Source organism: Hermetia illucens, chromosome 2 (assembly GCF_905115235.1).
Source record: "Hermetia illucens chromosome 2, iHerIll2.2.curated.20191125, whole genome shotgun sequence".
In the NCBI taxonomy this organism is placed as follows: Eukaryota; Metazoa; Arthropoda; class Insecta; order Diptera; family Stratiomyidae; genus Hermetia; species Hermetia illucens.
In genome coordinates this window covers 89,404,790-89,476,878 of record NC_051850.1, presented here as the reverse complement: position 1 = coordinate 89,476,878, position 72,089 = coordinate 89,404,790, and positions in this window count along the sequence as shown.

Below are 72,089 nucleotides of genomic sequence, written 5' to 3'. Positions count from 1 at the left end.
ACGCAACCGGGTTCACGAAGGTGACCCGGAAGAAGCGGCGCAAGGCGACGGACAGTCCGACAGGCGAAAATCAGCCGCTAAACTCCGACGACGGAATGAAGACCGCGTCAGAGGTAACTCTCTCCAGCGACTGCGAGTCCGACTCGCAGACGAGCTCAGACGGGACGGTCAGAAGTTCCGTTTTCGTAGGCGCGATCCGCGAGTCAGTTGCTCTGCGCAAGCAGAACAAGTTGCTACTGAGGCAACTCAAGGAAGCCAGCGAGGAGAACCGACATCTGGCGACCGTCATCAAGTCTAGCCCGGCAGCGTTCCCGACCCTCGGCCAAGCGAAGAAGCGGCAGCCCGCCGTCGTACCGAAACCGCCAGCACCTAAGCCGCAACAGCAGCAACAACAACCAAGGCCAGCCACTGCAGCCCCCGGAAAAAAAGGAGGCAAGTCGGAAAATTCCTCCGTTAGTGGTAGTCGAAGACGCGGCTACGTTTAAAAACATAAAATCAAATATATCCCGTGCCCTCCCCAACAACTACCTGATAAAGAAATCAGGTAGTTTCCATCAAATCTTGACTAAAACACCAGAGGATTACGCTACCGTAAAGAAGGTCCTCGTGGAGAACAACAATAAGTTCTTCACGTACACCCTTCCATCGGATAAGACGACCAGCCTCATCCTACGAGGCCTCGATTTGACGTTCTCCCCTCAGGAGATCGTCGATGAATTGAAAGCTCAGCGAGTCTCAAGCACCCTGAGTGCGAAACTCTTTGCCACGACCTGGGCAAGGACTATCAACGTGAACTTCGACTTGTGGTTGGTCACCTTTGATGCAACCTTCAACGAGGAGCAGCTGCGCGAGGTGAAAGCCGCACAGCACATGGTTGTTCGTTTCGAACAAATCCATAACAAGCAAGTGCTGCAGTGCACGATCTGCCAGCGCATCGGGAACGCGGCAACCAACTGCCACCTCACCTATAGGTGCGTCAAGTGTGACCAACTACACGGCCCGGGCGAATGCGCCAAAACAGTAGAGCAGGCACCGAAATGTGTCAACTGCGGGGCAATGATCACCCCGCCCACTATCGGAAGTGCCCACGGTTCATCCAGGTGGTGGCAAGGAGGAACGCACAAAAACGTAACCCTCCCGCCCGCCCTCTCCCCTCAACTACCTCCCGCCCCGCTGGTCGTCCTATCACGAACCCAGCCTTCACCCGGCCGTCCGTGTCCTTCGCCGACGTCGCACGCCGCGCAGTTGAGCATCAACTCAATCATCGGCCGTGCCCGCAGACATGGGTTTGAGCTGTTCCTTGGTGAGCACAAACCCGATATAGTTCTCCTAGATACAACCCTTCCTTTCCCAACTTCAACCTCTTCCGGACTGACCGACCTCAGTTCAATCCTCAAGGCTGGGACATCTCTGGTGGAACGGCCGTCCTTATTTCCGACAAATTCCTGGTCACCCAAATCCACCCACCTCCCAACACCTTCAAATCCATCGAAATCTCACTAATCTCCTTCGAATCCCAATCAACCTCGGTCTTCGTTGCCTCTGTATACTGCCCCAACCAAACCCTCGACACCCAAGACTTTCCTCGCATAAAATCCTTCTGCGTGTCCCTACACCGCTCTCCCGGTAAACAATTTTCCCTGGTCATAGGTGGAGACCTCAACGCCAGACACCCGTCCTGGTTCGATGCACGGTCGAACCACAACGGGGATCAGCTCCACCTGTTCCTCAGAACCTCAAATCCCAACATCAACCTAGCCCATTTCAGTCCGGCACTCCCGACCTTCAACAAACCACACTACCATTCCTACCTAGACCACTTCCTGATCAACAGTAACCTGACTGACATCCCCAACCCGAATACCTTCTCCTTCCTCGAAACGGTTCCCGGCATCAGCGATCACGATGCCGTTATCCTCAACATAAGACTCCCGGACAGAGTCGTTCGGTCCACCCCACCCTCAGTCCCTGACTTCCAGCGTGCAAACTGGAGACATATCAACCTTGCCCTTAAAACCAAACTTCAGCCTCTCCTACTCCCATCCAACCGTACAGTTCCTAACGAATGCATCGACCTCACAGTTCGTCAATACACCGAAGCAGTTCGGCAAGTATGCGACGAATTGATCCCTTCCCGTCCCTTAAATTACCGCAACCTAATCACCCTTCCCGACGAGATCCTATCCGACATCCCATATAAAAAGGCCCTCAGGCGGAGATTATTTAAGAATTGATACTCTCCGCAATCCTCTCACCTCCTCACCGAAATCCGCGAACTGGACAAGTCCATTCGCGAACGAATCCTTACCCTATATACCCAATATCTCCACAACCGCCTCTCTAACACTGAGCTAAACCCTGGCACATACAGGGAGCTCAGAAAGACCTGCCCGCGTTTGGGCAAATCAGTCCAACAAAACGCGATCCTTCCCCAAAACATCCCACCCACAGAAAAAGTGAAAATCCTTGCTGACCACTTGCTGCAAGCCCACCACTGCACCCTCCACTTCCGTGAACCAAGTTTCGATAACGAGGTAAACGGAAAGATCTCCCAACTCCTAACCCACCCTTCCTACCTCATTCCCCACCCCCCACAAAATCCCTACACCCATGCCCTCGCCGACCAAAGTCAGCGAGAGAATATCCTCCCCATGCACTTTGTCAGTCCAGACTCCGTCAGGGCGGCCATCGCCGCCTCCAAAAATAAGAAATCGGTTGGGCTTGACAAAATTCCCTCCATCGTCCTTAAGAAATGCGCCCCAAGCATTGCCCCCATTATGTCCTCCATCATCAACCACTGCCTTATCAACGCCCACTTCTCAACAGATTGGAAGAGTGCTCGAATTGTTCCTATCCCCAAGAAAAACCAAAACCCACTAAATCCCGATAGCTACAGGCCTATCTCAATCCTCTCATCCTCCGCCAAGATTTTCGAGCGGATTATCAAAATCACTATCGACGAGCACTGCGACTCCAATCATTCAATCCCACAATTCCAATTCGCCAACCGCCCCAAACACTCAGTTGAGCATGCGCTACTCGTGCTCAAATCGGACGTCCTCCTCGGTCTCAACCGGAACGCTCCGACCATATCCTGTCTCCTCGACATAAAGAAGGCTTTCGACTCCGTATGGCAATACGGACTCGCATACAAGCTTTCTGAAATCCTCCAGTTCCATCCGCACCTCTGCAAGCTAATTCTTAGCTTCCTTGATGGGCAGAAATCCCAAGTCCAACTCCGTGAACACCTCTCCTCCCCATATTCTAGCCCGGCTGGCATCCGTCAGGGGTCAGTCCTCTCCGCTACCCTCTTTTCCCTGTTTACCGCAGACCTTCCTAAACCAACTCCACACCCAAATCCAATCCGAATCCTTCAATACGCGGATGATCTCATCCTCTACACCTCCACCAGAAACATCCCTGCCGGTGAAGCCCGCCTGAATTCCTATTTGGACGGGCTCTACCGGTATTTCACCCACTGGAAACTGTCCCTAAATCCACAAAAATGCGAAACCATCTTATTCCGTGGTACCGCTAAGATGACGCCGAAAATGAGGAACGATATTTCAACCCCATCCCTGAAGATACACAACGACACCATCCCAACCGTCAAAGAATCAATCAATTCCCGCCTATCCCACGTCCCACATATCACGAAGGCACTGAACCGGGCAACAGGTGCCTTCAAATCCCTCTACCCTATCCTAAAATACACTAGTCCAACTCCTCAGAAAGTCAAGCTGTTTTGCTACAAACAGCTTATCCGTCCCCTCCTCGTTTTCGGCTTCATCTTCTGGTCCGACGCTTCCCCTCACCAAATCGAACGAATCCGCCTCAGAGAACGCAGAATCCTCCGCCACTGCACCAACATATACAAGAACGAAGACCGCTCCAAATACATCTCCAACCAGTTCCTCTACGACCCCTCTCAAACGCCCCGCATCGACGCCGTCCTAGCCCGCCATGCCCTCAAATTCCTTGAAAAAGCCAAATCCCACTCAAATCCACTTATCTCCCAGGCCATGCAGATCGAGATCGTCGAAGAGAATCTTCTACGAACTCATCTGTTCCCACAAATCCTCTTATCTCTCCAGGCCCGTAACCTTCTTTTCGACCCCGGCGGTAGAGTAATCTTTTACAACGGTAACTACTCCTCATCCCAGTTTACAAAACCTACCCATCCTTAGCGCTACTCCTAGCTTCCTTTCCCAAACCCCTACCGCATGCCCCCCATCCCAACCCACATCCTAGTTCCTTCCCCGCCCGCCCGCTTTTAAAAAAAATTCTGTATTTTTCCATTTATTCTTTAGTGATAAGTTAGTTTAAGCCATAGATTATACCTTAGATTAAGCTAGGCTGTTAAGGTAGTACATAAGTTAGGTTAATTTAGAATTGTATGTTTATAGGTTTAATAAAAATTGTTGTTTTTCGAAAATTGTTGTTTTTCGAACAGACATGTGTGTATGTAGGTATATAATATATTCGTGCTAATGAAGTTTGCCGGTAGTGTCAAATTCAGATAGATATATTTGTACACTAAACCAGCCGTATTTAATATACGTACTATATATGCACATACGTATGCTTTTGTGCACGAAGTAAATCGGAAATGTGAGTACCATCATACGTACATAAAATAGGTGCATATATGTGTACAGTATTCGGAAATAGGCAGTTTGTTTGCTTAGAGTGAGTATAATATCTATGGCTGTAATACAGGGTGCGGCAGCATAACTTCCTTTCTTCAAAACTCAATAAAAACTATTGTATGTATCGGAAAATATTTATTTGTTTTTTATAATGTAGGTACATGTCTAAAGTTTTTATTTACATTGTTTTGAAGATCAAATCTGTTAGGTCTGGTCTTCTAATCTTGTAGGGTTCTTGGACGGTTCACATAAACACGGGATTTCAAAAAACCCCATAGAAAAACATCACAAGGGGACAGATCGGGAGAGCGTGCCGGCCATTCCAAATCGCCTCTAATTGAGATAAGGCGCTCTGGAAAGTGTTCCCTCAAAACATCCATCGACGCTCTTGCTGCTGTGCACCGTCTTTTTGGAACCAAGTGTCCCCCAAATCCAAATTTTCTAGCCAATTCTGTAGAATGTTTACATACCGGTCCGAATTCATTGTCACTGTAACCTCATTTTCCTCAAAAAACCAGGGACCAATAATCCCAGCTGAGGAAATTGCACACCACACTGTGACTTTGGGTGAATGCAAAGGCTTTTGTCTGAATGTAGTGACCCATGTAACAATTTATTTGCGGTCTGGGACGGGAGCCAACGGGGCTAAATTAAAGCGATTCCGAAATGCACGCTGTGTTGCAATAACCGAACATCCGCTTGAAAAGTAAACCTCAATGGCAAAGGCATGCTCCTCACTATTTCAACGCATGATGGCGACTTGAACGAGACCACTAGCGCTCCGCTATGACATCAACTAACTGAGTGGCGCGCATTTTAAAAAAGGAAGTTATGCTGCCGCACCCTGTATGTACATATGTCTTCTAGTTTGTAAAAATATTAAGGAATATGTATAAAGGTTTTGCGTTCATCTTATGTCGTATATTTCAGCGAGCCCAAAAGTTATAAATAAAACAGGAAACATAACGGTACCTTCTTTTAAGCAGCAACCACATTATGTATTGCGATATCAAATAATAACTTGAAGTGTCTAAGTTTAATATTTATGTGTAACATTGAATTAATAAAATAATAACAACGGAAGAAAACAACCAAAGATTATTATTTTTTCTAAATAGATACAACCTGCTGATGTCTCTACTAGTGTCTAACCAAGAAGTTTGCATATAGTTGATCTGCCTCCCGGCACATCCCGTGAATTTCTAAGATGATAGAAAAGCATCGCACATATGGTTCCGCATCCATGCGAAATGGACAAGTAAATTTTTTTTCCTCCTCTGGGGTGACAAATGAACGATTAGTACTGTCCGAAAATGGTCTTATTTTTTATCGCAGGTAAAATATTTGGGAATGAGGGCTCAAAATGTGTGCCCCACATAGTGTAACAGGGGAGATATCTGTGACCAGTCCAGGATTTTTTTCATCTAAATATGTTGGTAATCTTTTGTGTGATGAATCCATAATTTTCATATTTCTAATAAGGGCACCAGGTTGTTCTACAAATGCAAAAAATTTTCTTATATTTCCGGTAAACTTTCGATAATTAATCGAATCAAAACCAGACCTTATCAAATCATTACCATTTTATGAAGGTATAGATGCATAAAACTGCTTAAAATTAGTGAACAGCATATGCTTAAAGAATCTAAAGCTGTTTGCCCGAAAGACATTTTGGCATCAATTTGTAATCGCCACCAAGTTGGAAACGTTGTGCATACAGTTCAATTTTTCGACATGTTGTCCTTGTTTTATAAACAAGCAGAGGAACGAGGGAAGCATGTGAAGACGGATTATCCTTGTACTCGATTCGGTAGTCTAACACGACAGTGTCATATCAGGACGCGAGCTGGCTTATGCGACAAGTACTGCAAACAGATATGTGGATAGTAACTGTTGATGAAGCAAAGAGCCTTACTTGACGTAAATATGGAATCATATGCATTTGTCCATGCAATTTGATACTACTTCGACAGTCCAATAGTGGTGTCCTGTGAGAACTAGCATTTCTATAGGTATATGTAGCAGTTATTTTTCAGGAACTGGGAAAATCACAGAAATCGTGTATACATGCTATGCCGTATATTCGCAGAGGGAAACTTGGGAATCTGCGGAAATCGGAGCACTTCAGTTTTTACAAAGGCGGTTTGTGTATTGAACTGAAAATCTGGCAAAATTATGATACGATCCTAGAAAGCCATTCAAGGTGCGCAGTTTTTAATCATTTCGTGCTGACTTATGGTTTTCAGTGAGAGTAGACTAAATTCGAATATTTGCAGTATGTAAATTTAAGAAAGGACGAAATTACCCGTCGTTAACTGAGTCTGCTACATAAAGTAATCTACTTTTTCACATATGCACGCTTCAGCTCATATAATGCCACTACCAAATATAACGCAAAATGTGGGTTTGGTCCCACTTGCTGGGGGAGGTGCGAGTGCAATGATATAGTTGAAGGTGCATTTAGAACTGCAGGTATTCTCCGCTGTTAGAGGATTTCGAGAACAGCAAATACTATGCATGAAAGGACCTGCCGTTTTCCTTTTGTGCACGAAATCACTACCTCATACGTTTAGCCAAAAAATATTTGCAAAGCGCGAGGTAACTCAAATTGCTCTGAAATCTGGGACAGAGAAGAATAAAAATTAATTAGAGTGTAACGCTTTGACCCTTTATGATGCGAAACAGAGAGTCATCGCCAAGTTTGGTTACCATTTTCACAAATTTCAAAGAGAAGTCCGCGGTAAAAGTTGTGTCAGCTATAAGCCAGGTGGAACATTAAGACTCTGAGGAGTACTCTGCTCCTTCAGACGACATTGTGGTTTTGTGCTGTAGGAAGCCTAGTTGTAGTAGATGCGAGGCTGGTGTAGTATGAACCAACGAAAATTTTCGGTATTGTGGAGAAAGATCCTTTTTTTGACCAATTATATGCAGTTCAGGAGGATTTTCTCAAAGGTGCCATTTTGATCTGAATGCCTATGTGCGTACTGACCTTATAATAATAATAATCGTTGGCGCAACGAATCCATATTGGATCTGGGCCTTGAAATGTGTTAGAACACTTCATTCAAGACCGTAACGGTACAATACAGTACACTGTAGGAGGCAATGTGGTCAGCATTGTGCTCGCCCGCTCTTATTCACAGCTGAGCCATCCGATGTTAAATCACGATATAAATCTCACTGCTACCAGTGAGATTCGAACCGCGACCTTTCGTATGACAGCCTTGTGCTCTAACCACGCAACTATCCGGATGCTGACCTTGCTCTGGTAAAAATAGAAGGATAATCTTGGTGAAAAATGAAAGTTTTCTCATTTTCTGAAAATTTCAGCGCTTGGCCATCGGCGGTATACCTTTTGAGCATTGGGCCTGCCACAAGGAAAGTTGAAAGTGGATGAAGCTTTCCACGACGCCAAAAGGAACGTCATCAGATCTGGCTAACTTCGGAAGCTGGGAGACAGGTTGGTGAACATATGTTCTGTTGAAGGTTGTGCAACAACGGACTTCTCATCCACGATGATGAGTAGCAGAAGAGGTGAAAAGTCTACTTCACTTCGTGCAACATCCAACAAAATATGCCTCTTCTCTGCATTATGTAGTAGTATAGTAGTCTACCGTACCATCAAAGAAAAGAATAATTGCCATTAGTGCGTAGTGGAGTAAAGCTAGCGGCCTTCAAGTCCATACGAAACCTTTGTAGTCTCAGAAGAGTTCCCACTTGCATTCATTCGTAAATCATGAGGTCTAAGATCTTCTCCAGTAAGGGGAAGAAAAATCCATAGAAAACAAAAACTATTCGCTAAAATTATCCTGTAGCGCAATGAAAAATACTTTGAAAGATGATCTACACAGGCGTGGCTGGTAGTTTCCTTTCCATTAGCTCTTCACCTTTCGACATCGTAAACAAAGAATATATCTTGAATGCTTTACGCAGGAGAGGCATTCCAGAAGAACAAGTATTTATATATTGTCAGAGCGACATATAAGGTCAGGAATGATTATATAGGGGAGTATTGAGTTGGAAGATAGATAGAGAAATACAATAGTAAGGCTAATGAAGGTCTAGCTAACAACAGCAAAATGCTTTAGCGGATAAGATAAGATCAGATGCTTTGATATCATCGAAAATCATGGAAGAAAAAATGCATGTTCGTAAACCAAAGCAATCATCCACAACGCTTGTAGCGTCAAATCATCTGAAACATCAAGGTTATGTTTTGCTAGGCACAGGCAGGACAGACTATGAAATGGAGAGCAATTTTGCGGGCTCTTAGATCAATTTGGTGAGCGAAAGGCGTACGGAGTAGCTCGAAATTTCGCCATCAAAGGCAGCTTTCTGCATTGAAGGCATAGACAAAGGCAAAATGGATACTCACTGCTGCATCGACATAAAACTTCAGGTACTAATAACCAACAACAATTCTACCATCAACTGTTAACAAAGGATTAGAATAAGCTAGTCGACTCTTCAAAAGACTGTGTTTGGTTTGCTGATTGCTAGTAAAGTTAATAACGGGGAAGCAAACCACGCAACGCATGTAGTTTTCAGGGGCACACTCAACAACTCGTTAAGCGCTTTTGGAAACTTGATGCAGTTGCCTGTTAATGTAAGTTGAGTACATTAACAGGTTTGGAAAAAGGATGCAACGATCTTTCGCTTAACTCACCACAAAATGTAGTGAAGATCAGTTCATAGTGAAATTGCTGTTTGTTGATGACCTGTCCCCTCTTTCTGTTTCAAAACAGATCGCGCCCAATAGGTTTTTAGCACTCGCAAGACAATTGACCAAAACCACTACGGTAAAGGTGCAATATGTCGAGTTCATAAAAGAGTATGAATCGTTGGGCCATATTTCAAGAATAGATCCCAACAACTTATTAGCAGCGGACAATTTCATTCCTCACCATTGCATGCTGAAACACGATTGCAGTACTTCTAGGTTTCTTGTAGTATTTAATGCCTCAACGAAAATGTCAACCGGAATTTCGCTAAATTATATTATGTCTAATGAACCGACCATTCAAAGCGAATTGTGCCCTATTCTTCTTCGTTTCCGTCTCTCGAAATGTATGCTCAAGAGAATGGCACATATTCATACATCCACCGGATAATATTATCAATATTATCAACGGAACACCGTCATATACGGCACTCGAGCCGCATCCTATTTGGAACAGTTGGCTAAAGTAAATGCTGCAAAATTACCACTCGGTGCTCAAGCGCTTCGAGGGATCTTCTATGTGAACGACTGCTAGCCTCGGTCAGACTCCATATTAACGGCTGTGGAAATACAACGTCAATTTTCAACAATACTAATATAAGATGGGTTTAAATTGCAGAAGTGGCGCGAATTAGTCGCGATTACTTTAGGGTGTGCGACGCGAGGATCAAGGAGTAAACCTGGACCTTGACAATGAAACTTCCAAATGAGTAAGGGCTTTAAGATTGGAACAGGTACCAAAGATTGATCCATTTGACCAATTTGAATGCCGTTGGAGCAATAACGAAAAGGAGAGTTAATTCAGACTTAGTGTAAGTGTCTGAAGTGAAGCTCATCGTTAGATTGCTCTGTGCAAAATCTGCAGTAGCTCCACATAAAAAACCAAACAGCGCTACGATTGGAATTATATACGTACAATGGTATCAAGTGTACAACTGACAGCCAGAATTAAAACCGACTTATATTATAATAACAAACCAACAGTGTCATTTAACGAACAGTAGAGGTGAGATCAATCAATAATCCAGGTAATACATATTATATAAAGACGACTAGCTCCAAAGAATCTGGCATCCTGCAGATCATGGTTTTTTGGATCGTTTTACTTGGACAAAAATGAACGCCTATGGCTATCTTTCTTTTTAAAAAACCTTTGTGCGTTAGTCAAGGTAGACTTAAGAGAGCTTCAGTATTCAATAATTGAAGTAGAGTACTTTGCATATAACGTTATTCATAGGAACTCCTTTAGGACGCTGTAACTTATAACTGCATACTTACTTCGATTTATCAACAACGCCAAACATCCGAATCGTCCACGTCCAAGCTTCTTGGAGGAATTAAGATAACTGAACAAACAAGGGGAAGCTGCCAAACCCTTGAGTTACCTGGCTCCATTAGTGGATTATAAAGAAGTAATTCGAGTAGGAGGTCGGCTAAGTATTTCAAATTTGCTTTATGAAGCTAAATATCAAATGGTGTTTCCCTACAATGACCAATGACAAAACCTTATGAAGATGATCCATGATGATAACTTCTACTGTGGACCCCAAACATTGCTATCAGCCAAGGGCAAATGATCAAAGGTAAATTCATGGCTAGATCAGTTGATGTATAAGCCAAAAATGCAGACTCAACTGATTAGAAACGTGTCTCAATCCTGAGTACAACCAACCCGCCCATTCAGAGGTTTATTATTGTGGTCCTTTATGTATACACCAGAAAATACGTGAAAAGAAACCACAAAAGCCCAACGTTGTAAGATTCTGGTGATTCGCAATAAAGGCTGCTCATTTAGAAATAACGAGTGATCTAACAAGAGAGACATTTATTGCAGTTCTAAAACGATAGACGAAGGAACCACTGCAAAAACTTATATTGCGACAATGCACCAACTTTGCCTCTGATTTGAAATCCACAATTTACTCTTCTTCTGAGGTAGAAGCAACATATACTGAAGACCTTCAATATTAAAGGAGTAGTATTCAACGTTATCCTCCTTGAACTACTCATTTTGGAGGACTACAGGAAGCGTTAGTTAGTTAGTAGTCAACGAAATATCCATTATTGAAGGCAATAGAACCGGCATTGCTTACTTATAAAGAGCTGGGAACAATTATGGTATTTACTTCAGGAAATTCCCAATTTTGTTGGCTACGTCTGCTATCCTATTTAATTGATGGTTAATGATTTTTTTATAATCATCTGCTGACTATTATTTCTGAAGCGGTTATTAACATTATCCTGAACAATTACAAAGTCTTTGAAATTGGGATTCGCCGCAATCTATTTTCACACGGATCCTATGAAGTTTAAGTAACGTATGACTGCTCTAGGTCTACGGTTCTGTAACAATTCTCCTGTCTGAGATAGCTCATACGAAAAGAAGATTGCAAGGGATTCACTACAGTGACGTCCTATTTCAAGGTGTATGTCAAGTCCAATAATTTTGAAATTTCCGACGGACGAGCCGAAATACAGGTAATTATTGTCATATCCCACATGGAAAATAATACATTTTTAAGGTTTTGTGCAAAACAAAACCTTATTAAAACCGATTCAATGTATGTCTGTTTGTCAGCCTGTCTGGCACACGCACTTTTCTCCAGAACGGCTAAACTGATCCGAATGAAATTTGGTGGACAGATGGGAACTATGAAATCTCAAGCATACAGCGAGCGTCATAAATTTAGGTGGAGTTTAAAGGGGGGCTCCCCATACATGCAAAGGGTGAATTTAAAAATTTTTCCACCGGATATAGTCGTCTAGGGTATCAAATGAAAGGTCTCGATTTGTCCGAAATTGACATTAGTTTTGGCGTAAATTGCAAAGTGAGACAGGATTCATTTTCGGGAACTACCCAACCTAAAAATTTAGAAAAAAATCATGGTGTCGGCACTTAGATGAAATCGAGGCCTCAAAATATGTCCCACTCCGATATCTGCTCAAATAAACTTACTAATAATATATTACCAACTTTTAGAAATTGACTAAAAAACCCCCCTTAAGTTCATCCTAGGAATACTACATTTTGCACCGGCATAGAGGGCAGTATCATGCCAAGTCTTATGAAAATCTAACTATTAGTGCCAAAGTTATAGCAGTTCGAACTTGTTAATTTCGTGCGAATTAACAGCATCCTGAGCCATACAAATAATATGATGACGTCATAATTAACGAGACTAATTTACATTTCAGTGAAATATTAAAATTCCATTCATGAAGAATCTATTTCTCTTCAGCCGTTTTTAAGGCTTTGTGTGAAACAAAACTTTATTAGAATCGAGTCGGTGTCTGTCAGTCTATCTGTCTGTCTTTTTTTTGTTTTTTTTTTTTTTTGAGGAGGTGGAAATCTTCAAAAGACACTGGCCTGGACACGCCAGCGTGTGGGATTCTTACCCACTAAAACCACCCCCAACGCCCCCTAAGCCCCGTGGAACTACCGTTCGGTATTACATCACGGGGTGGAGTCAGCTCTATTTAGCTTAGTCCCATTGCGTGTCTACGCATACGTAACCGCGCTTTTCTATTCTCCTCTGCTTTTTGCAGTTTGCTCTGGATAAATACGACCATGGAGTTGATCGCATCCCAGTCTTCCTGACATGCTAATATTCATCGCACCAGATTCTCTGGTACGAGCACCTATCCTAGAGTCTCCTCTAGGTTCTTCCTTTCCTCTACAAACCTTGGACAGTAGAAGAATACATGCTCTGGGTCCTCTGGGACTTCATCGCCGTTTGGACAATCGGGTGAGGTATCTACTTTAAACCTGAACAGGTACTGGCGATATCCTCCATACCCCGTGAGAAACTGAGTAAGATTATCATTAATCTCACCGTGCCGTCTCTCCAACCATTCCTTGATGGCAGGGATGAGCCTGTCTAATTCAGATAGATATATTCGTACATTAAACCATCCGTATTTAATATACGTACTATATATATACATATGTATGCTTTTGTGCACGAAATAAATTGAAAATATGAGTACGATCAATTTCTATACGTGCATATATGTGTACAGTGTTCGGAAATAGGCAGTTTGTTTGTTTAGGGTGAGCGTAATATCTATGGCTGTAATATGTACGTATGTCTCGTAGTTTGTAAAAATATGAAGGAATATGTTGGATTTGTAGCTATATACGGATAGAAAAATGTGCGTTGAATTTTCTTACGCAAGATGAACACAAAACTTTTATACCCGAAGTTCGAGCTTCCGGTATTCCGACTTGTTTATATTTGATGTAGCTTAAATTCTTCGCATTTGCTAATAATATTAAACTCAGAGTAGGAAGCGTATGAGGTTGACTATTATCAATACAAGGCTTTCCATCAAAAGATTTATTTAAATAGCTTTCTAAAAAATAGAGATCAATGGAATTTCTAGCTATGTGACATGGAGCTGTCATGCATTCGTCACTCCTCACATCTTCTTCGTTTCTTCAGCCGTTGTGCTTTTCACAACCGGGGTAGGCTCGTCGAGATCGGTTTTGGCACTTTATTTTATCAAATGCCTGACCTGGATGTAATCGAGAGGCTTTTAAATCCCCATCCAGTGTATCAAGCCACCGTTGTTGAGGCCGGCCTTTTGGTCGCTTACCATTGACTTCCATGTTCAGACCAGTATTGGTAGGTGATTTCTCGTTAGCGGAAATTACGAAACCACACCACCGAAAACACCTCTCGCAGTTTTTCCACGATCTATGAAACCCCATATCGATCGCGGATATCCTCATTCCAGATGTGACCAAAAGTGTCACGCCACTCGTCCAATAGAACATCTGAGTCCCCATTACCGCAAAACGCCGTTCATTGTCTTTTGTAGTAGGCCAACACTCAGAAGTATAGAGATACGTCGATCACAAAGAACACCGGTTGTGGAATGTCCCTTCACTCAGATTGCGTTAATTCGTGAAGCAGTTTCATTACGCAGTTCTCCATTGGGTGATACCATTGACCTGAGATATTTAAATCGCTTAGTTCTGGGCAAGTCACCGCCGCTAACAGAACTGAGCGATATCTCGAGTCAACGCTATCGGCCAATGGAGAACTGCGTTATGCTCCTCACATGAGGAAACACAAAACTTTTATACCTGAAGCGTCAAGCTTCCGGTTTCCCGACTTGTTAATTTGGCTTGTGAACTATCCCTCCCGCTTCAGTCATGGTTGCAATATTTGTGTCTTCCCTAACAACTTCTCTCTTATATCAAACGATTACTTTTTAACCTATTCTTTTATTAAGCTTTATATATACGTTACGATATCTTATATAATTTCGGATATTGGATAGGTTTCTGGAACAGTGACCGACTTAAGTTTGTTAAAATTAGCTACGAATCGCTGTTTCTTCACACCTGACGCATGAAACTTTTGGGACTATTCAGATTCGTGACTTATATGAAGATTTGAATTGGCAAATAACTACCCCTCTAAGCAGTTTAGCAACTTGTTCATCCAGGATTTTGATAATATCTCAAGTATACCGGTTTTTTAGTGGAGGTACATACCTCACTTTGACGTTGATCGTGCATAATAGATTCCATGAAGCATGAATTAATTTAGATTTTTATATTTTCCGACATGTGTTATCTAAAAGGTCTAAGATCTTACGAAAGTTTATCACCATAAAATTGGCCTTGGTATGAATCATCGAACCTAATTTCTTCAGGGTATTGTTCCCGATTATTCAGTCGAAAGAGATAAGAGTCGGGAGAATAAAAGCAAGTCGGGAAACCGCAAGCTAGACGCTTCAGGGATGAAAGGTTTTGTGTATTTCTTTTATGAAGAGATTTGAGTGTGTATTTGTGCCATTAGTATGTAGCACGTAATATAAGCACGTATTATGTGAGAATATACTTTCAAGTGATATTGACATTCAAAGTCTTGAATTTGCACAGAAGTGACAGCTTTGACCTATTATAACTTTATTGATAATAGTGCGATTTTCACAAAATTTGGTAGGATCATGCATACATTACTGCAGGAACTTATGGGGGTTTTCCTGCCAATTACTAAAAATTATAGTAATGTACTATCATTAAGTTTATTCGGTATCGGTATGGTATTTTGGGGCCTAGGCACCATAAGTGCCAGCCTCTTGATTTTTTTCAGATTTTTTCGTTAATTAGTTTCTGAGAATGGGTCCGTTAAGGAAATTATCACTTTCAACCCCCCGCACTCCCTTTCCAGCAAATGTGAAAACTAACACCGGCTTCGAAAAGTACTAACCGAGACCTTTATAGCCCCCCCCCCCCTCCTTTTGCATGTATGGGGACTCTCCTTAAATTCGACGTAAAGGGATATAACTCACTACATGCGTGGGCGTTCACAGTTCCCACCTTTTTACTTAATTTGGTGTCAATCGCTACAACCGTCTCCGAGAAAAATGCGTGTGATGGACAGACAGACACACAGTAAACCGATTTTAATAAGGGTTTATGTTTACACAAAACCTTAAAAATTATTTTACCTTTTTCTAGCCTATAAGTGAAATCAAATAATGATGACTAATTTTGATGTTTCCTTCTGCCGAATTTGCGTGGAAGCTCCTTCCATTAAGAACGAGGTGCCTGACATGCCTTGGTCGTCTTCTGATGGTTTTTCTGCATTCTGCAATCTGCTAACAACCTCTTGGCAATTTTTAACCGTGCGATTTCCGTTGGTGAGTCTCAGTTTTCTACATTCATCGCATTGCGTGAAACATGGGGGAATTACAGTCTGCCATAATTTCTCGCATCCCGTTGCCTTCCTTGTGGACCTTTGGCTGGCATCCAATTTTTGGTAGTGTTAGGTTAGGTATTCGCAGTTGAGATAGTTGGTCATAACCAGTAAGCCGTCTTTGCGGTTGTTAATAGACTGAGATCATCCAGTATTGGTACTGAAGAGGGGAACAATTTGTTCCCGAAATATCGGTAATTGCAAAATATGAACTACTACTAGCGATGGAGACCGTGTTGCTTTTCCATTCTTTAATTAAGTTGGTTAACTTACAGTAAACTTAATATTTGAAATAATAAAAACTTGTTTTTCCTATTCGCTACTGTTGATTTTCATTTGCAAATACCGATAATTCCAGAACCACTTGCTCCCTTCATCAGTGCTCACAAGTCTTAATATTGATTTGATTCTCGTTCTACACCACAACTTCAATCAACATGGCTTATTCCATGCTACACTGCAACCTTTCGTGATTGGTTAATCACATACTGTGGATGTCTCGAAGTTGAAATTTGTTTATCACTTACGCGAAATTATGTTGCAGTAGTCCCTGCTTGACCGCCAGTTAAGAAATCATTACGATTTAATAAAAACAAGTCGGAGCACAGGAACGTGGAAACTTTTGTATTCATATTTTGTGAAAAATTTCCTAAACCTACAATTTTCGTATTTTTCCATTCGCAAGTAGCGAAAAATGCAAAGTATTCTATAGTGTATCCAGCGCCGCCGTTCATTTTGTTTCATTTGTTGACATTATATACGTCCTAGATTGCGATAATTTCACGTGAAATACAACATTCTGACACTCTATAACTTTGTTAATAATAGTTGGATTTCCTTCAAGCTTCCAAGATTTTGCATTATGCCATTGCTTATGTTTCCAAATTGTCTGCTTTCAGGATAGGCTTAAAGGGGATTTTCGGGCAAAACTTTTTAAATATGCTGGAATGTAGATGGATTTTGTGAAGATGGACCATTATGAATTTATAATTTTTCGTGGCATGCAAATTGAGCCCTCACTCCCCTTTGCTTAGCCCAATATCAGAAGAGCAGTTTCAAAAGGCACTCGAGCCTAATTACAAATTGAACTTAAAATCCATTCAATTTGTTCACGTATTAATCGCCACGACAATTGTAATTGCTGCTACAGGTTTGAATGCTCGTATAGTTTTCCGCATCTATCGATTTCGCCCCAACACCGTTAACGCATATCAACCTCGGTTTCTCACCTAATCTGTTCTCACCAAGCAATTTAAGTTCTTGGTTAGTACCATTGCGCCAATTCACACTCGGGTGTGTCATCTTACTTTTAAACGAAGAAATTCCATTTGAGACTTTTATTTCACTTCGAAAGGACGAAGATTCATTTGTAAATAATTAAAAGTGGTACTGTTTGGTTAAGTGTTAGTTGTCACCACGCCAAGGAAGCTGTTGTCTTTTTACATACCTCTTTTGTTCCTGCTTTACAGAAATACCATGTCAGGGTCACGGTGTCATTTTCCATGTCAATGTCTTCGTAATTGGTAAGGTTTTCTCATATGGAGGCAAACTGCAACCCATTCATTATTTCAGTCACATCCCTTTCTCAATACACAATTCTCTTGAATTGTGAAAGATACTTCTCTTGGCCACTTTTCAATTGTCTGCCACTAGACTAAAACTACGGGCGCAAATCTCAGTTGGCGAAACACATTCAACACTGCAGAAGCCACAAAAGACAGGATTTGGGTCGAAAACTGTTGCTACTTTGAACTAGCTGCCCTGGCCGTGCCCCCAGGATTTATTGTGTTGCGGAAGTCTTCCTTTCATAATTTCTCTAAGGAAATTCTAGGACTCGGAACTTCCATACCGAGAAGAGACGTTGCGTCTTTGTTTCTTGGTGCTCCTTTGCTGATAAAATGGAGCACGTTCTTAGGCGCCTGTTCGTGTCTGTATTTATTGCCTTCCAGTTCAGTGTCGAACAGCTAATGAGCTCTGTAGTCGTTAAAGAATTTCTCAATGACAATAAAGGCTGGTAATGCGGGAAATATTCCTTTCACGGGTAATAAGGTGCAAATGATGAGGCTTTGGAGAAAATTGTGATTCGTATCTTTTTTACAAGCTGCTCAAATGATAGCGAGAATTGGGGAATATCGCACGAATATTATGTTGTTGGGTTAACAAGCCAATTACATCGAAATACCTGTTGGCAGTTAGAACGTGATAAAATGCTCATTCTCGTTAGTAAAGAGTTGAGTATTTTCTTCTAATGGATGCATTGCGTCACCACAATACGGACGAAGCAGGCATTTGTTGTCATTAACCCGGAATGGCGTTTTGTGTACAAAATTGGTGGATCAAATAGTACGTGCTTGGACACATTTTAGAAAGTAAGATTTCTGAAAGCGGTGAAAAGGTGTATATCGAGAGCAGGATCCAATATTTCGAGAACTGGAAAGTTGGAAATTCAAAAAACTTGATATTTTCTTAAATTAGCCGAAATGGGCAATTTTCCAAAGGAAGAATTCCGCTTCAAATATTACCTGGCAATTTCTTAATAATGATAATCGTTGGCGGAAGAACCCAATTGGATCAGGGCTTTGAAGTGTGTCACAGCACTTCATTCAAGACCGTAACGATACACTATAGAATTAGAGTACACTGTAAAAGGCAATGTGGTCAGAATTGCGCTCGCTCGAGGTTATTACCCTTCTTTGACTCTGGTACTCATTCACAGCTGAGTCCCACTGCCACCAGTGGGATCAATGAGTTGTCAAATGAATTTTCGATGGCGAAACTTTTTAGTCATTTAAACTAATAAAACCAACAACATCCAACCACACTGGTCAAAGAGGAAGAATAAAGATAGGAGAATACAACTTGGGGACCGTTGATAATTTCTCCTATCTAAGGTCGAAAATCACAACCGATAACAGCTACGATGATCAAATCCGCGCACGGACGTTGTCAGCCCACAGAACCTATTTCAGCTTACAAAAACTGTTCCGCTCGAAACGTCTCACCATAGGGTCAAAGCTCTTACCGCACAAGATAATGATCTTGCCAGTCCTCATGTATTCCTCGGAGACTTGGGTTCTTAGCAAGAAGAAATTGCGAACTCTTGGCCGCGTTCGAGAGAAGAATCCTCCGAAGAATTTTTGGCCCCCTACATGAGGATGGACGATTCCGTAGCCTACATAACGACGAAATCTATGAGCGATACCATGACCGTCCGCTTGTAGATAAAATGCGGCTCAATAGGTTACGGTGGGCGGGTCACTTAATCCGTATGGATGAAGCTGATCCAGCCCGGAAAGTCTATAAGGGCAACATCTATGGTAGAAAAAGAAAATGAGGCAGACCCTGCCTAAGATGGAGCGATGGCGTAGGTCAGGACGCCAGTCAGCTTTTAGGGATATCAAATTGATGGACCTCGGCGAAAAACCGCGAGGTTTGGAGTTCCTTATTAAGGCATTCCTAGACCGAATACCGGTTGTTGTGCCGTTGGTGATGATGATAGAACTATCATCACTAAAGCAGATCTTCTCCCCTGGCTGCCGCTGCACTGCACTAACATATGAGCACACCTCAAAGGTGTAAGATTCCAGGTTCAAACTTCTGGGTCGGTAGAGATGTTTAGAGCCTTAAAATACTGGTTCATGTCGGCATATTTCATGATCAGCCCAACCGTGTGTGCAAGGTTCTAATAATAATAATCGTTGGCGCAACAATCCATGTTGGATTAGGGCCTTGAAGTGTGTTAGAGCACTTCTTTCAAGACCGTAACGGTACACTAGGAAGCAATGTGGTCAGCATTGCGCTCGACCGAGATTATTACCCTGATTTGACTCAGGTACTCATTCACAGCTGAGTCGACTGGTGTCCGACGTCAAATCATGATACAAATACCACTGCCACCAGTGAGATTTGAACCGCGACCTTCCGTACGACAGTCTTGCGCTCTAACCACTCAGCTATCCGGACACATTTTAAACATTTAAAAGGTTCCAATAGATCACGTTATATATATGTTTATGGCGTGTTTTGCATTGACGCCATCATGTACAGTCAGACGTAGGATGATCCGGGATTTGTAACACCGAGCTATATTTGTCGTTCTGTAGCAAAACAAGACTTATACTCATCGATCCATTACTGGTCAAACTTCATTTCTGCGTAAAATCTATCCGATCTCAATACTATCTGCGGACGTCGCAAGAATTCGGACAGCAAAGCATTCTTAAGGTTTTGTGAGAAACAAAACCTTATTAGAATCGAGTCGATGTCCGTCTGTTCTTCTGTCTATCTGTGTGTCTGTCACAGCTGATTTATTCGAAAACGGCGTGATCGATTGCCATGAAAATTGGTGAGAGCCTGTGGCCTGTAGTCCCCTTTACACATAGTAAGTGGTGTCATTTTATGTTAAGTTTTATATTAAATAAGCCAATGTACAAAATTTTAACTCAATCAGTTAGTACAAACACTGCTGGCCGCTGAGCATGAGATATTTTTAAAACTTAGCAATAGCTAATTAATCTGAAATGAAATGAAGGCTTACCTTATTCCTCAATTTCGTAAATTTTAATTTAATCAGATACTCACATCCAGATAATTATTTAATTAAAATAAACCTCCTTTAGTAGTGACTGGAAATTCTTTTCGGTAATCATGAACAACCTGAATAAAATAAAGAAGATAAAACCTTGGCTTATACAATGTAGTATGTATTTATGAAAGATAGAAAGAAAGGAAATAGAAACAAGAAACTCATTGGTTTTGGCGGAGGATATCTGTATTAAGAATTGTTTTTGATTTTCATTTTTCGTTAGTTTATCGCTATCGTCCTGAAATAATTTCCCTTCCCTTTCCGCAATATCATTTGTATATTTTAAGGCTGAAATTATATTCTTTCCTGTGAGATAGTCCTCGGTAGAAATCCAATGTAGCGGATTGTCATCAAGAAGTTTAAAACAAATATCAAACAGTTTGAATAATCGAAGGGAGTTGTTAGATAATAAATCAGTATATCTTGTTTGGCAAAATTGGAGACATTGCGGATAAGTAATGGCAGTTTTTTTCCAATAATTTCTGTATCTAGATTTTCTTCCTAATTTTCACTAGCATCTTGCAACATTTTTTGAGCCATTCTCATTTTTTCATCACCTTCAATTCTAGCGTCAAATATTGGCATTCCAGCACACTTTTGATTTAAATACCACAAGTGGTTCAAAAATTTTGTTATTACAATGTTAGCAATTCTCGCATTTATTTTTTGATATTCAACTAAATTTCTCATAAAATTAATATTGTTCAGTGCAGATTCAGTGGTATTTGTTGCTGAAAACTATGCTTCTTTCTTTTATCTCCCAAAAAGATAAGTGTGAATTATAACAACTCTCTGTAGTCATCACGCTCTTGCCCCAGTTTCGCTTTTGAGAAAAAACAATCCTTTCAGAAGTTATATCTCTTAACGCATTGCAAACGTCTGCATCGCTTGAGAAATCTAAATATTTGATTTTATCAATCTCATTTATTTTCTTTCAATGTCTTAAATAGAGCAATAGCAGATTTCGCAATTGCTTTTGTTTCCAAAAAAATACCGGCCAAAACTGTCTCCAATATATGATGTCGACACGGGAGCCATAAGACGTCACGCCCTACTCTTTGCTGAAGGAGAACTGCTGCCCAGCATTTGAAGCTGTAGTGTCAACACAGACAGAACACTTTTTCTATTAAATTTAATTCGTCGATAATATCGAACACTCCAGAGCAAACGTCTGACCCTCCTGACCCTCAAAGTGTAGGCTAACCGCGATCACCCGAATTCGATCGAGCTTTATGTCAAACAAATCCTTATTAGGATGGAGTTTATGTCTGTCTGTTTGCCTGCCAGTCTGTTTGTTTGTCACACCGGAAACGGCTGGACCGATTGTGACGAAAATTGGTGAGCGCATGTGGTCTGTTGTTTTCCTTACATACACAAGTGGCGCCATTTTGCGTTAAGTTTAAGGTGGGAGGGCTGCCCATATATGTGAATGGAGGGTGCAACATTTTTTTACAGTATGTGGGCGTGTGGGGTATCAAATGAAGGGGCTCAATTTTTTATTTTAGGAGCTGGTCTCATATTTGATATCGAGTGAAACGTAGCCGAGGGAGAGCTCCAAATATGACCATCAAAAAGTATAACAGGTCTCGTTCCTCGAAATCATCCAACTGAAAAATCTCCAAAAAACCACAGTAGGGTATTAAAAAAAAAAAATGCTCAAAATACATCCCATTCCTATATCTGCACAAATAACGTTAATAAGAGTATAGCATATTTTAAAAATATATAAGCTCATGCTAGAAGTACGAAATTTAGCACTTGAATAAGAAATAACATAAGGCATTACTTTTCAAAGTTTGAAGGGAATTCAGCTATCATTAACCAAGTTATAGAAGGCGAAACTTTTGCATTTTGTGTGAATTTCATGCATTCTAAAACGTGTATGACGTCAACATAACATATCAATTGATCAATATCACACTTTGTGCTCACGTGAAAGGGAGGTCGCAGGTAAACATTTCGTTCGTGGATTTGGACTATTATTAACAAAGTTATTGAAAATCAAAGTCTTGCATCTCGCGTAACTTTATTGCATTATAGGACGCGTATGACGTCTTCATCACATGTATAGAGCGAACTTACATGAACGGCGGAGGTACTTTCCCTTCTTTTTCTAGCTGTTTTTATTAATTATTTATGTAAATGAAGCTTTGGGGTAGCGCCTAAATATGTATATTTGTACATTGAAAAAGCGGTACTCAATATACGTGCTCTATATATACGATCTATTTATATGCGTGCATGCATAAGTATAGTATTCGGTAATAGGTAATGATGGTTTATTTAGGGTGAGCATAATATGTACGTTTGTAATATGTACGTATTTCTTAGTAGTAGTAGTAGTCTGAAAAAAATATGAAGGAAGGAAGAGTTTCCCATGTACGATGAATACAAAACCCTTATACCCAAAGCCCCAGCCTCCGGTATTCCGACTTGTTTAAGTCAACAACTTCCGCATGTGTTCAGTACAGAAATCATAAAGGCGTGCGACTTATAATGAAATTCACGGCTGGCTTGAATTTGTAGAGCATCAGCATCTAAAACAGTTACCAATATCACCATTCAACTTGATGTGATGTAGGACATATGATGACGTGAAATGTCACGTGCTGCAGTATGGTAAAATCTCAGAGGAATTCTGTCATCGATATTATTTCTTCCTATTATCGGTGGCGTTCTTCACCCTGGCCCAGAGGATGCCCTCCTCAACCTTCCAACCTGGACAATAACATCTTTCCACAAACAGTTCTCTCACAGCTCTAAATTTCGAAAGAGAGACAAGTAGACTGGAACTGAAGATAAACACCAACAAAACAAAGCTTATCAGTCTGGGTGGTCATTGCTCTCTTTGTATTTCTGACAATGGGCAGCATCGAAGGCGTTATCAGTTTATATATCGTGGGAATGTCGTTTCTGGCGAAAATGACACCAAACTAAATGACGCTGGTGCTGATGATTAGTTGATGAAAAGGCGGAAGTGGTAGTGAAGAAACCAAACATTTAGGAAGGGTGACAACTCAATCAATGGTCGGAGAACATGGCGCAGGGCAGTCAAGGAGTGCACTCGCTAGCGTCTCAAGAAATCGTGACAGGAATCGAAGTACTTTCCAGTAAACAGTGAACGATGACGTATAAGTGCTGTTAGGGCATTACACCTCATTAAGGAGCGAACAAACGCAGACCGTTACCAAAACTGGATAAAAGAATAGTCTCCTCATATCTATTAAGCTAAGCAAAGCGACAGATGCGACCATGACTGTAAACTGTCAACAGAATGAGGCCGTATTCACCTCGATGCTCATCCAATCGAGACAAAAAATTCTGATTTTCGTATGTATGGTCATATCGAAACTGTGGGTTTTTGTATTTTTGCATTTTGGTGAATTGCTTATCAACCAGAATATTAACACATTGCACTTTTTATATTTTGATTATCCCATTCTCAAAGTCCTTATTCTCTTCCCTATACGATTGGTGGTCCCGGTTACCTGAATTGCGTTTCAGTTACTCCCACGGCTTCCAGAGACGCCCGCACTCCTTCTCCACCGTTTCGCATCAAGTGCCCTTCACCGATCCGTCCGGCCGCCATCTTGGGAGGCTAATCATGTCTTAGCCTGCAATTCAAATGTCACCCCTCCTTAACCTGCTACCTATTCACTGCCACTTCCGCCTCCCGATCACATGCATATGGGTACCAGACCTGTGCGCATTTGTAATAGTATCAAGCCACCGTATTCCGGTGATACATCGGTGACATGTGTTTATGAAAGCTTGTAGGTTCACATTCCCTGTGCTACGGCCACATAGCAATACAGAAAGGAAACTAGCACAGGGTCTCAACTTGATCTTGTAGTTGGGGAAACTGCATTTGCAGATTTTTGACAAAGCAGCAAAAGCGGATGTAGTGCTGTTAATACGTCGGACAATATCCAGTTCGGTGCCACCGTCGGCAGAAACCACGCTCCCTAGATATATAAATTGATCGTCGGCTTCGACACTCTGCCCATTAAGGCAGATAGGGAGGTCGCGATGAATCATCTGCCTAAGAACCTTGGCTTTGTTAGTGTTTATATTCTATCCAAATCTACCTGCCTCTCCAAATCCAGAGCCATTTAACCAAGAGAGAGCCATGATCCTGTGAGAGACGAAATAGATCTCGTGAGCGTAGTCGAAGTGTTTGAGTCTAAGTCTACGTCCTTCGGATATATTGAAATAAATAATCTTATAATCATCCATACTAATCTTAGCTAAATTTGAAAACTTTTCGTCAAAACCATCTCATCGTCATCACCACCAGCTCTACGCCTACCTTAATAAGAAATTACAAGAATCCAGTTTTGCGCCAAGGTCCAGTTATTCGCTATACCCTACAACTGTCTCTCGTGAATCATAGCATCGTGCCATCTGAGGCAGGGAAACATTTGTTTTTCTACCACAGATATATTAATGGTTAAGAACAAGGTCGATGACGAAATTTTGGCCGAAATGGCGGACAAAATCCAAGTGTGTCATCCGTAGCTGAAGCTATTTATATGCTCGCTCAGCTTATTGACAGATTGGAGAGTAACTTTCTCGGAAGCACCCGCAAAATGTCTTCCTCCCGCAGCTGATCATTGCAAAGCAGGTCGCAACAGAACGTCAAAAACGAATTTCACTACCACCACAGCAAATTCGGTAGTACGGCCAGGAAACGCCGAGCACCGTGAAGTTAAGTCAAGACGAATTTGGAAAGATCAAGTCTACAACCGTACCTGACCCCCTTTCTGGAAAGTGTTTACAGGACCTCGTTAGCCAAAACTATATCCATCTGCGCAAAAGCTTCTAATAAACTGCGCCCCTGGCATTTGATTCTCTGGTACCGCACTCAAGGGCCCAAGCGTTGAAATCACCGGCAACCTCCTTTGGACTTCGTCCCCTTACGTCGAGAACAAGATTATCAAGCATTTCTTCGAATTCAGACAGTGTCAGACTTGGTGTAGCGTAGCAGCTATATACGTATATATATACCACTTATTTTTGGCCACACAAAACCACTGGCTGCCTGACTTGCAGCACATTGTATGGCCTGTCGACTGCAAAACTATATCGCCGCTCCACCAGTCGTATCTGTGACCCATATGACACCGTAACGGTTTCTATACGGTTCAGTTATGATGGCAATTTTCATCTCAGATTCTAATGTGGTCAGCTCAAGTAAACCCCGAACGAACATTCAACGATTCAGGTTTATTTGAATAAACCTTATTTTCTCATTTCAGTGAGCGCCTTCCTAAATTCGGGACATTTACTACTTCCGGCAATATGCCGGTTATCTTGTCCCTCTTTCACCTCGCACAATAGGCATTCGGGGTCCCTATTGCACTCTCTGGCAATATGGCCTATCTCCCCACACCTTCTGCATCGATCGGATCGATTATTGCTATTGGTGCATACCTTCGCGAAATGCCCAAACATGAGGCATTTAACGCACCTCTTTAATGAACTTTGTTCTGTTAAACGGCAGACAACTTATCCAATCCTAACTTTTCCGGCTGTCAACAACTTCTGCGCTGCCTCCGCTGGTACTCTATTGTGGCCGTGGCCGTGCCATAAGCTTTTCGTAAGCCCATAGCAGACTCCTCGATAAGTTCTTCAAACTTGATTTGCTCCTTCAGAGCAGTACAAATTTCTCCTTTCGATGTCACTCCATCTTGAACCGTACATTGTATGTCAATGTTTTTCGGTACGTAGTGCAGCATTCTCCCCAACTGAGCTTTTCAGCTGAGGGCAAAAGTCAAAAGGGTTTCGCCCACGCTTGATCTCTGTCGCTCGAACTTGAGATCCCCTTTCTGGGTTCTTCGGATTCTGTTTACATTTCCGCTCAGATCTATTAGGTCGAGATCTGGTTTGACGATTCTGAGTATCTCCGCGTAGGATAGATTGCCCTTCCTGGAGATAACAATCTCATCTAGATGAGTTCGCACTTTTGCCTTTCCTTTTATTTTTTTGATGGTAACTTTGGTCCATTCATCGTTTTCGTTCGTCTGGGTCTTCGCAATGCTGGTCAACTTTTCGATATTCGCTGTATGCTTTTCTCCTTCTGAACTATTGATGCTGATTTTCAGAACATCCTGTCCGCCTTTTTTCTCTTAGGCGCCTGCTGATTATTTAGAGGATGCCCCTCCTTTCAAATACTCGTTTATTTCTCCGTGATTCGATGGTGGTACGGTTGAGCGTTACTTGGGTCGCGTAGTATTCTTTTCCTCCTAGAGGACTTTAATAGTCCTCACCATATTCTTTATGGCTTGGTGCACGTTGTGCTTGCCCTTAATGACCTTGGACAGCTGAACTATTTCTGTTCCAAACTGGATAAAGGGAAATTCTTCCTGATCGGCACTCTACTCTCTATCAGCACCGGTGGAGATCTCATAGTTAACGAGTTTTTTTTTGAATGGATCCTTTTCTTGGTCCTGGAGCACCTCTGCTGCCGCGCATCTTGAACATATGCGATGGATGTTATCACGATTTGTGTTATTCAACGATCGGACTTCAGTTCATCTTTGTTTGGTTCTGTTACTGGTGTTCTTAGTCGTACTTGGCTTGAACACCTCCTTCTCCAGATCCAAATCACTTGTAGCCTTATATGCCGAGGCGGCCAAGTTGTCCATCACCGAGGAACTGCGGTCGAGAGATATCGACGACCGGGAGCTTGCTTGCTCATTCCCGAAAGCTGCCGATACTCGGGTTCCAGAGATGAGTAAACACTAGCCTATGCACAGTCAGAAAAGAAAGTGCATGAACACATATTTACACATCAGTAGGTATGTCCCTGCTTAAAGCAGACTTGATGTTCCAACTAGAGGGCTGAGGTGCTTCCGCTGCTTTTCTGGGTCTGCGCAGAATAATCAAGGAGGATCTCGACTGCTCTGCAGCTGAATTAGTGTCTACGGTATGACCTTGCGCATACTGGGCGAGTTTTTCGTGAACGGCAGTATGCAGAACGAACCGAACATCCTCATGGAGCGACCAGGCGAGCGTATGCAATGTCTTTGATCCATTCTAGCTGCACATCACCACAACGGTTCGTCATTCATATTCAAAAATTTACCTACATGTTCAAACATTTTTAAGAGGCAGTATGGGTCGAAGAAGTTCTTACCATGTCCTTACACAGATCATGATCGAGTTGTACAGGGGAACAGGAAAGCAGCGATTTCAATCTAACGACTGAAACTTGCACACTTACTTAATCCCAAACTACCAGATACGACCGACTCATTGACATTCGAACGACGAAAACTGTCGACTTCATTTGGTGGAATCCTTAGAACAACTCCGAACGGAGGATTCAACCGTTAGATTCAGCAGTCAAACCTGACGATATCTCTTAGAAGGACTATTATGCGGCATGAATGGAAACTTTCAATGTTCATTTCTCGTAAACCTTCTTCAATAAGTATATTTTCAAACTTCCCAACATTCCTCTTATCTGATTCACAGTAAACTATCGTGCGAACAAGCTAAAGTATTCTTATCTTATTAACACTATCTCTATCTAGATAGAATCTCTCTATTTTCTTCTGTTGCTTTAACCAGACTGCTCAGTATGATTTGTTCCACTGACCTCGGTTTTAATTTGAATTGCTCGCGCTCTAATATAATTTGGCTATTCTATTGAACCTCTTCATCTTTGAACCGAAATTTATCACGTCGATTCTTCCTTCTATCGATCTTTTTAAATTGGACGAGCATTTCACTTACGTCCTTATAAACTAAATTAAACGACATCAGTTTCTTTCTTTCAATAATTGTAAGATTTCCTCTCCAGCGAAATTTCTTCTCGTTTTCAAGATTGCAACATGAAATAATTCATCATATTTTGCGGCATTGTCGTAATCCACTGAGGGACTTACTCTAATCCAATTAAAACGAATCTAAGCTGCCTCTCTTTGCAATCCTATAGATACCTATTTTCCACCATGGTCTATCGTTATGGCTGTAGACTTCGGGGTTGCGCTGTGATTCATTTTTCACGGTATCAGTATCACGGTAGAAGCTAGACGGCAGGACTCAAGGGTTACATTGTGTACCGTGGATAAAGTTGGAAACCGCAATCTAACCATTGCAAAGGAGGTGATGAAGCTTCGCCAGAAAGATAATTATTTTGAGATTTGCTTTACATTTAGAACGAGAGCTCTTTCTGAAAATCTTCTTGCCCCTTCAGGAATATTGTGATTGTGCTGATGATTATTTTGTATGGCCATTCTCGCGATTTAGTGAGGATTCCAATTTGTTAAGGAGTAATAATTGGTCGTTGAGGGAGAAAATTTCAGACAAAGTGTATCAAATTAAATGTGGTTTTAATCAGTAGAAATTATAAGTTCGAAGTTAATGATCACATGTGTAAGACTTATGACTTGGCTTTGTCTGCTTATTCAAGTCAACTCTTTGCGAGTAAACTAGGTTACATTAATCATTTGACTTCTACAATAAAAGGGGCTCCTAGTTAAAATTCTGCAATATGGCCAAAGATTTGATCCATTGGAAAACCTCTAATGAAGTTATTCACTTCCATACTTGTAACCAATAGCAATAGTTAGTTGAATCAAGTAAGCGTAGCCATTTGATCTTTGATTATCGAATCTTGGGTGGTTCAATTGAAAACTGTATGCGTCATATATGAGAAGATATTTTTTTTTTGCTGCAGTGCACAAATCAATTTGTTGAGTGAAGGCTATGTGACATATTTACATAATATATTTTACATTAAAGTGCACTATCATCAGGTTTAGCCAATTGTCGATCCCACTCGTTAACCAGGAGCAGGTGGGTTTCAGAGCGTCGAAGTGGAATGTTGTTTGTGCTGCAACGCGTCAACAACTACCTAAACTGCATGTAATACTTCTTTTTAGGTGTGGTAGGGAGAATAATGTAGTACCTTAGAAAGCAATAAATGCACCTGGACCCCTAAATTGGAATAAAATCCAGAAAAATGTTCTTAATGTTCATGAAAGTGACCTTGTTTAACAAATAACTTTATGGTAATAATGTTTGAGAATGATTTCGAGCATATGACCGCCGCAAAATACAGAATGTTGGCTTCCAAGTACTTAATTATTCTTGATTCATCGACATAGGCATGGAACTTTACATACCCCTGACAAAATAATCTAAACGAATTAAACCGCGTGAACGAGGTGACCAGTTAGCCCAACCATTTTGGGAAGTTAATTAAGTTAAAAACCTGTTTCTATCAATAGATGCACTGTATCCCGCGCACGAGTTAAACCTTGTGTTCTCACCCCAAAAAACCTATGTTGTTTACCGCCCGGGTACCCAAGCACAGATTTATACTATACTGTAGCTCAAAATAGCGAACATTTGTCTGTCCATCTGTCCATCTATTTGTCTGTCACATGCATGTTTCTCGGAAGCGATAGTAGCGACTGACACCAAATTTGGTGGGAGGTGGGAACTGTGAAGGCTCACGCATTCAGTCAGTTACAACATTCTACGTTTAATATAAGGAGAGGAGGGGGTCCTCATACATGCTAAAGGGGAGTGAAATTTTTTTTTCATCGAATATAGTCATGTTGGGTATCAAATGAAAGGTCTCGATTAGTACTTTTCAAAGCCAGTCTTAGTTTTGACATTCAGTAGAAAGGTGGGGAGTATGGTTGTCGAAAGTGATGATTTCTTTCACGGGCCCATTCTCAGAAACTAACCAACCGAAAAATCTGAAAAGTAATAAAGCTACCTCTATACAATGTTCAGGCCTCAAAATACTCTCCATATCGATAATCGATCAAATTAAGTTAATAATAATATATTACTATATTCGTGAAGGAAATAGAAACCCGCCTTTTCTTTACTCTAGGATTATAAAAATTTGCAGCAACATAGATTATAGAACTAAGCATCATCATCATCAACGGCGCAGCAACCGGTATCCGGTCTAGGCTTGCCTTAATAAGGAACTCCAGACATCCCAGTCTTGCGCCAAGGTCCACCAATTCGATATCCCCAAAAGCTGTCTGGCCTCCTGACCTACGCCATTGCTTCATCTTAGGTAGGGTCTGCCTCGTCTTCTTTTTCTACCATAGATATTGTCCTTATAGACTTTCCCGGTGGGATCATCCTCATCCATACGGATTAAGTGTCCATACGGATTAAGTGACCCGTCTACCGTAACATATTAAGCCGGATTTTATCCACAACCTGACCGTCATGGTATCGTTGATAGATTTCGTCGTTATGTAGGCTACGGAATCGTTCATCCTCTTGTAGGGGGGCCAAAAAAAGTATTAAGCATATTATCCCCAATTTTGATCAAAATCGTATTATTACTAACAAAGTTGCAGTAGCTCAAAGTTGTCTTTACGTTTGAATTTACTGCAACCCAAAGAACTAAATATCAATATGACACTAAAGTGAGTAGTCTGACATGTCAAATGCATATATATTGCGGGCTGGCTACGTGCAAATAGGATAGTTTTTCACTAAATTATACTCACACTAGAAACAAACGAAATATTTTATACCAGAAGCGCCGACCTTTCGGTTTCCCAACTTGTAGTATTATATTATTGAATTACAAATAGTCGTTTGTAATCCTAAATCAGGTATAATACCTAATGTACCTTTTTAATCAGGTAAGGCCACTTTAATACTTTAATTGAAAAGATATGCAAACATTGTATATTTTTTGATATGTGAGAATCATTTCGGAACAGTTTTAGAGCAAATTTATATATTCGGGAGGCAGTTGATTTTAATACATCTAGGTTACCCGAAGAAGATAGACATAAACGTCGCGCAGCTAATACTAGCACAGCTCGGATATTTCCCTATGTTGATTGGTACTTTCATGTGTTCATGTATTGTAAATATTATTAAAATTATTCTGTAAAAATAAGTAAGTCTTTCCGCGCATTTTATATGCAAAACAATACTGTCACTTGTTCTAAATTTTTGAAGTAGCATAGGAGGAAATATTTGATGTACTAATATGGATATAAAGCTTTTAAAAGACACATATTTACAAATTTTTTAGATGATGATTTAGCAACAATTTATTTTGTTTTATAGTAAAACTAAAACCGGCGTCGATACCATGGGTCATATGTATATGAGGTATGCTTAACGGCGAAAGTACAGATGGTCGCTAGGGCCTTTCATCCTTGATATTGGCTTTCTCAGCACTTCAAATAAAACAAAACAAGTAATTCCCAAAAAGAATAACCAACAAAGACTCAATTAGCAATACTGTCGATTGAAGATTAAGCTTCAAATCAACAGATTATGCGAAATCGAAAGTTAAAAGGATAAATTCATTATAGGAGAGGTTACTGCTGCCAATCAACTGCAAGACAATACTGGGGGCAAACTTCCAAAATATGGTAATATACTATTACTAACTTTATTTGTAGAGATATCGGAACGGGAAGTATTTTGAGCCCTAGATTTTCTATAGATGCATCCCTGTCATGTTTTTCAGATTTTTCGGTTGGTTGGACCTGTTTCACTTTTTGGGGCACACATTTTGAGCCCTCACTCCTCTATGTTTCACCCAATATGAGAAAAAAGATCAGTTTCGGAAAGTACTAAGCGAGCCCTTGTAAATAATCCCACGTGATCATATTCCGTAAAAAAAGGATGCATGCTCCGTTCGCATGTACTGGGAGCCCCCTTCAAACTCAATACAAAATGGCGCCTCTTGCTATATGTCAAGGGACATGCAGACCACATCTTCTAACCAATTTTCGAGACAATCCCTTCAGCCGCTTCTGAGTAAATCGAGTGTGACAGACGGACAGACAGGCAGACAGATAAATGGACAGACCCACAGGCATATATTGAACAGATTTTAATAAAGTTTTGTTTCACACAAAACCTTAAAAATGAATATAATCTAGCGTAATTTATTTATCTAAAATCTATTTAGATTTTTTTGGTTCATGATATACATGAATAACCTGAAATTTGTGTAAAATAAAACTTAATTAAATTTATTCTGTCTGTTAATATTTTTCTGCAAATCGTTCCAGCTACTAATTTTAAATGTGATGAGAATATTAGTGAGTTTGAAGGCAGCAAAGAGGGGGGGATCCATTTCTCCCAATACAGTCATGGGGAATATCAAATAAAAGGTCCCGCGTAGTACTTTTCGAAACAAATATTAGTTTTGATGTCAATTGTAAAACAAAAGAAGCGAAAACAATAACAATACTTTCACAATATGATATCTAGGTGCCAGATAGTCCCCTCCCTTAACGATTTCTGAGCAATAATTGTATATTACTATATTTGGAATTTTACTAGAAATTCCCCTTAAGAATTCTATTTTACATTACTTTACTGCATCTTAACACATTAAACAAAGTAATCTTAATAAAAATTACGTGTGATGAACAAATGAAGCCGTTTTGTTTAACAATAATTTCTCTGCATGTAAAGTACCAGAAATTCGTTTGCTGCATAGCAGCATATGAGGTCATCGTGGCAAATTCCATCGTTCGCATGAACTATAACTGTAAAATTTGTCGAGCACTGCTTGCTTCCATCGTCTAAGGAATGAGGTTGTTCAACAAACTCTTAGCTTTTTCTGAATTTAAATTAGTGACCTAGAATTTTATCTGGGACTAATTATTGCTAGAAAAGAAACGGTAACTGTAAAAATAACTGGACCCTAGGTTGCGGTCAAGATGAAAGATTCAGGGGGGGGGGAGGAGTCTCTTCACCCTACTTTGATATCTGGCCATCATAATTCAGGATAGACCTATAATGATTTCAGGAGGAAGTGGGCGATAGCAACCTTGGACTAAACTTGCTTTCAAGTCATCAGTTCATGTTTTATTTCAAAATCCATCGAAGCAGAAGCATATCCGTACCCTAATACATTGTGGTATACTAATATCACAGGCTAATTCATCGAGACCATTATCAATGACTCGACAGCAGATGTTCGGTTTAGGCTTGCCTTAAAATAATTCCACACACCTCGGTTTGCACTGAGATCTACGATTTCAATATCCCTAATAGCTACTTGGACTCATGGCCTACACCAACACCCTGAAGCAAGTTCTTTTTCAACCATAAGAGTCGTCATAGAGGCTCTCCGGGTTGGATCATCATCACCGATTGAGTGACCCACCCACCGCACTCTACCAACCCGGATTTTGTTTACCACCAAATGGGTTGACCGGTTGGCTCGCATCCGCCCCACTATACGTGGTATAGCTTATCAATTTCATCCTTATGAAACGTACAGAATTGTCCATCCGCCTCTAGGAAGAATCTTCTCTCGAACGTAGTTTCGAGCGCTTGTCAAAAGTTTACGGATTGGCAAGATAATTGTTTTTTATTTTAGCCTGATAGGGAGAAGAATCGGACGGAGCAGTTTTTTTAAACTAACTTATTCTCTATTGGCTGCCGCGGGTTTTGTCATCATAACTGTTATTGGTTATGATTTTCGATTAGTAGAGTAGCTTGACAGTTGTATTCTCCTAAATTTATTGTTTTTAATTGATCAGTGCTATTTTATGTTGTTATTGCTTTCATTTCCTTCCATAGTACAATGGCGTCAGTATAGGCCAGTAGTTGGATAGACTTGGCCATTGTCTTATAACGTTACCTGGCGTCGCCCATTGGTGAGGGTCAACCTAGCCAGTGTAATTAAATGAATCCGGATTCCGAAATTCTCTCATGACCTTTACCCTCTTTGGTATAGACCAATGACTATGGATGCAGGCGGCTGAGCACGATAGTGGAGAACATCTCATAGATTCTGCTCAGCAGCGGTATACCTCTGTGATTGTTACGCTCTCTGATATCTCCTTTTCTTTATATCTCAAAGGTTGAGCATAAGTCGATAAACCAGTTGATTCAGTTGCACGAATCCATATTCAACCATGAATTGCACGGCTCATCGAAATATCCAACCCACAACTACAATACGGCCCGAATCTGAGTTGTCTCTTCGTGTCGACAAGATGAGCATCGAGTTGTATATGGTTCATTCCTGCTGACTGATTGGTAAACGTCCGCAGCGGGTATGCTTGCCCCTTCCTCGTTTGTCTGTGAAGACGTTTCTTCAAACTCCGCACCACAGTTAGATACTAGACAGATACCTCACTCCCCCTTGCCCCTCAAGGGGGGAAATCAGTGCGAGTACACACGATTTCAAATTGTTTTGCCCTTGAGCATGAGCAAGATGTACCGAAAACCCGATCAGCTCCGTTTGACATACCGCCCGGACTTGCCAATGTATTGGTGAGATTGACAAGTTTTTGCTTATGTATAAGTGAATACGTGAAACAACTTTTTGCTATATGGGTGAGCACGCCGTAGTACCAGAATAGCAAAAGCTTACCGATCTCTCTCTTACCAATACGATTTGACGAAGATTATCCCTTTTCCTTGTTTAGCGTCTCTGATGTGTACAGATAAGCTTCTGCAAGCACATTTGCAAGTGGGGTCATTTTTGTAAGGGTACTACCTATAGTAGATCTACTCCGCACCACAGTTAGATACTAGAGTTCGTGGAGTTCGTGATAAGTCTCTGTTTTCTACCGCCATCTTTAGAAATGCTGTATTGTCATTGAAACAGACACAACACCTAACCACTCTTCAGGTACTTGTGGAGGTTAGGGAAAAATCCTGTATTCAGTGAATGTGAAAAAATATGTATGACGCGCTAAATCATCAATATAGGAACACAAGCTAATCATCAATATAGGAAAACAAGCTAGTATACCTGCACTTGAGGTATAAAGGCGTTGCGTTTATCTTACGCAAGGAACTTTCTATGTACGTTTCTCAATTCGCACATAGCGACGTATTCAAAATATTTCTTCTGATATTTCCAAACTTCAAGATATACATATTTACATATTTGAAACACATGTGCTCATCTTAAATAAACAAACATTGCCTATACCGCACATTGACGTATACATACAATCAATCAATTAAAAAGTTGGACAGTTACGGCAACACATTCTGAGGTCAAATATCTCGAAAACCAGCTGATATTTTTAAATGAGTTATGAAACAAAAAATAACACTTAATGTGTGTTTATGTTGCACAGAAAAATCGCCAAAAAACAAAAAGGGTGCATTTGTCGTGGCCAAACAAACACTTGGACACGTCGAGTTATTACTGTATATCGGCAACACGTAAGGTGATTACGGTTCAAAAAGAATACCGTATGTTTCGCATTGTGTCTAAAATGCTTCCTAGCATTCCTATAACGATTAGTTCCTTGCAAGTATCGCGCGGCAAAGGCCTGAAAATGGACAATAAACATTTGTCCCGTTACCTAAAAGACCTGATCATTAAATATTTCAATAACAATAAAAGTCTACCAGAAATAGCTGAAATCGACTGTGTATTAAGTCATAAAAAGCCGGACGCTTCAGTTACGAAAGGTTTTGTGTATTTCTTAGTACGTAGCACGTAATACAGGGTGCGGCAGCATAACTTCCTTTCTTAAAATGCGCGCCACTCAGTTAGTTAATGTCATAGCGGAGCGCTAGTGGTCTCGTTCAAGAGGGGATACTATAAAGTTTTGTCCCGACACGGTTCAGTCGCCATCATGCGTTGGAATAGTGAGGAGCGTGCCTTTGCCCTTGAGGTTTACTTTTCAAGCGGATGTTCGGTTATTGCAACACAGCGTGCATTTTGGAATCGCTTTAATTTAGCCCCGTTGGCTCCCGTCCCAGACCGCAAATCAATTGTTACATGGGTCACTACATTCAGACAAACTGCAAGTGCGACAAAAGAAAGAACTGGAGTCCCTCGGCCCGTTAGATCACCTGAGAACATTGAAGCAGTGAGAGCGTCAATGTTGCGATCGCCACGGCGTTCTGTGCGCAAACACGCATCTGCCCTTGGACTATCTGATCGTTCAGTGAGAAGAATTCTTCGTGATGATCTTCATTTTCATCCCTATAAGATGGCGATAGTGCAGGAACTTTCAGAACGTGACTTCAATTCTCGGATGAACGCGTGTGAGCTTCTTCTAGATGTCGTTCCCGAGGGTGCTATTGTTTTTTTTAGCGATGAAGCCCATTTTCATTTGTGTGGGTCGGTTAACAAACAAAACATGCGCTACTGGGCTGACACCAACCCTCGAGAATTGCATCAAAAGCCTTTGCATTCACTCAAAGTCACAGTGTGGTGTGCAATTTCCTCGGCTGGAATTATTGGTCCCTGGTTTTTTGAGGAAAATGAGGTGACAGTGAATTTGGACCGGTATGTAAACATGCTACAGAATTTTTTTTCCCACGGCTAGAAAATTTGGATTTGGGGGACACTTGGTTCCAACAAGACGGTGGAACAGCACACACTTCAAGAGCGTCGATGGCTGTTTTGAGGGAACACTTTCCAGAGCGCCTTATCTCAATTAGAGGCGATTTGGAATGGCCGGCACGCTCTCCCGATTTGTCCCCTTGTGATTTTTTTCTATGGGGTTTTTTGAAATCCCGTGTTTATGTGAACCGTCCAAGAACCCTACAAGATTTGAAGACCAACATCCAAGAAGAAATTGCCAACATAACACCTGCTATGCTAACAAAAGTCATGACAAACGCTAGAAATCGGTTTACGCAATGTATGGAGAATGGGTGACGTCACCTAACAGATTTGATCTTCAAAACAATGTAAATAAAAACTTTAGACATGTACCTACATTATAAAAAATAAATAAATATTTTCCGATGCATACAATAGTTTTTATTGAGTTTTGAAAAAAGGAAGTTATGCTGCCGCACCCTGTATATGCATATATTAAGTGAAAATATCCACTTTCAGATGATATTGACATTCATAGTCTTGAATTTGCAAAGAAGCGACAACTTTGACGTATTATAAGTTTGTTAGTAATAGTGCGATTTCCGCCAAACTTGAGAGATCATGCTCTATGTCATACCCTATATATAATTTCGTGGTGCTAGCATGCACTTAAGAGGAGTTTTGCAGCCAATTACTAAAAATTATAGCAATATAATATTATTAACGTTATTGGTATAGATATCAGTATGGAAGGTATTTCGAAGCCCAGGCACCGCCCCCCAAGTACTGCTTGCGGCTCATATCGGTATCTTGGTAAATCACCTCACATACAACATTATGCCTGGTGATGTATTGCACCGGTGCCATAACACTGCAGCCAGAAATGGGAGGGTTCAACGTCTCTACTGCCGAACCACATATTCTACACTCGTCATTTTCTACCGCAACCTATTAAGCCGGATTTTATCTACAACCAGATGGTTATGGTATCGCTCATAGATTTCATCGTTGTGTAGGCTTTGGAATCGTCCATCCTCATGTAGGGGGCCAAAAATTCTTCGGAGGATTCTTCTCTCGAATGCGGCCAAGAGTTCGCAATTTTTCCTGCTAAGAACCCAAGTTTCCGAGGAAAAAATGAGGACTGGCAAGATCATAGTCTCGTACAGTAAGAGCATTGACCACCAACCATAGACATTTCGATCGGAACAGCTTTTGTAAGCTGAAATAGGCTCTGTTGGCTGACAACAACCGTGCGCGGATTTCATCATCGTAGCTGTTATCGGTTGCGCTTTTCGACCCCAGATAGGAGAAATTGTCAACGGTCTCAAAGTTGTATTCTCCTATCTTTATTCTTGCCGTTTGACCAGTGCGGTTTGATGTTGTTGGTTGGTTGTTTTTTGGTGCTGACGTTGCCACCATATATTTTGTCTTGCCTTCATTGAAGTGCAGCCCAAGCTCCCGCGATAATTGCCGCCTGCTCGATCTGGATGAAGGCAGTTTGTACGTCTCGGGTGGTTCTTCACATGATGTCGATATCGTCAGTATAGGCCAGTAGTTGGGTGGACTTAAAGAGGATCGTACTCCTCGCATTTACCTCAACATCACAGATCACTTTCTCGGGGGCCAGGTTAAAGAGGACGCATGATAGGGCATCCCCTTGTTGTAGACCGTTCTTAATGTCGAAAGGTCTTGAGAGTGATCCTGCTGCTTTTATCTGGCCTCGCACATTGGTCAGGGTCAGCCTAGTCATTCTTATCAATTTCGTCGAGATACCGAATTCTCTCATGGTCGTGTACAGTTTCACCCTGACTATGCTATCATAGGCGGCTTTAAAGTCGATGAAGAGATGGTGCAACTGATGTCCTTATTCAAACAGTTTTTCCATCGCTTGCCGCAGAGAAAAAATCTGATCTGTTGCTGATTTGCCTGGAGTGAAGCCTTTTTGGTATGGGCCAATGATGTTCCGAGCATATAGGGGTATCCGGTCTAGCAAAATAGCGAAGAATATCTTAAAGATGGTACTCAGTAACGTGTTACTTCTATAATTGCTGCATTGTGTGGTATCTCCCTTTTGATGTATGAGATAATGCCCCTTTTACAATCGGCAGGCGTTAATTCGCTGTCCCACACCTTGAGCACAAATTGATAAATCATTTGGTGTAATTGGTCGCTTCCATATTTAACTAATTCGACTGTAATTCCATCGGTTCCTGGTGACTTATGTTTTTTAAACCGATGAATTGCACGGACTGTTTCTTCTACACTTGGTGGTGGTAGTGTTTGTTAGTAGTCTTTAGTTGGCGGGACCTCTAACTCGCCGATATTCTGGTTGTTGAGTAGATCATCAGAGTACTCAACCCATCGCTCTTATATGCCCATTCTGTCGGAAATCAAATTTCCCTCTCTGTCTCGGCCGGATGAGCATTGAGGTATGTAAGGTTTCATCCTACTGACTAGTTGGTAAAACTTCCACGGTTTGTGCGATTGCTCCCTGTACTTCTCAAGTTCACAGACCTGGTGATAAATAGGTAATAACCTTTGATAATGCTAGCTAATACGCATAGTTGATTTTCGATAATTTGGATTCATTGGAATGCACCATTAGCACTTCATTGTAATTGGTTTTTAATTTCTAGGGGTTCGTAGCAGCAGTTGAAAAATTAAATTAATAGAAAAAAAAGTACCAATCAAATCTTAGTCGGCTTAGTCAGGAATTGTTTGACCTTCAGGGTGTTATATTCTCACAAACCGACAGGTAAAGGGTATAAATCTGTTTTTCGGGATGTCCCGCTAGATGGATTACAAAATGTGCCACTTAGCAGAAGGAGCAAGATGTTTCACGAGGATGGGATGTTTACACTTAATTTGAGGGGCGTTAAACCGTTTCTTAACAAAAAATATCGGTAATGATGGAAAGACTGTGATGGGTCGTACAATGTCCTGCGGAATCGTAGGATTTAAATGCACTGAATCCCTTTCTGTGATGGTATTTGAAAGAAAGCACTAATGAAAGGAACAAGACCAATAAATAACACTAGCGAATAGAAAAAAGCAAGTTCTAATTATTTCAAATAAAAGAAATGGTTTATAGGTTTATAGGGTACCATAACTCCTTTGAAAGAGTTCCTTCTAAAATAAGTTATGCGGTTGCAAAATTATCAACCAGAATGTTATCAAAAGCAATACGTAATTTCTACATAAAAATTCCCTCATTGTTTTAACAACGGTTTTATAAAAAAAAATCAAGTCAAAACACTTGGATGCTTTTTAAGGTTTTGTGTAAAACAAAAAACTTATTAAAATCAATTCACTGTCTGTCTGTCACATGAACTTTTCTCCAAAAGGGCGAAACCGATCCAAACGAAATGGGGTGGACAGATGGGAACTATGAAATTCCACGCATACAGCGAGTGGCATAAATTTAGGTGGAGTTTAAAGGATGGCTCCGCATACATGCAAAGGGGGTATTGAAAATTTTTTGTTCACTGGGTATAGTCGTATCAAATGAAAGGTCTCGATTAGTACTTTCCGCAACTGACATTAGTTTTCTCGTGAATTGCATAGTGCGCGAGTGAGGAGTCAAAATTCCCGCAATTACAGTGAGACAGGACTCATTTCCGGAAACTACCCTACCTGATGAAATCTAGGCCTCAAAATATGTCCCAATCCGATATCTGTTCAAATAAACTTACTAATAGTATATTACCAACTAGGAGTATTATCCGAATATTAGTGTGAAAATTATAGCAGTTCAAACTTATCAATTTCGTGCGAATAAACAGCATCTTAAACCACACAAATAGGACGCTGACGTCATAATTAACGAGAATAATTGACATTCGAGTGAAATATTAAAATTCCATTCAAGCAGAATCCAATAGTCCCCAGCCCTTTTTATAATTTAATGGAGGTTAAGTCCTTCGCATTTGCTAATAATATTAAACTCAGAGTGTGAAACTTATGAGGTTGGCTATTATCAACAACATTCACCAAATGATTTATTTAAATCGCTTTCTAAAAAATAGAGGGCAATTTAATTTTTGGCTATGTGACACGGAGTTGTCGTGCACTCGTCGCTATTCACATCTTCTTGGTTTTTTTCAGCCTTTGTCCCGTTCTCATGCGGGGTCAGCTTATCGTAATCGGTTTCGCCATTTTATTTTATCAAATGCCTGATCTGGATGTTATCGCGAGACCTTTAAATACCCATCCAGCATATCAAGCCACCGTTGTTTCGGGCGGCTTTTTGGTTGCTTATCATTGACTTCGATGTTCAGACCAATATTGGTAAGTCATTTCTCGTTAGCAACCATCGAAAACGCCTCACTCGCAGTTTTCCCACGATCGGTGCAATCCATATCAATCGCGGATATTGTCATTTCGGACGTGATCAAACCGTATCACCCCAGCAGTGCAATGCAACATCTTCGTCTCCATTACCGCAAGATGCCGTTCATTGTCTTTTATAGTCGGTCAACACTTGCAACTATAGAGAGCGGCAGACGGACGACATTGCAGTAAATTTTAGATTTGAGATGTGTGCTGATACGACGATCACAAAGAACACCAATTGGGGAATGCCACTTAGTCCAGGTTGCGTTAATGCGTGAAGCAATTTCATTACGCAGTTCTTCATTCCACCCAATGGAGAACTGCATTATGCCCATAGGGGACCTTTTATACCTGAAGCGTCAAGCTCTCGGGTTCCCGACTTGTTTTACATTTTTATGGTTCATCTTTCGAGGCTAGCTGCTAATAAGTGCGTAGTTAGGATGAAATTATGTTAAGAAAATTTTAGCACAATAAAACAGGAGTTAATTTTTTTGGGAAGATGAGTGCATTAGTTATATTGAAATTCGTGCAAAAATTCTACTCAACTTACTCTATTTGCACAAGCAAACGTTTGTTTTCTAGAGTGGGTACTAGTTGAGTGTTAAGGAATCGAAGAAATGCTTAACATTTTTGCCTACAATAGTTTGAGAAATCCCTGGCATACAGTTTGTCCGGTAATTTTGAAACACTCTGTATACGTCAAGAATATGAATATGTTTTTAGTATGCAAATTTGCAAGAGTCAGTTCGTTGACAGGTTTGACGGCCCGACCTCGCTTTAGTCTTCCAGTAGACGTTCTCACTATCCGGCTGTTGCTTCACCGACACCAATCCAACCATTTCCAGGTAAAATCTGTCGTGCAACGAGGCATGTAAATTTTCATGTAGCCAGCTCTTAAACTATAACAACGTTCTTTCATTCAGACCGGAAAACTAAACCATGGAAAAACGTATTCACTTCAGCAAGTGAACAAGCTGAAAACTCCATTTCATGTACTCACCTAACACTTTCCACGATGGTTTCCTTCCATAATATCACAAAAAACTCGACCAAAAATTCTTCTCCATTGTTTTTCTTCCATAACCATTCCGAACTACTGAGCCGAATGAGGTTTTCACGTTCAATCACTTACACGCTGCCTGCTGAGTCCGAACAACCGATCAAGTTTCTCCGAATGCTACAAAATCAACCTCCTGAGCGTTTTTCCTCGATCAGATGATTTCTGCACGCCGCCCACCCGCGACAAAGCATAATCCGTTCTTCCAAAATAGACAACCGCAATAACAAAACCTCCCTTCACTTGCCTTTTGAAGCATGCCATGACACCATCAAAATTGATATTGTTAATTTTATGGATGGAACCTGAACGGAATACAAGAAATTAAACAAAAACATTAAATAAACTATTTCAATGAATTTCCCCGGCCGGGGTTCGAAACAATTAAGCAACAAATAGTTGGCACAGGACGTAGCCTTGGATATTATGGTACAATCCTTTGTCTGTTGCGGAAGGTTATGCTAGACACGATGGATCTCATTTCCCTTTTCCCTTTCGAGCCAAGTTATTATCTGAAGACCGGATTGTGATTCACAATAGACTCTGTAAATCGTGAACAAATAAAATGTTCGTGTACACGTTACCAAACAACACACCACTCTTTGAATAGTAATAATCACAATACTAATCCCCGATTGAGTCTGCTGTATGCTTTCTATAAGTGGACAGCCGCAGAAATTATATGACTTCTGTGGTTAAATATCAAACCAAATTTCAACATTTTCTCCCGCCAGACCCATGTTATCCTCAACACCCAAGCGCACCCATATCAATGTAAAAAATTCAACAATTCAACAAAAGCCGTTCTGCTACATTACCATCGACAAATCAAAAAGAAGAGTATATTCAACCTTCAGATTTCTATTTAAACAAAAGGATCATAAATTTACTCTGCTCATCTACAATTTATAGCACAGTAATTTCAAGCCGGATCACTGCAGATTGAGGAAGGATGCTATGCCGACAAAATAAATTTCTTTCGCAGCAGAATCCAGGCAAGGAATCTGATCCTGTGAAGTGTGAAGAGTTCACCCCTGTGGCCAACTTCTGGTCCGAGGAAAATTTACGTCACTTGTAAAATTTACCGAGGCAAACATGCATATGAAGGAATATATGTATCTACATGTGTATATGGACTATGTGAGTAAATAAGAGTCCATTTCGCAGGATATATTTTTGAGAACATTTCAAATGCTTTCTCTAATAAATCATAAGTTTGCACAAATTGTTTGTATAGAAGTATTAGAGAAAATCTCGTGTTCGAGTTCGCAAGGTTGAATGTGAGCTTCACTAAATTCGAAGCTCAAAAAGGGCTTGGTTTCCAGGATCGTATAACGTTTGTATTATAATTAGTTAAAACTGCGGAATCAATTTTGAATGAGAAAAATAAGTGATTTGGTATAAATTGCAAATTCCATCAACGTAATTTTTTTTGCTCCTTGAATAACTGTTGCATCATCAAAGACACACGTAGATTATGCTTTACAAACTGGATGTTTCTATGATGTAGTAAATATTCACACAGCACAATAAATGATAGTAATTGTTTACTATCAATGAATTTGCAATGAAAACATAAGCAAGGCGAAATCCGGAGGTTGGAGTTCACCATTAATTAACAATCTCGTTGTGAATCACTATCTCAGTAAGCTCTTCATCCTCGCTGCCCTGATGAGTTATATTTTTCAGTGGGACTGACAGATAAAAGATCCCGAACAATTCACATCAATTCCTCCAATACTCCCTCTACAGACTATGATGCTAACTTTAGAAATCTTTCTGTGCTGCTTTGAAGAAAAGGATACGCAGAACCGATCTTTGGATGACTCAAGTGGTTAAAACGCTGGGCTGCGTAGCAGAAGGTCTACTCATCTGTGAATGAGTACCTGAGTCAAATCAGGGTAATAATCTCGGGCGAGCGCAGTGCTGATCACATTGCCTCTTACAGTGTACTTTAGTGTACCGTTACGGTCTTGAATGAAGTGCTCTAACACACTTCAAGGCCCTAATCCAATATGGATTGTTGCGCCAACGATTATTATAGTTTTCTTAGCTGTCAAAATCACGGCAGATGCTGGATTTTGTTTAATACTAACACTAAGTGCCAAGCATTTAGATTCGAATGATCCTACCTACTTAAATCATAAGGGGGCGCTGGTGGTGGTGGCAGGTGTTAGGTTAATGGGAGAATCCGTCAAGAACTCCCCGCAACCCTGAGCACGTATGCAGAATGGTATATTTCCAGATCGTGTGAAAGTCCCAGAATATCAAGGGAAGCCGTGAGGGATTTAGGTACAGTATTATGGGAAGCCAAATTTCTTTGATTCCCGAGCCAGTGGCTCATAGTCACCTTCTTCTTCACGTACTTCCATTCAATGTTACTATTATGAGGGATAGCATAATACAAACAACAATAATATACTCGGTGCGATCCATCTTGCCAAAGCTTGTTGTGTGGAATGCCCCGATCGGTTAGAACTTGCCGATCCCCATGCATGCTGTAAGCAGACGTATCAAGTACTGCTTGCGGCTCATACCGATAAACCGTACATGTTCTCGTGATCAGTCCATGCTTGTATGCAAGGTTTTGATGGATAACCTTACATACAGCGCGCAACGAGTCAACTTCGTGGTGATGTTGTGCCGCCAGTCACGCCCTCCGATGTCACGAGGCAGGTTCCTCTGCTCCACGGCAGAGTTTGAATGATGCATTCGGAATTTGAATAAAATATAGTTGTCCGTATCAGCACAGGTTCCTTGCAGAATTTCTAGGTACTTGTAGAAGTCTATCTCGCTCATAGCTTGAATGTGAGGGTCATCAATGCTATGTCCGGCATGCGGCTTGGATTCGATATGTGTCTTATCCAAATTCCAACCGAATATTACGGTTAAACATGTCCACTATTCGCAACAGACTTCTACGGTGGTCATCAATACCACCATACAATTCGATGTTATTAAGTCATTAAGTGTGTCAGCTCGCATTTACTGTGTGGCATCAGTAGGATACTCTAGCTTGTCCTAACTTCGGTTGACGAATTATGCAGGTGTGAAAATCAATCTTGCTCCATTTCCTAAATAGATCGACGAATGCGTCACGCTAGAAAAGTGGACAGGAATTCATGAAGTATGTAAATGTTGGAAAAAGTTTAAAGCAAATTGGAGCGCACTACCAGCACTGGGGAGGATAACGCTTATACACATGGTTGGCAGTTACCTATGATTGGAGCACAGCCCCTCAACTATACTTGACCACCCGACAAACCTGCACTCCTCCTCCACTGTACTCTACCATAATCCCTGAGACAATCCACTTATTGCACATCTTGGGGAGATGCCGTCCTTTCATAGTTTGTGACCCATTAATGGTCCCATCCGCGTTCTGACCAACACGTCTACGGGTAACTGGCCTGTAGGCTGGCATGAATTCATGTATCCATGTGTTCTTCAGAGACTTGTACCATTAACAGGATGAATTGTACATCAGGTTCGGTTTCTCGATATAAATATTTGCGTAGTAAGTTTACGGGTAGTCTTCAATTTATACATGCATATATGAATGTTATCAGTGCGACTGACAGTCGCTATTGTGGATGAAGTAAAGATAGAATACCTGGACCCGTACGATCAATTTAGATATGCAATATATGTACAAAACTATCTTCAATATGTATATCTTGAAGTCTCGAAGAATGAATACGCAACGAAGTTTTGATGAAGGAATGTTTTAAATTTTCAGCTATGTACGAATGGGAAAACTTGCATCGAAAATTCCACGTATAACAAAAACATAAAACCCTTCACACCCGAAGTGCCTAACTTCTAGCCGTTTGATTTATTTTATATGAATACAAACATATGCATATATACAGTTCACAAGCATTACCCAATCGTCAGAGAGCTAGCCTGAGACCATTTGTCACATTACTTCCGAGTTTTTCCGCTTTATTAAGCCTTCAAAGTCCTTTCAACAAAAAGAGAGGAGCGGGGAGTTCAAGTAATAACCCTACCATTCGACCCCTCCGTTAGTTGAACTCTATCTTTTTTACAACGGAACGAACCCGAACGTAATGCAGAACACGGCTCCATCTGTCAACACTCCTCAGCATCTTCTCGTCAGTGTCGTGTGGAGAGAGATCCCCCATGTCTGTTAAATAGAGCAGCTGACGAATCCCATCCAAACTTCCACAAGAAAAAAGCTGGGTAAGAAAATAGTAGGTCTCTCTATGCTTCCGATACAATTACGCAAAGATCTCCGCCTCTGCACTAACGCCTATACCTACGCGTCGTAGAGCAAGACAGACTGCATTAAACTTATCAGGAGACGTCGCCTGCTAGACGTAGAACCACCAATATGAGCCATTAACTGGCTTATGGCCGAAACTCCAGCGACAGCCTTGATTTCCTCCAAAAAGCTCATCTTTGAGTCAGCGGTCAGTTCAAGTAGCTTTATCGTTGGTTTTAACTCGGTTATCGACTCATCGATCGATAAGGCATGCAGGGTCGAAATTTTCTTTTGAGTCTGGATGATTCATAACATTCTCCCTAAGAGAGGTGAAAATTCCTTCTTTCAGGCAAGTATTGTATGCGCCGAGCAGTAGGTCCGGCCCACTTTGGGTCACTTGTTTGAATACCTCTGTTGGGATACCATCGGACCTTATCTTATTCTTCATAGAGAGTACTGCCTCGCGCTCTTCGTGCTGCCATCATCATTCTGTATGGGGTACTCACGGAATAGTGCTCGTGCAATGTGGTCCATTTGTTCTGCCTTAAGTTAGCAGAGCCTCGGTTTTTCGGGTTACTAGTTTGTAAGCGAGTCCTCACGGGTCCCCATTCACCCCGTCGGCTAGTTCCTGCCAGCAGCTAACTGTGTTCCTGTTTATTGCGCCGCGGAGTCCCCTTCTGGCTGATATATACTCTGCCATTATAGTACATGCCTCCTCGCGGTTATTTACCTACCTGAGTGAAGTCTTCTTAAGATACCCCTTCCTCCTTTGGTAGTTTCCCAAGTCGGTCTGCAGCGGGCTGTTTGCGATCCGTTTCACGCTCGTGGCCTTCTCAAGGGTTGGGGACACGGTTGTTTCAGCTTTTTACACATCCTTTGTTACTCTCCACGTCCGCTCCATCAGATCGTTTTTCATTCCTTTGTTGACGTTTCTCAGGCTCAGCCGGGCATTGCTAGATAAGCATTTCCTCTTCGCAGCACTCCCACTCGGCTTATATTCGAAACCGTCTGCCCTGTTTCAGCAATTTCGACTGTGCCTCTTTCCGCAATAACGGAACTGCATGGTACATAATGTCCAGGAACGGATATACACTCCGGGACAAAGCCCCCGAAGGCTGACCTATGCTTAGCTGATCCCGAAACTCACGGATGGATCAACGCTCGCTTGAGGCAAAGCGGTCTACCAGTTCACTGTACATTACCCGCCCAGAGTCCCGAAAAGGTTGGCTCCTGATATACGCCACAACCACCACCTTGGCAGAGCAAGGTTCACATCACCCCATCGACATTGACAAGTCTCTGTAGCACTGATGAAGGGAACAAATGGTTCCCGAAATATTGGTTTTCGCAAGGTTGATAAATTATACTATCGAAAAGCAAAACCAAGTCTTAACTATTTCCAATACTTTATAGCATATGAGAAGGAGAAAGGAAAGGGAAAAATGCGGTTTCACCCAGAGGCAATTATTGGCTCCAGCAGAGGAAATCTATCGCACGAGTTAAATGATTATGGTTTAAGTATCACAATAAAATATAATTGAACTTCCCGAGTATATATAAAAAAACAGTTTTAATTTCTTTAGAAGCTTTATTTATAAAATAACTTTCTCGCTCGAGAGCGGTTTTAAGACTAACTAAAACGTAATTACAAAATTAGATTGCACCGTTGCGCACAAATGCAAGGTTGCATAAAATTGTTTTTCGAGATTCCTGAATTAAGAATTCAAAATTTGCAGACCAGTCTGATTATTACGTATATTGAAATGTTTAATTTTGAATTTACCAATTTAGGAGACTTCAATTCCTGAATTTCCTTTATGTTATCTTCTTGGTTATATACAATTTCTTCAAAAGTTAATTTTGCATTGGTTTCTGGTAAGTATTTGTTTTCTATCACAAAGTTACTTATATACTTGACAATTTTGTTGCTAAAAATCCTGTCATTGATTTGAAGGGTACAATTTCTAAAGTTAATGAAATAGTTTCCGGTAAGTACCATTTTTCTGGAATCGCAAGAACTATGAGGTTTACATTTTTCATATTATTAAGAATGACAACACCGTTTGATGAATTTACAATTATTTTTCACTATACAATTTTTGCTTGGAAAAAGTTCTTTTAGGGACTTTGCTTCGTGGTAGTAATATGCCTTGTTATTGAGTTCAATAATGTATTCCGGTTCCTGACCAATCTGTTTGCCGTCAGATGTTGCAATGGGTATTAACATTTTTTTTATCGTGCTTCATAGTTTTGATATATTTGGCTACTCCTAGTTTTATGTTTGAAAGTTTATTAAAGTCAATGTCATAATTCCTAATTTCTTCGATGGTGAGTATATTGGAAAATAAAATACCGATTCTGGCTGATGATATGGTTTCTGTCTGGTTTCGACTTGTCTTTTAATCAGATCTAATTTAATCATTTATTCTAGGAATAGGTTTTGCTCAAAATTTCGATCTCCTGCTGCGGTAATGCTATTAATTTTATTTGAAATTGCCAATCTATCTGATTCGACAGCGTTGCGGATGAGATTTAAGGTTTTATTAAAATTGTTATTTATTCTTATTTGTTGGCTGAGGTTTTTTATCAAGTTGTGCGTATTCTGGTCAATAGTGGTCAAGTGTTTCTCTATGGTTCGTCCAGTTCTGTACCACCCAGATTAATAAGACCTCGTTTGGATTTATGCGAGATTAGTGTTCTGATCTTTGCCTGGACACCTGAGTGGTTAGAGCACAAGGCTATCGTACGGAAGGTCGCGGTTCAAATTGCACTGGTGGCAGTGGGATTTGTATCGTGATTTAACGTCGGCTACCAGTCGACTCAGCTGTGAATGAGTACCTGAGTCAAATCAGGGTAATGATCTCGGGCGAGCGCAATGCTGACTACATTGCCTCCTACAGTATACTGTGGTATACCGTTTTGGTCTTGAACGAATTGCTCTAACACTCTTCAAGGCCTTGATTCAATACGGATTGTTCCGCCAACTTAAAAACTAAAGGGGCGTTGGTGGTGGTGGCCGTGCTAGGTTAATGGGAGAATCCGTCGAGAACTCCCCACAACATCGAGCACGTATGCAGAATGGTATACTTATGCATGGTTTGAACCAGACTATGCGAAAGTCCCAGCACATCAAGGGAAGCCGTGAGGGATTTAGTTAAAATACCTGTAGCTGACAATATTATGCAAACTTCAACCGCTCGAGACGCCAAATTTCTTTGATTTCCCGAGCCAATGGCTCATAGTTCACCTCCTTCTCCACGTATTTCCGTTCAATGTTGCTATTATGGGGGATAGCAACATCAGTAATATACGCGGAGCGACCTGTCTTGTCAACTAACAGTACGTCAGGCTTGTTCTGTGGAGTATGGCGATAAGTCAGAACTTGCCGGTCCCAATACATGCTGTAAGCAAAACTATCAAATACTGCTTCCAGCTCATATCGGTAAACCGGATATGTTCCTGTCATCAGCCCATGCTTGTATGCAAGGTTTTGATGGATAACCTTACATACAGCATTATGCCTGGTGATGTATTGCACCGGTGCCATAACAGTACAGCCAGAAATGAGATGGTCCAAAGTCTCTAACGGCGAACCACACATTCTGCACTAGTCGTTCTCCACCCGTTCTTTCATGATGAGCTTTTCATAAGCTCGGCCGTCCTAAATGGCACCCATGAACCCCTCCATCTCAGCAAAGAGCTCTCCAGCGTACAGCCATCTGTTCGACAAATGCAAATCGACAAATGGCTTCCAAAGACAATTCACGTGTTTACCGTGCATTGCCTTTGACTTCCATTCATCGAGCCGCTCTTGGTCCGACTTCACCCCACTCAGAGGATTGAAAGATCGATCCTTCAAGTTAAGTGTCTTTCCTGTAAAAATAAGCGCGCAGCGAATCGACTTTTCGATGACGTGCCGCCACGTCAACCACGACCCTACCTCCGATGTCACGAAGTAAGTTCATCCGCTCCACGGGAGACTTTGGATGATGTATTCGGAATTTGGACATAGTTGTCCGTATCCACCATTGGACGTTTTTCAGATCAGTCTTTGTCCACGGTAATATTCCAAATGTATAAGCCAGCGAAGGGATAGCGAATACATTCAACGCGCTTATTTTATTTTTCCCCCAGAGATGCGATTTCAGCATCAGCTTTACACGTCGCAGGAATTCGGGCAGCAGAGCATCCCTCAGATCACCAACTCGAGTATGGGTTCCTTCCAGAATTCCTAGGTACTTGTAGAAGTCTGTTTTGATCATAGCTTCGATATGGAGGTCACCAATGCTATGTCCGGCATGCGGCCTCTGATGACCTTTCCGGATGGCTTGGATTCGACACTTGTCTAATCCAAACTCCATCCGAATATCACGGCTGAACATGTCTATTATTCGCAACAGACTTCTAAGATGGTCGTCAATCCCAACATACAGTTTGATGTGATCTAAGTACGTAGGCCACTTAGCACGTAGGCCATACTTTATTGCTAAACCTTGCCCTCTAGCTTCATTCAGTAGCAATGAAAGGGGGTTCCGTGCTTACAAAACCAAAGGGGACCCAATGATTCCCCCTGGAAGGTGCCCTTCCGTATACGGATGGGCTCTGACGTATTAGCACCCTCAGATGTACTGACTGATAAGGTGGTATGCCACCCTTGCATGACTGTCGCCAAAAACTTTATTAGTTTCCGATCAATGCGATACAGATGTAAGATATCGATTAGCCAGGTATGCGGAATGCTGTCGAAAGCCTTGGCATAATCGATATAACAACTGAAGAGGTTTCTTTGGCCTTTAGTTGCTTGTCCTACAACTACCGAGTCGATAATAAGTTGCTCTTTGCAACCCCTTGACCCAACTCGGCAGCCCATTCTGCTCCTCGGACAGAATGTTGTTGGTCTCGAGGTGCGCATTGATCCTTCCACTAATAATGGACGCGATGAATTTGTAGAGGGCTGGTAAGGAAGTAGTCGGCCTTGTGTCTGCGGGGTCCTGCACCATGTCCTTCTTAGGGATGAGGTAGGTAATCCCCGCAGTGAGGAAGGGTGGAAATTCCTCCGGCCGACTCATGACCTCATTTATACTGCGTACCAATCGACTGTGTACGCTGGTAAATTTCTTATACCAGAAATTCTGCACCCGATCCAGACCTGGGCCCCCCCAGTTCTTCGAGTTGTTTATGGCTCGTCGAACTTCCTCTTCGGTAACATCCGCAAAATTCATGCCAGACATATTGGCATGGCGGGTGCCTTCGGCGGTGATCCACTCAGCATGCTGGCCGGATAACCCGCAAAGTCCACCTTAATATCCTTTCGTTTCCTTCACAGAAAACTGCACTGTCTGGACGCTCTGTTGGGATTCGTTGAGAGATCTGAAAAAGCTCCGCTGGTTCCTCGCGTATGTTGCACTCTGGACATGTCTGAAATTACTTTCTCCATACCGTCGTAACCGACTGCATATGACAGGAAGTTTCTGTTTTAGTGTGTCCACCATTCCAACTACGGGTGTCTCACTTGGGATGGCATAGTTCCGGTAAACCCTCTGCACTTTATTTCTCACCCGTCGGCTGGCATTGCCAGTGCTGATCTGAATCGGTCTAGCAATATCCATGGTGGATCTCTTTGGTCACTCAAACCAATAACACGAAAGCGAATCTTCTGCGTCCAATCTGATAGCCGCAACTGCACCACAATACACAAGTGATTGTAGTTGCAGTAGCGGCATGTCAGCACACAGCCGAGACGCAATCTCATCATTGATTTGAGATAGAATTCCCGGAGTTGCATAGAGCCTGGGAATACCTGGTCTATGCAAAGGATCCATATCCGAGGATTCTATACACGCTCTTTGGAATTCGTTCCGAACCTCAGCGGAAACCTCAGCTGGACGGTGGAGAAGAGTGCTCTGGCGAGTACTGAAACTGTAACCTGAGTTGTGGCTCTGCATCCATCGACTCTCGGTCAACAGTTTCCCTAATGACGTCAAGTCGAACACGCTCCCTGATGGTGGCCGCGATTGTATCGCTGCGAGTAATAAAGCGGTACTGGTCTGCGACTCGCTGCACAATCATATCACATATCGAAGTTACTACCTAATTCGATTTCGTCGGTCTTTGTTTCGACGTATCCCACTTCGAAGTTGATTTTTTCTATAACTAACGTTTGCTGAGACAACGGGATCATGGCTAGGATTCCAATTATAAACAATACCTAAAAAATTTAGGAATTTTACTGGTTGGGTTACGGAAGTATGTTTATCTCTTTAAGTAGTTTTCCCTGTATTATCTCTAGAATTATCTTTTTTCGAAGGTATGGGATATGTGTTTGCGAAAACATTATTTTGCTATTACGTAAAATATATTCGGCGACAATGCAGCTGAATACGCCGCAGTCATTTCCGTTTTCCTGCTACGGGGTTTGTTTGATGTTTTCCTTTCCGAAATCGGATGTGTCAAATGGTTCCTTCCGTTTATCCTATGACTCGGCTTCTAAATAATTTTCCAAAGTATCGAGTAATGCTGAATTCGGCGTATCTAATGAGTCGTAGTACATGATTGCCTCATTTTTTTTGTCAATGGTTGCCAGGCACCAATGTAGCTGATTAACGTGAACTGAAATTAAGATCACATTGTTCGAAAAGATATCCACTTTTCTGGTCCATCTTTTAATCCCACTATAGCCGACTCGTAGAAATTGTGGTACGAAAAACGTACTCATGGCATATACCTTCAGTCCTTCTGGAGTTTGTTGTTCACTCCGCTCCATAATAAGTTTCAAGTAAAAATTGATGATATTATGATTTAGCCAATTGTTTTCCATTAATATTTTTATGTCGCTTCTAGTAATGCTTATGTCGAACTTTGATGTTAGTACATCCTTGTCCTGTACATGTTGCCTCATTGATCACGGCTATTTGTTCATTGGTGAATTCTGGAAATTCATTTATATTTCCATTCTTCTCATTTTCTGAATGGTTCCGAATTTGAATGTTTTTTTGATATTACTCTTATGAATGTTTTTAAGTTTATATTTCCTATATTTAGGCTTCTCCTTCTCCTCTTTTCTGGTTTCTGTGTACTCCTGTCGGCTTTCGTTTCTCTTTCCTATAATTTTCTGCTTGTTTGTTATCCTTTCTTTGATAGTATTTTAAGAGTTAAATACTTTATCTTTTTATGATATTAAATTATATTTAGCACTTAATTATATACAACATGAAATTAAATTAATAGTAATTTCCGCAATAGCCAATCTCGAAGACAGAAGACTCTCTATTCTTTTCTTTTACGTCCTGCCGTCAAGTCATGGCATTCTGCTCTCCACTCCTGTGGCGATGTCTAAACTGGGTGGAGAGCGCCGGTGGCGCCATTAGGAGCCGCGAATTCTGCGGCGCCACATCACTCCGCCCCCAGATGAAACCGAGGGGTTTCAGCGACCGAATCCGGAACTGTGTTCCCCATCACTTCTTGAAGCGAACGCGCCGTTGTTTTGGGGTGCACACGGGCTTCAGCCTGGACAGGGAGACCGCCTTTTTGTGTCCACCGCTCTCGAGCTGGAAGAAATGTTCTCCTCGCTAGAGACCGCAGTACGGGCCTTCATAAGGAGGCTGCAGCGACTTCCGGACGGCATCCGTTTTGACCAGGACGTGCGTACACGTGTCCAGTTCCCTGGGCGCACAGACTGGTGCGGACGAGTGTCGGGTGGGAGGAGTGGCCTTGATGCGTCAGAGATTGTCTCTCAGCAGAAGCACCAACCCCGATTCAGCGAGACCCGATCTCTTGTCCAAGACCGGATCATTTAGAAATCTCGGGTTCTCCCCGTATACCAGCTCCGCGGGGCTGGCAGCAAACTCCTCTCGCCGGGTTGTACGTAGGCCGAGTAGGACGAGAGGCAAGACTTGAGTCCAGGACGGATCGTCGCGTGCCATAATGGCGGCTTTCAGCGTCCAGTGCCAACGTTCTAGCATCCCATTGGATTGCGGGTGGTATGCAGTAGTCCGCTGATGTTTACATTACATTACATTCCCTGATCAGTGATGACCACTGCAGGGACGCCAAAGCGAGGTATCCACTCTCGGCACAAGATTGCGTCGTAATGTCTTTCAGAGGTATTGCCTCAGGCCATCGCGTAAACCTGTTGATGATTATGAGGCAATACTTGTAACCGTGCGAGTCTCGCAAAGGTCCTACTATGACGAGGTGTATGGTGTTGAACCGCTTGGTAGTGCGGGTGAATGAGCCCGCTTCTTTCCTTGCCTGCCTGGAGACTTTACACTTTTGGCATGCAATGCACTCTCTGGCCCAGGAATTGACATCCTTGTTCATGGAGGGCCAAAAGTGTTTATCGGTGACCTGATGCCTGGATGCGCTAAGTCGTGAACCGCGTGGAACACTTTCTTGCGAAAGGTGGCCGGAATGTATTGTCGAGGTCCCTTTTTCGAGTCTTCGCAAGAGAGAGAGAGGTTCGAGCCGAAGATGGGCAACTCCAGAAATTTGTATTTGGGGTTGGATCTGAGGCTCTGAAGTACTGCGTCACCCTCCTGCGCCTTGGCAATAGCCAGGAAGTCGAGTGAGGAGGGGATGTTAACCTCGGAGACACGAGACAAAGCGTCAGCAACTATGTTGTCCTTGCCGTGCTGGATGTCTGACATAAACTGGCTTATAAAGCTCAGATGTCGAGGCTGACGAGGGGACGCTTTGTCGGGCTTCTGTTTCAAGGTAAAGAGCGCCACCTACTGCGGTGTCAGAGGCACCAAAAAAACGGCTAGAGGTGCATCTTGCAGAGGAAATGCCAAGAGTGTAGCTTCAGTCAGTTGCTGTCGGGATTTATTGAACGCGCGGATAGCCTCTTCAGGCCACACGATCTCTCGTGTGCCCTTAGTTTTAGGGCCAGACAAGTACGGGTTCAAAACGGACTGGTGTTGGGCGCCTTGGGCAGGAAACGACGACAGAAGTTTAGCATGCCCAAGAACCTCCTCAACTCCTTCACTGTCTTTGGACGCGGGAAGCTTGTAATCGCTTGGATCTTGTCTGGGTCGGGCCCTATTCCTTCAGGGGAAATGGAGTGGCCGAGGAATCTCACCTGTTTTTGAAGGAATTTGCATTTCTCAACGTTTAGGACTACACCGGCCTCAAGGAGGCATTGCAAAATGCATTCGAGATGGGCTAAGTGCTCAAACTCATTGGAAGAAACGACCAAAACATCATCCAGGTATACGAAACAGAAATAGAGGTTTCGCAGGACTGAGTGAATGAACCTTTGAAAGGTTTGCGCCGAATTGAGCAACCCGAAAGTCATCCGAGTGAACTCGAAGAGCCCAAACGGTGTGCATATTGCCGTCTTTGGAATGTCTTCAGGAACTACTGGGATTTGGTGGTATGCCTTGGCTAAGTCCAAGGTCGAAAAGATGCGGCAATTTGCGAGGTGATTCGCAAAGTCATGGATGAGTGGAATTGGATATCGGTCAGGAACAGTCTGTGCATTTAGCCTTCTGCAATCCTCACATGGGCGCCACTCGCCGTTTGGCTTAGGGACCATATGCAGTGGGGAAGACTAACAGCTGTTTGAGGGCCTGCAGATCCCTGTTGAACGAGTTGTTCAAACTCTTTCCGTGCAATAGCCAGTTTCTGGGATGGTAGAGGACGCACTTTCGAGAAGATCGGAGAACCAGTAATGTTAATGTGGTACTGCACTTTGTGCTTCACTGGTTTGGAGAGACTACACTCGGTAGTAATCTGGCTGAACTTTTGGAGAAGTGCCCGAAAACGAGAGTCGGTAATATCTTCTAAAAGAACGGAAAGATTATTGCCTGGGTGAGACACCATTTGTCCCGACGAATTAAGGTTGGTCGTGGGATCTATAAGAGACTTGTTTTGCAAGTCCACCAGCAATCCATAGTCACACAAGAAGTCTGCGCCTAATATGGGGAAGCTGACATCCACCAGGATGAAACGCCACGAAAATGTCCCACGCAAGCCAAGACTCACGTCCACTTGTCTATACCCGTAGGTTTTGATAGTTTCAGGGATTGCGGAAATAGTTTATGGTGTTGAGGTACGGGAAGAACCGAAACTTCCGCACCAGTATCCACGAGGTAGTTGCGCCTGTTGAGAGGGTCGTAAATTGTTAGGCGACGTGGCGCTGCGTTCCGGGTGGCCGTCGCCAGGACCCCTCGCGGACCTAGTTTTTTGCGGCAGGCGTGAATTTACAAGGGAATGTACACTTGGTGCCTTTATTGCCGAATCTGCTGTGGCACCAGCAAATCCCTCGATCCGTGGACTGTCCTGACGACCTGCTGGTTGATCGCCCTTTTCGAGTGGCAAACTGCGAGTGAGCTCGTGATCTGGCGCCCGAACGCTAAGCGTCCAGCGTCGCCCGCATCTCGGCCACACTGGCTGTTAAGGTGGCTATCTCGCGCTTTAAGTCGCCCACCTCGTCCGATGGCTGTTGAACGGCGGGTGGGCGAACGTGCACCTCGTGCACTTTGTCGGCCGCAGCTGCAGTGCCTCCAAGGAATCTGAGACGCACGCGGGGACCGCCTGGGTGCCTTCCGGGAGCCGACGCAGTAAAAGGGACTTCGTCAATTCGTCGTCGATCTTCCTCCCACCAAATTGCTTCATTTCGCAGCAATTGGCTGGGGGTTCGATCTGCCAACGTTAGGCTTGCCAGCAAATGATCTAGTTTTTCCGACTCACTTACTGACAGGCGTCTGATCAATTTGGTCTTCAGCAGCGAGTACGAAGCCTATTTCACTACGTCGGGGTCGCTTGCGGGTCCGACGGAGCTGCCGCATACGATTGGCAACGAGGCATTATCTGTCTAATACATAAAAAGGGAGATATCACACAGTGCAGCAATTATAGAGGTATCACGTTGCTGAGTACCATCTATAAGATATTCTCCACTATCTTGCTAGGCCGGATAGCCCCATACGCCCACAACATCATTTGCCCATACCAAAGAGGGTTGACACCGCGCAAATCAGCAACAGAACAGATTTTCTCTTCGCGGCAAGCGATGGAAAAACTGTTGGAATATGAAAAACAGTTGCACCATTTTTTTGTCGACTTTAAAGCCGCCTCTGATAGCATAGCCAGGGTAAAACTATACACGGCCATGAGAGAATTCGGTATCCCGATGAAATTGATAGACTGACCCTGACCAATGTGCGAAGCCAGATAAAAGCAGCAGGATCACTCTCAAGACCATTCGACATCAACAAGGGTCTACGACAAGGGGATGCCCTATCATGTGTCCTCTTTAACCTAGCCCTCGAGAAAGTGATCCGTGGTGCTGATGTAAATGCAGGAGGTATGATCCGCTTTAAGTCCACCAAACTACTGACCTTTGCTGACGATATCGACATCATGTGAAGAACCACCCGAGACGTACAAACTGTATTCATCCAGATTGAGCAGGCGGGACGAGATCTTGGGCTGCACATCAATGAAGGCAAGACAACTTATATCGTGACAACGTCAGCACCGAAAACGAATCAGCCGACAACATCAAACCGCACTGGTCAAACGGAAAGAATAAAGATAGGCGAATACAACTTTGCGACCGTTGATAATTTTTCCTATTTAAGGTCGAAAATCACAACTGATAACGGCCGTCGTGATGAAATCCGTGCACGGTTGTAGTCAGCCAAAAGAGCCTATTTCAGCTTGCAAAAACTCTTCCGCTCGAAACGTCTCACCATAGGGTCAAAGCTCTTACTGTACAAGTCAATGATCTTGCCAGTCCTCATGTATTCCTCGGAAACTTGGGTTCTTAGCAAGAAGAATTGCGAACTCTTGGCCGCGTTCGAGAGAAGAATCCTCCGAAGAATTTTTGTACCCCATGTAAAGACGAAATCTTTGAGCGATACCATAACCATCAGGTTGAGGATAAAATCCGGCTCAATAGGTTACGGTGGGCGGGTCACTTAATCCGTATGGATGAGGATGATCCCACCCGGAAAGTCTATAAGGGCAATATCGATGGTAGAAAAAGAAGATGGGGCAGACCCTGTCTAAGATGGAGCGATGGCGTAGGCCAGGACGCCAGACAGCTTTTAGGGATATCGAATTGGTGGACCTCGGCGCAAAACCGGGATGTCTGGAGTTCCTTATTAAGGCAGGCCGGACCGGATACCGGTTGTTGCGCCGTTGAAGATGATGATAGCTGGGCAATTGCAAAAGCAAAAAACAATAAAAAAAAAAAGTTGTAATAACTGTTAATAAAAAAATTAATACGAAAAACCAAATGTTTAAATAATTATTCAAACGCGAATTATAAAGAGTTATCTTTTTTATTTTGACAATCATTATTAGTACATTTGCAAAGCGAAATACAGTTTAATGACAATTTTCTAAAAGAACAAGTCTGGGTTTGACAATTCGAAGGGCATTTACAGGGCTGAATCAACAATTCAGACAATGGTTGCTTCGTAATTTGTCGTAGGAACAATTTATCATCTTTTCTTTCATAGCCTAATAAGGCAAAATCAATAGGTCGTAGTACAGTTTGGTCTGCATTAATCCATATATATGTTTGTGCTGAAACTTTTAATATATGTAAATGTAAAGCAGCAGATGTACAAATAATTCATAATAAATTTAAGCCGAAGACACGGTTTTGCGAAATTAGTTTATGTCTAACTTCAATGTCGCAAAGCTTTTTGAACAAAATGCAAGGATGAAGCTTTTAAACCGCGTTTTTTAAAACCCAATCTGCTGGTAAAATCATAAGCAGTGATTTCATATCTTGATTTTCTACGACTGCATCTTCAATTTCTGCGAGTTCAGCTAGTTACCAACTGAGTCATTTCAAAAGAATGAGTTTTTCCTCAATTTCCTTCTCAAATGCCTCTACAAGTAAGTTATGCGGTATTTTATTTGATGGCCTCCCGGCTGGGTTTGTAGAATTTCTTGGTAGTCGAAGATAATCACGATAGCAATGTTCATGATATTATACTCCCATAGCAGATAGATGAGTTGGTTGCCCGCAGGTCCAGGTCCGCAGGCGAAAATAATTTTTGTATATGTGCTAGTTTCAGCTGCTATGCCCCACTGAGAGGAAACGACGATCAACGGTGATTACCGCATGGCCCTCGAGTGGGAAAACAGAGAGATTAACATAAGGGCCGAGGTCTATTACGACATAGTTCTGCGCAATCATAAATCCGACTTTTATCAGCTCTGCAGTCCACTGGAACTTGGTTTCTGGAATTTCCGCATTTTCGATTAGGGCTGCGAGGGCCTTCGGAATGTTGGCTTTCTCCACGTTGAGGGGCAATTCATGCAATATAAGGTTGGCGTTCAGGGCCTAAGTGAAATAAAATTTTGAAACTCTGGAGGGTACGTCTCTCCTTCTGCGCTTCTCTCCTTTAGAAAGCCAAGTGGTAGGAGACGTTAAACCTTTGTCGGGTTGTTTCTGACGACTACCACAAGATACGCTCCCTTGACCTGGGCGCCAGTTTGTGACAAACATCTAACTGCAAGATTCCGGTCCATGGCATAACCCGGACTATGCACCAACGGTGCAACGATGCAGGCGAGGAGGAAGCTTTCTACGAGCAATTAAACGCAGTTCAGGGGAAGCTTCCTAAAGGTGAAATTGTGATCCTAATGGGTGATCTGAATATCAAGGTGGGATCTGACAATACCTTACTCACACATGTGACGCCGCGTAATGGTTGGAAGGTGGTGTCATTGTTGGCACGTTGTTCGAGCACAGAGCCTTCCATAAGGTCAGTTAGGTTGTATTGGGTTGTGTTTCAACTGATCGATCCGTATGAACAATCAAATCGCTCACTTCACGACCGCCAGTAGATTTAAGAGTTGTCTCCTTGGTGTGCGTTATAAGAGAGGCGCGGACATTGGCCTCGAAAAGGATCACCATCTCATGGTCACTTAGGTTCGCTGTGGTATTACGTCCGGCACTTCTCGCAAGGTAGGGGAGCTGCGACCCACTAAGTTCAACATCGACCGCTTGTATTGCCGAGTTGCCGCTCGACAATGGAAGAGCTATCTTGCTGATGGGATAGCAGATATACAGAGTCTGCCGTCTGCCGCATCCGGAAGGGGCGTCATAAGATCTGGCTTATTGTGGAATCATGAAAACGGATCGATGAAGGGAAGGGGTTGAAGGCTCTACTAACCGCTACGAGTGATGGCGAGCACAACGCGCTCGAACTCCGATACCGTGCGAAATTCCCTGAAGTTCAACATAGTATATTGTATGACAAAAGGAAATTTGCTATTACGCTGATCAGGAAAGCGAAAGCAGCTTGCATGTGGTCGCAAAATCTTTCAACGGTCCTATGAGGGACGTCAACGGTTGATGATGAACATTTCAATAGGTGGAAAGAACACCTAACCACGGTTAGTCACCGTAGAACGCGGATAATAATTATTCCTCCAAGCAGAAATAATTTCGGCCGGCAAAGAACTCAAGCCCAGTAAAGCCGCTGTACTTGATGATCTCCCCACAAAATTATTTAGTGCTTCATCTGCAGTTACTGCAGATCTGTTGCTTCCACTCGTACGGAAATCTTGGGAATCTGTAACTTTTCCCAGAGAGTGGAAAAAGTGGGTAATCGTCTAGATATAAAAGAAGAGGATTCGCTTTGAATATGACAATTTGAGGGGTATGTGCGTACTCCCTCCGTTCGCAAAGATAATACCAAAGTAATCCTCAAACTCATCAAAGAACATTTTAAAAGCGTGATCTATAGAGAGCAGGCTGGTTTCCATTCTCCATCTGCATGCATTGACCAAATAAAAACTTTTCTTTGTCGTTTTCGATAAAACTTTCGATAACGTGAACAGGGAGTGTATCTGGAGTGCATTACGCAGGAGTGGCATTCTGGAGAAACTTATAGCTATTATTAGAGTTACATATGATGGCGAATAATATCACGCGCCGCACCGAGCTAAAATTTCGAAGGATTTTGAGGTACTAAACGGAATCCGCCAAGGTTGCATCAAGGTTGTTCGGAGGACGTGGAGAAATTGAAACACTTCGAGTACGACGATGACATTCGTTTACTCTCTCACTGTGTCATGAACCTGGCTTTGAATTTGGAAAGAGAGACAAATAGAGTTGGACTGAAGGTAAACATCAACAAAACTAAGGTTTTCAGTCTGAAAGCTCATCGTATCTGCATTAATGCGTAGAGTAGCGAAGGCTTCGATTAATTTGTTTATCTAGGGAGCGTTGTTTCTGCTGACGGTGCAGCTTTCGCTGCCGTGTCTAAAATCTGGAAATGCAGCCATCTCAACACAAAGATCAAGTTAAAACTGTCTTGTGCTAGTTTTCTTTCCGTGTTGCTATACGGTATTAGCACATGTGAAAGTGAACTCTACAGTTACCCAAAACTGCAAGCGTGCCTGGCCAGACACTATCTAAAAGAAGAACTAGGTCGACACTCGTACGGACTGTAATAGGAAGACGGAAGTGGCTGTGAATTGATCATACATCGACGAGGAGCGACAATTACATTGCAGACTACACCATGCATGATGGGAAAACAACATACCCAAAGCCGGGAAGGAAGTTCTACAAAAGTATTGGGTGGCAAACCTCCTAGTGAACCATCCTCATATTGGCTCATATGTCTTCTAGGCACTATAAGATTCACGTTAAGGGCTCCACGAGCGTATATTTGTAGTGGTGATTCAAGGCGGAATAGCCTAATACGAAAATCACAAGCAACGATTGATACACCTATAGCTATTCGCAAGAACTGGAGCTCAAATATGACATCAATAATAGACGCTAGGGGTACCTTGTCTTCGCAGGTGTCCCACAGGCCCCCAAGCTAAGGGACAGGCATCGGTTTAAGTCATGTTTTGTTTTACCTTGCTCTTAAAAACGCTATATATAGTCTCCATTGAAGGTGTCGAGTCGCGATGAACTGCAATCATCTAATCAGAAGCTGAAAGTTCTCCATCCAATTCTAAGTCTCCGTGATCAGGTGCACCGGAAGCAGGAGTTTATCGACACGAAAGCTAATTGCAAGTCGTGAAAGGTTTGCATGATCCGCACTAGTTTCCATTCAGCATGTATGTATGTCGCTTACTTCACCTGCAACTTTAAAAAAAAATTTGTTTCGACTTCCTCAAAAATTCAAGGCGATCCGAATAATCCGAATTCGGTTACTGAGATATAATGCGTGAAAGAGGGGAATTTGTACAGCAAATGATCCAAAGTTGGAACTTCATACGCGTTTTTCTGAAAATGACATGTTTGAAGCAAGTAACCAGAGTTGCTCGTAAACAACTAAATCGATCTTTTTGAAACATGGAAAACTTATTCAATACATAAAACTGTAGTGTTTAATCGTTCTATTTATTTTTCGATAAAGAATGGCGACCCTTTTTAAAGTTGTGTGTGAAACAAAACCTTATTAACATCGATTCAATATTTGTCTGTCAGTCTTGTTTTTTAAAGAAGTGGAAATCTTCAAAAGACACTAGCCTGGACACGCCAGCGTGTTGGATTTTCACCAACTAAAAAAGCTCCCGACTCCCGACAAAAAAAATGAGAATGAAAATCACATATGGCTCCCATCAAAATACTACAACCAGCAAAAAGCGTCTTACAAACCATATTTCAGCAGTTGGTAAAGTAATGGAATGATTTGTGGTGTAATTTTCTAGTACATGTTTGAAATTGTTATTTATAGGTGGTATATAAGTACTATATATACATAGTAATTGGTAATTCCCTCATGAGATGCTCTAATTTGAGGTACTACAACTGTTGATTTTAATGCGATTACCGTGAAAACTGCCATGCGGCATACAATCAGCTAGGTTACTGCAAAATTGCATGTACACAATAGAGGAGAGGAATCAGAGGAATTTTGAAGTAAATTTCTAAAATATAGTAATATATTACTTTTAACTAAAAACTGAGTACCTTCTCGAATTTTATTCTTAGCAATAAGTTAGAAATATACATTTGTGACCAGCACCAGACAGGAGGTACTAGATATAACTCTAGGAAATACCCTAATGAACGGGATGGTCAGGAATTGGAGGGTGTCGGATGAACCCTCAATGTGTGATCACATTGTGTTTTTTTTTTGTGTGATAATCAGATTCGACATTTAGGGTAACTTCGAAATAAAAAGAATAATAAGAAATTCAAAGAGAACGGATTGGATATCCTACACAACGCACTTGAGCAAAAACATTGCCCACCTTCAAGGGGGCGAACTGGAATTAGAAACGGTGGTGGAAAACCTCAACATAATCGTCATTGACGCATATGAGTGCAGCTATCCGGCCAAGACAGTCAAGTCATCATGGGATGTACCATGGTGAAACAAGAACCTAGCCAGAATGAGAGCAGAGGTACGAAAACTCTTTAACCGGGCAAAACAAACCGGGGACTGGCGCAGGTATAAAAATGCACTGACTGCGTATAGCAACGCGATCAGGGAAGCGAAACGGAACAGCTTTAGGGAATTCTGTGAAGGGATTGAACAGATCACAGAAGCAACCAGGCTGTACAAGGCTGTAGCCAAAGACGGGGGAATATCCTCTGTCTGCCTGAAAAAGGAAGATGTGACATTGACCGAGAATGAGGAGGACAGGGTACACCTGCTTCTCAGAACTCATTTCCCGGGGTCCTATCCCTCGGTGGCAGGCGACAACAATCTGCCTGACACCCCAACAACGAATAAAAGGGGAAGGAAAGAGAGCTGGAAACTAGTGGGAACTTTTAAACCAATGAAATCTCCCGGAGTAGACGGCATTTTCCCAGTCTCTTCTGAGGGTGGTAAGGGGGAGCATAGCACTGGGTTACATACCAAGAGCATGGAGACGGGCAAAAGTGGTCTTTATTCCGAAAGCGGGTAAAAAGGATCCTTTTCAACCTAAATCTTTCAGACCAATCTGCCTAACATCGTTCGTACTCAAAACGGTGGAGAAGGTCATAGACAACTATATTAGAACTAACGTTCTAAAGCGTAATCCCCTACATCACTGTAGACACGCTTACCGGGCAAGACGGTCAACTGAAACTGCTCTGTATCAACTGACAGAGGTATTACGGGACGCCATAGAAACAAAAGAAATTGCACTGTGCGCGTTTTCGGACATCGAAGGAGCATCCGACAACACATCGCACACAGAGATACAGGATGCCCTGAGCCGCAAAGGAGTAGGAAACACCCTGGTACTCTGGATGGGCAAAATGCTAGAAAGCAGACAAATAGAGGTACAAACAGGTACAAATTCTATTATCATTAACACCACTCAAGGCTGTCCACAGGGTGGAGTACTATCGCCACTGATGTGGAGTATGGTAGTGGATGAACTCCTGGACGTGTTAACAAATACTGGAATGCAAGTTCAGGGCTACGCGGACGACATTGTTTTAATCTGTAGGGGCAAATATGAAGATACCCTATGTGATAGAATCCAAAGGGTTACTAGTGCCTGGTGCAGGAAGGTGGGCCTGCGGATCAACCCAACCAAAACCACCATAGTACCATTCACTAGGAGGCGTAACCTGGATCACCTGAAAGCCATAACTTTACATGATATGGAGGTGAAACGAGAAACAGAGGTCAAATATTTGGGAATCACGCTAGACCAAAAATTACTCTGGAAGACACATGTCGGAAACACTTGTCGAAAAGCCACGAGGGCTCTGATGACTTGCAGATCCATAGCAGGAAAAAATGGGGTTGCAGCCCGAAGGTACTACTTTGGATATATACTGCAATAGTAAGGCCAATGATTACCTATGGAGCGGTAATCTGGGCAGAAAGAACCCTACTCAGCACATGAGCCAGGGAATTGCATAAGTTCCAAAGGCTGGCTTGCGTGTGTATCAGTGGGGCAATGAGGACATGCCCAACGGCATCCCTGGAGGTCCTTCTGGGATTAACCCCTCTCCACCTGCACATACAGATGCAGACAAGGAGATCAATATTCAGGATGGCCGGTAGTATGACTGAGGCGGGGACCTGCCTAAATCGAGGGAAGATTGATATTCTTTCTAGGCGGTATCCCGAATTACTGATACCGAGGGACAACATGACAACGAGGTTTCACTTCGATAAGAAGTTTGAAACACGTTGGAGTAACAAGGCAAACTGGGAGGGCGTGACTGCGACATACGGCTTTAACCAGCAACTGATTACTTGGTACACTGACGGATCCCTCACAGCAGAGGGAGCGGGTGCCGGTGTCATTGGTCCAAGGAAAATGTACTAAAATAATGTAAAATAATGGGCAGGTACACTAGCATATTCCAGGCGGAAATATACGCCATAGACAAGTGTGCCTCCTTTAATCTGCACAGGAACTACAGGGGGGCAGAACATAGCTATTTTCACCGATAACCAAGCACAGATCAAGGCACTTAGGTCCAACCAGGTGAATTCTAAACTGGTATGGGAATGCCTTCAGAGACTGAATTCACTCGGCTCGTCCAACAAGGTCTGGATACTTTGGGTTCCAGGCCATGCTGGGTTGGAAGGCAACGAGGCAGCGGATGAACTAGCCAAGAAGGGAGCAGGGATGCCTTTACACGGGCCAGAACCCTTCTGTGAAATCGGAAACGGTTTCATGGCTATGAATCTAAGAAATGAAGAGAAACGGTTGAGGGAACTATATTGGGGGGGCCTTCCAGGGATGGAGCAATCCAGGGTGCTTATTGGGGGATACGAACCCCCCGTACAAAGGATTGCTTAAACCTCACCAAAGAGAACCTCCGAATCATAGTGGGAATTCTCACTGGTCATTGTCGGTTGAACTATCACCTAGAGAAGCTAAGGATATCTATGGACACTGCCTGCAGGTTTTGTGAGGAGGAGGACGAAACCTCTATACACGTCCTGGGACAGTATCCGGCACTTGTGCAAAGTAGGTCGAGACATCTGGGAGAACACTTAATACCAGATGCAAAGCTTGAACATCTGGAAGTGGGGAACATACTAAAGTTCCTAACGGTTATAGGCCTGCTTGAGATACTATGATCAATAGGTACACTATGACCAGTAAAAGGGGCACAATAGTTCTTCATGGACGCGGTGCGACTTTCCCTTAACAGAATAATAATACTATTAACTGTATTTGAGCAGATCTCAAAATGGTATGTATTTTGGGGCCTAGCTTTTGTATGGGTGTATCACTGTTTTTCTGAGAACGAGATCTATTTCACTTTTCGAGGCACACATTTTGGGTCCTCACACCCCTGCGCTTTACCCGATGTCAGAAATAATGACCCATATTCTATGAAAAAATTTCGTTTTCGCATATATGGGAAGCCCCACCTCAAAGCCAATTCAAAATGATGCTACTTTTTGCACGTGCAGCGGTTCGTAGACAACATATTCTCACCAAATTTCGCGACTATAGCTCCAGCCATTTCGGAGTAAATCTCGTGTGACAGACAGATATTGAACCGATTTTAGTAAGGTTTTGTTTCACACAAAACGTCTCCGGGTAAGTTTCGGTTGCAGCAAAATTGCACATTTTTTTCGAGTTGTGGTTTGCGCAAGCAGCACACGTGTGGAATCAGCATAAAACAACTTGAGCCATGGCAAACGACATGAAGACATGCGCGAAAGTAAATAAAAGCTGTAACACAATGTTCCTTCCAAATTGGAAAATGTGCCCGCCCATTTCCTTACTGTCAAATATGTCGGAGTATGGGTCTATGGAGGAAATGATTACTTTCCAGTTCCCGCGCCCCCTTTTTTGGATCAAATTTCTAAAATGTGGAAGTATACTGTTATTAACTTTATTTGTGCAGATATCTGAACTGAATGTACTTTGAGGCCTCGATTTCGTAGAGATGCACTACTATGATTTTTTTTCAGATTGTTTGGTTGGATAGGTTCTGAGAAGGAGATATGTTACACTTTTTGATGGTCATATTTTAAGCTCTCACTTCCCTATGTATCACCCGAGAGAAAATATGAAACCACAACAACTTGAGTCCTTTCATTTAATACCCCACAAGGCAACATTTTATGAAAATTTTGCAGCCTCCATTCACATGTATGGGTTAGCCAACCTTAAACAACACGCTCTTACCAATTTTCGTGACAATCGGTCCAGCCGTTTCCGAATAAGTCGGGTGTGACAAATAGACAGCCAGACGGGCAGACAGACATGGACTCGATTCTAGTAAGGTTTTGCATTTACACAAAACCTTAAAAAGAACTTGTTAGCGACAAAACATGTCTCAAAACCCACTATCGCCGTTAGCGAACGAATAATTTACTCTCTATCATCGTCTATCAGTACTGGAAGGATCTCGAGAATACTATCGAACATTGCTGGGTTAAAACAAAAGCGGTGTCTGCTTCTTTCAAGGCTCGTTAGCTCTTTGCTATTCTACGTTCGTGTTACTCTGTGAGTTGGGGCTTGAGAATACACTCTAGGTGTCCCCCCTGCTTGCCACAAGAGGCAAGTAAAAGGGATAGAAATTTGTAGGCTAGCAATCTGCATTTTTTGAAACATGAACGATGCCTCGGATAGGGACAGATCTCACGGCTATGACCTTTAAGCAATCGAAAACGGACTATGGTGGGTTTTTGAACCGTGCACTCGCTTTCTTCAAATTGCGAATCCCAACGATATGAGCTGAACATACCGGCCTATGTGAAGTAAAATGGTGGGACTCTGAAGAGTACTCCTCTTCCACTTGCCGCACATATAGCAACACGCGTTTGTACTCTGGCGAAAAACACGAACCTGGAGTCGCGTTGCTTCTGATGGCTACCGGAAGGCGCACGTCATTGGTGGCACATTGTTCGAGCACAAAGCTTTCCATAAGGTCAGTTGGGTTTTAATTGATCGTACGAGCAACCAGATCGACCACTCCACGATCAGCAGTCGATTTAGGAATTGTTGACATCGCCTCGAAAGGGATCTCCATCTGATGGTTGCTTACTTTTGCTCGCCTGTCGCATTCGCCACTTCTCGTGGGTTGGGGAGCTGCGCTCCCTTATTTCAATATCGACTGCATGTACGATTTAACTGTCGCTAGGGAGAGCTATCTTACTGATCGGAGGCAGATATAAGATCGTCGACTTCGTCACCGAAGCTCGTCATAAGATCTGGCTGACTGCGAAACCGTGGGAATAAATGGATGAACGGAAGGGGTTGAAGGCTCTATTTAGTGATGGCGGACGTGACACGCTCAAACGCCGATACATTGCGAAATCCCAGAAGCTAAGGGTGGTATACGTTGCGACCAGAGAGAATTTTCTATTGCGCTGATCAGTGAAGTGAAAGAATCCGAACAACGCAATGATATCGTAAGTATATATCTCATTACAAAAGAGCTTGCACTGTTCCTCTAAGCAGAAGAAAAATCATTTCAGCCATCAATATAATCACACAGAGTACAGTTGCTTGACTGATCGATTTCCCCACAGAGTTGTTTATCACTGCACCTATCTTAAGTGTGCGAAGTAGAGGAATATCTGCGTGCTCCCTGCTTGCAGAGATAATGGCTAAAATAATTCTGAAACACATCAAGAAACATTTCAAAAGCGTGATTGACAGCGAGCATTCTATTGTGGTCACTGCGGATCGTTTCAGAACAGTACGCGGAGTTTAGATCTTTGCTGCATATATTCTTGACCTCTTTCGAGATTGCAATTGATAGTGTGAACAGGGAGTGTATCTGGATTACTCTACGCCGGAGCGGAATTTTGGAGAAACTAGTAGCCAACACCAGAGCGACATATGATGCGAATTGTCAAGTGCTGCACCGAGGTAAAATTTTGGAGAAATTTTGAGTGTAAAGTGGAGTCCGATAGAGTTCCATCCTGTCACCGATACTATTTCTACTTGTTACCGGCGACTTTCTGCCTTGTCCGGAAGACGTGGATGGACTATGACATCTTTCCTCAAACACCTGGACTAAACTGATGACATCTGTTTGCTCTTTCAGCGTTCCGTGAATCTTGGCCAAATAGCTCTGAATTTGGAAAGAGAGGCAAGTAATTTGGCTCAAAATAAGCATCAACAAAACCAAGGTTCTCAGTTTGACGCGTCACTCTCTCTATTTGCATCAAAGGCCACAGTATCGAAGGTGTTGATCAATTTGTATATCTAGGCAGCGTAGTTTCTGCGCACGTTGGCTCTCGACTGGATGTTGCCCAACGCATTAGCAGCGTTAAATCCGTTTTCGATGCCCTGCCTAAAATCTGCAAATTCAGTTATCTCAGCATTGAGACTATTCTGTGCTAGTATTCTTTCTGTGTTTTTATGTGGCAGTAGCAAATGGAAATTCAACTCCACTATCACCCAAAAACTCCGTACATCTGGCTGCGTCGTATCATCGAACAACTTGGTCGGCACACAGGCCTGGCACTCGTAAGCACTGTGATTGGAAAACGGAAGTTGCAGTGGATTAAAGAGCGGCGACAGTTGAATTGATGGCGACGCAATGCAGTGGAATCCACTCTCCCAGGATGGCCCGTGAGTGGATCACCCCAAGGGCACATGGTGAAGAACCATAGATAAGGAGGGGGAGCGTCTCCAGAAGTCGTTATGGCAGCTGAAGCACATTTTAGGTTACCGGGAATGATGACGTACTATACCACATCAAGGTGTGAATGGCGATCATATACTGTACACAGCTGCAGTATGGAAACTATGCTGGAAATTAAGCTATACTGTAGAAACTAGGATTCGTGCATCGACTAAGTGCACTCCAGACATACTGTGCTTTACGAGCAATAAAAAATAGACACTCTGACTTCAAATGCCAGCTAAAACAAAATAGGTGGGGTGAGCCACAAAATGATTATTGCATATCATTACGGAGATTCGAAAAAATTGAAAAGGTTTTGGGAACTATTCTCGATCAGCTTAGGCAGAAACAATTCTGAAGAAATGAAGCAAAAGGGAGAACTAGAATGAGCTGTAGTGATCTACCGCGGGGAGAGTGAAAGGAGAAGACTGTAGCCTTAGTAAGTAAGAGTCTCTCATAAATGTACGACAGGAGCCAGCGATAGGTTTCAAAAATTTCAACCTTCCAACAATGAAAAGTCCGACAGATGGGCAGTCGACAAGCCGATTTGAATAAGTATGGAGTCCAATGAAAATTTAAGGTATCAAAGTGCTCCAGCAAAAATACCCGATTGTATCTGATTACATATTGCTAAGTCCGAGGTACGATAGTAAACGGGATTGCTGCAAAAAATACCATAGGAAAGCATTACATATTACAGAGCCATATCTAAACCTTACATATAATTGGAAATTATGATCGATACTTTGCTCTCCTTGTTTTATCCTGAAGTCAATGTAGGCTGTTTTCATTTGTATTAAAATTTTCTGGGTTACAGGTTTTGTGAACCACATAACAACCAACATCCGCTCCTCGAACAGAAATATGATTCAGATTTAAGGAAAAGTGTTCATCTTTGATTTTGTGTTTCGTGTCCAATAATCCGATGGGTACACTTCCCAATATTTTATTGGTCCCAAGCGAGTGTTTAGTCCTGAAACTTTAATACAAATCGGAAGACTAACATTTTATTGTGAAGTGAAAATGTGGCATCTGCACAACAGTGGTATCAGATGCTATCCCTTCACATGAAACGTTTCGACATGAAATGAATATTAATCGGTCGATAATGAGGCAAACAGCTTTAAAGCAATGTTTGTAAACACGTTTATATGATAAGTTTCAATTAATTGATATTTACTTATTCAGCAAGAGGAAAGAGAAATAATTTCGAATACAAGCAAAACATCGAATTTCCAACGAAATAAAAGTAAATGGCGATCTATGTCGATTTGAAGATGAGGAAGTTAATAATATTAATTACTCCGCTGTAGCCGGTGCCAAGCCCAGTTGAGAAAGGAGGAGGGAGCTTAAGACATAGCTGTGGGCCACTATCGCCACCGCTGGCACTTTGATATAAAATGCGCTACCGAAAATGGGGAGAAGAAAAATTGTTGAGGTCCAGTGCGGATACCCGACCTGAATCGTCACATTTGGTGATTGGGTCAGGCTCCCGTAATGGACACCGTGGTTGACGTCTAGGTTCCACAATGTACCGGGAACATGTGCGCGGCAATCTGCGGGGGCCACTATAGCTGGTTTGCGTAGGCTGGGATAAAGTGGGCTAAGACAATGATGCTCTTAATCATCCACTCCTGCCAAGAAGTAACAACGGCGAGGACAGGTACAACATCTGACCGCTTTGTTGCACCAAAAATTTGTCAAGCGTTTTTTATAATATGCGCATGTGATGATGCAGCGAGTAACAGACCAGTACCGCTTTATTACTCGCAGCGATACAATTCTAGCCATCATCAGGAAGCGTGGTCGATTTTAGGTCATTGCGGAAACTTTCATAATTAAGTCCTTTTTCTTTTAGCAATTCATTTTTAAAGTAAACATTAGCTTTTCCTGGTAATGAGCGCGACTAACAGTGGCCCTAAGGGCCACACAAAACAAACCGCAGTTCAAGCCAGAGCGATATCCAACGGATACAGACGTTTCCGAGAATGATGTAGTGCAGAAGTTACCAATGCCATGCGACGGCAAACTCAACTAAAAC